Below are 67,485 nucleotides of genomic sequence, written 5' to 3' on the forward strand. Positions count from 1 at the left end.
AAGCACGGGGTGGCAAGAGGTATGTAAACCTCACTAAACACTAGGCATAAACCTAGAGCAAGCGCATAAGCGGTGGTCTAATCAACTTAAGCACTTCGCAAAGCACTTATGCTAATCACCTAATAAAACACTAAGCACTATGCATGTGGAGATCACTAAAATGGTGTATCAACACCCTTGGTATGTTTCCTCAGTTCCACACACCTCAAATGGCCGGTTAGGGGTTGTATTTATAAGCCCCCCTGAGAAAGTAGCCGTTGGGGTCGAATTCCCGCGAAACTGCTACTGACCGGACGCTGAATCGTCCTCACCAGACGCGTCCGATCGTCCCGACCGTTGAGCTAGAAATGTGCTGATCGGATGCTGGCCAGCGTCCGGTCGCCTGCCACCGGACGCGTTCGGTCGTAGATATGCCACTCTGGAACCTCTCTGTACTCGATCGGACGCTGCGTTCCTGCGTTCGGTCGGTTACCGCCAGCGTCTGGTCCTTGCGTCTGGTCGCCTGTCTACCGAGCCACAGGTCCAGCGTTCGGTCCAGTGTCCGGTCGCCTCTGCGAGCTCATTTCTTCACGATCTTGCGTACGGCTTGGTTCCTATCTTCATGCTTGGACTTTGCTTGATATCTTGGGTCTTTTCTTGTGCTCCTATAGTCTTGCTTAAGGTGTTGATCATCGGATCACCACGTCGCCTTCGTCCAAGTCACGTCTTGCACCCTGTTGGACTACAAAACAAACACTTGCAAATTCATTAGTCCTATTTGGTTGTGTTGGTCATCAAACACCAAAATCCAAAGTAAATGGGCCTAGGGTCCATTTTCCTTACAATCTCCCCCTTTTTGGTGATTGATGACAACACGACCAAAGCAAGCAAATAATAAGAATTTGGAAGTTAAAAACTACCTACTTGCTAGGATGCAATACGAAGGGCAAGGTTATATGATACTAATTGACAGATACCAATTAAAACTTTACTTAAAAGCTTGTCTTGCCCTTGCAAATGTCCCCATGTGATATTATGGATTAAGGCCTAGCTTTCTAAAAAAATTCTCCCATTACTTATACTAACCCATAATTCACTTTCCTCCCTTTTTCACACCATTACCACTTGTAGACATCAACTTGATGCTTGCCTTTGGTCCTTCAAATTCTCCCCCTTTGGCATCAAACACCAAAAAGGAAGACATTTGTAGTACAAGGAAGGGTCCAATTTCATGATCCTTTGTGTAGAGAGTGAAATGGATCACAAAATTTGACTCTCACATTATATAGACTAAGCTCCCCCTAAATATATGCATACATATGGTAGAAAGCAAAGCATATGCATAATTAGCAATTTATTGCACAAGAGAGGTTAATCTATATAATGCATGGAGAAAGCAAATAAATATCAAAGAGAGATCAACATGGTGATATTGGTTTAGAAATGCCACATGTGAAAATCAATTTGATTTCTACCAATTAAAGTATAATGCTTTCCTCCGGGGACTCCATTTTCCTTGCAATGAGACCACTACACACAAGATAAGCTTAAAAAGGTGTTAGTCTCAAGGCATCCAACTTGCAGATTAAGCTCCCCCTAAATTTGTGCACACAAGTGTTGAATACTTGTAAAATTTGTGCACATTGATTTAAGTATCAAAATACCATTTGAAAGATGATATTTGGGAGAGATTATCTACAATTTGGACTTTGGCACATATTAGATAAATAATTGTAAAACAAGCTATGTGCCGTGCTCCTAAACAATTTTAAACCATGTAGGTTTGCTCTAAGGGTTGATCATGAAACCGAGCAAGCCTACCATTTGATATACCTATTGAATGCATGACAAAAGATTTAAGCATGTAGATGCAAACATAGGTATGAAAGATAACCAGATGCTTTAAGAGTAAATCAATTGAAAAACCAATACCAATTGAAATGAAAACTAATTGAAAGTAATGACATCTAGTTACCTAACATGGGAAGGGGAATTTGGGTCCATAGTATTCACTAACCCACTTGGCAATGACTTTGTCCATCATGATGCACCCCATGAAATGCACCCAAACTTTGCCAAGTCTCCAAATTCCCCGATTTCCAACGGACTCCTCACTTCCCTTTTGGGATCCAAACCTTCTTGGTGCTCTTCATGTTTGAGATGATCTCCTTTGGCACCCAAAAGCATTTGACCCCATTGTTGGCTTGCTTGTTCACCTTGATGGCCACCACTTTGTCATTTTTCTTCTTCTTCAAGAGATAAGGTGTGGAGGCCTTCTTGTCCACCATGTTGGTGTAGGTGTTGGAGAACTTGCTTGTTTGCTTTTTCTCCTTCTTCTTTGCTCCTCCCCCATTCTTCACCTTGCACTCATAGGACTTGTGACCTTCCTTGTGGCATACGTAACAAACCACGGTTTGTCCTTCATCAAGCTTCTTCACTCCTTTGATGGTGTTATCTTGATGAAGTTGGGTTTGCTTCACCTTGCCTTTCACTTGAGTCAAGTCCTTGGTGAGGCGAGCTACTTCTTGCTTGAGTTGCTCATTTTCCTTTGCAACCTCTTGTGTGTATGTATCTACAACAACTTTCTCAACACAAACTTGGTTGCATAAAAGTGAGTCTAAACATAAATCATTGCAAGAAGTAGAGACATCCTTTTTAATGATAGAACTTTTCTTTTTAGATGCCTTGGTGGGGGTATTTTTGATGGCTTCAAGATTAGCAACTTTAATAGTTAGCTCATCACAATGTTTGCACATGATTTCTAATTTAGCAAGCAAACTTTGATAATCATTTTGTGAGCTAGCTAACTTTTCTTTTAATTTTTCATTTTTCTTTAAAAGTTGCTCATCATTGATTGTGCATGCATTTGTTGTTGCACTAGCCTCAAGTTGCTCAATTTTAGTAGATAGTTCAACATTGAGATTTGCAAAGTTTTCATATTGTTCAAGCAAATTTTTGTATGCTTCTTGTGAACTACCTAGCTCTTCTTTTAAATTTTTTAGCTTCTTTTGTTGACTAGTGCAAACTTTAGCATATTTAAGATTTTGTTGCACAATTGTATTATAAGAAGGCAAATCATCATCACTATCGCTCTCACTAGAGGATAAGCTTTCATTACCTCGTGCCATAAGGCACACACGAGAAGAGCTTGATGATGAGTGCTTGCGCCCTTGCCTCTTGTGATAATCTTCTTCACTTGAAGAATCATCTCATGACCTTATTGATGTGAGGGCTTTGTTCTTGCACGCCTTCTTCTTTGCCTTAGGTGTGGGCTTGTTTGGACAAACTTCCACAAAATGCCCCAACTCACCGCATCCATAGCATCCTCTCTTTCTTTGCTCGTTTCTTTGATTAGTGAAAACGAGGTCTTGAATTTGGATGGGCACACCCTTGACATTGAGCCTTACGATCATCTTCTCCACCTTTTTGATAAGTTTGATTGATTCTTCATCAAGGTCGGAGGTGGACGAGGAAGATTGATCATCATCACTTGATTCTTGTTCATCATCATCATCATCCTCATCTTCTTCTTCTTCACTTGAGGAGCTTGAGCTTGAGCTTGACTCAACTTTCTTGCCCTTCATCTTTTTCTTTTCGCTACAAGCGAGAGCTTTGCTTTTGCTTGATGAAGATGCTTCTCCTTGACCCATCTTACGTGACATTTCAAATGCCACTAGCTTGCCAATGACAATGCCCGGGGTCATGGTGGTCAAGTTCTCCATGTTGTGAAGGATGGTGATGATGCTTGCATATTTCTTTTGTGGTAGAACGGAGATGATCTTCCTCATGATGTCCGCATCATCTAGCTTTAATAATCCTATTGAATGGAGCTCATTGATAATTAGATTCAATCGAGAATACATATCACGAACAAGCTCATCATCATTCATAGCAAAGGAATCATAATGTTGCTTAGCTAGATAATGTTTTTGCTCACGGACATTACTTGTGCCATCATGGAGCTCTTGGAGTTTTAACCAAATTTTATGTGTCGTATTTAAGGTGAACACTTGGTTAAACACATCAATGCTAAATGATTCAAACAAGCAATTCTTAGCTCTAGCATTAAAATGCATTTCTTTTTCGTCACTCCTTGTGGGCTTTTCGGGATTCTTAATGGGTTTCATCCCATCATGAGTGACTCTCCATACACCTAAATCAACCGCCTCAAGGTGGCAAGCCATTCTAGCCTTATAGTAGAGGAAGTTAGTGCCATCAAATTGTGGAGGCCTAGCGGTATCTATCCCAACCACTCTACAATAGCGTCGGCTCAACGGCGGTTAAGCCAAAGGTCCAAATATGAGCCAACCTAGCTCTGATACCAATTGAAGGGACCATGACGCCTATGAGGGGGGTGAATTAGGCAACTTAAAATTCTAACTCTAAATTATGGCCTCTTTTTCTACCCTTAGCAAAACCTATGGAAAAGATAAACTATCTAAATGTGCAACTACGGTTTTGCTAATGTGTTGCTATCTCTACCACAATAGAAGTAATATAATCAATGTAAGTGTGGAAGCTAAAGAGCAAGGTAGAGATATGTAAACTCCTATCGATCACTCCGGTATTTTTACCGAGATATCGAGAAGCGCGCAAGCTTCCCCCTAGTCCTCGTTGGAGCCCCTCGCAAGGAATCCCTCACAAGGGCCAAGCTCCCGGTCGAGTAACTCCATGGATAGCCTCGGGCCTTCCCCACATGTAAGTGGGTCTCCGATGTGCCTCTCGGCAAGGCTCTCCCGGATGCTCTCCGCCGTCTTCACTATCAAGCTTCTGGCCGAAACGCCGCGGGCCTTGTTCCCTCTGGTACACAGTGGCAGCCACACCACAAACGCGGTTGGTGTGATCTTACAAGACTTCAAGCCCCTCCGATGTACAACACTTGTGCTCACAAGCACGGGGTGGCAAGAGGTATGCAAACCTCACTAAACACTAGGCATAAACCTAGAGCAAGCGCATAAGCGGTGGTCTAATCAACTTAAGCACTTCGCAAAGCACTTATGCTAATCACCTAATAAAACACTAAGCACTATGCATGTGGAGATCACTAAAATGGTGTATCAACACCCTTGGTATGTTTCCTCAGTTCCACACACCTCAAATGGCCAGTTGGGGGTTGTATTTATATGCCCCCTGAGAAAGTAGCCGTTGGGGTCGAATTCCCGTGAAACTGCTACTGACCGGACGCTGAATTGTCCTGACCGGACGCGTTCGGTCATCCCAACCGTTGAGCCAGCAATATGCTGATCAGACGCTGGCCAGCTGAAAGGTCCTTGTTTGGTTTTGGTAATTGAGTGACAACCTAGGTGGACTAATTGTGTTTATGTGAGAAACACAGGTGATTAGTCCACACATACATGTGTGTGAGCAACATATGCCATGAAGGTGAAAATGGCTTGGAGATGTTGCAAAGCTCACACATGTGATGATGAAGGAGCTTAAATGCACATGAGACATGACATTGAGTCATGTGATCAAGGTGGAGAAGATCAAGACAAGACTTGGCTTGATGGACCGGTTGCAAGCGTGAAGGGCAAGTCGAAGGCTTTGGAGTGATGGACCGCGTGGCGGTGAAGCTTGAGCAAGACTTGGCGCCGATGGACGATGGCAACGGTGAAGAGCAAGTAGAGTCAAGATCGATGAACCAATATGATCATGTGATGATATGAAGTGGATCATATCATTGTTGATTGTGTTGGTGCATGTGTTGCATCGACATTGGAGGAGATGGAATGGAATGCGCAAGGTAAAGGTATAACCTAGGGCATTTCATTTCACCAGTCATAGGTGTGTAGAGAAGTTTATGACCGGGTTTAGGATAGATGGCTGTACTATCAAGCCTAAATGTGATCACACTCTCTAAGTGTCTTGATCACCAAAACAAAATAGCTCCTACAAGTTATACCTTTGCCTTGAGCTTTTTGTTTTTCTCTTTCTTCTCTTCAAGTTTAAGCCCTTGATCATCTCCATGCTATCACCATTGTCATGTTATGATCTTCATTTGCTTCTCTACTTGAAGTGTGCTACCTATCTCATGATCACTTGATGAACTAGGTTAGCACTTAGGGTTTCATCAATTTACCAAAACCAAACTAGAGCTTTCACCAGCGTCCGGTCGCCTGTCACCGGACACGTCCGGTCATAGATATGCCGCTCTAGAACCTCTCTATACTCGATCGGACGCTGCATTCCTGCGTTCGGTCGGTTGCCGCCAGCGTCCAGTCCTTGCGTCCGGTCGCCTGTCTGCTGAGCCACCTGTCTAGTGTCCAGTCGTGCTTCCAGCGTCCGATCCAGCGTCCGGTCACCTCTGCGAGCTCGTTTCTTCACGATCTTGCGTACGGCTTGGTTCATATCTTCATGCTTGGACTTTGCTTGATATCTTGGGTCTTTTCTTGTGCTCCTAAAGTCTTGCTTAAGGTGTTGATCATCAGATCATCACGTCACCTTTGTCCAAGTCACGTCTTGCACCCTGTTGGACTACAAAACAAACACTTGCAAATTCATTAGTCCTATTTGGTTGTGATGGTCATCAAACACCAAAATCCAAAGTAAATGGGCCTAGGATTCATTTTCCTTACAACCATGTAGGGTCATTCCCATGGTGGAGAGAGTTTATGTTTCTCTTTGGTCGACTGGGTCCTTCGGAGTACAAGATCACCAACCTCGAGGATCCTCCCCCTAATTTTTTTTCATGGTACCTACGAAGAGTTTGCTAGTAACGAGCGGAGCGGATGATGGTTGTCTCATGAGCCTCCTCGAGTAGGTCGACCGCATCCTACTAAGCCTCCGTGGCTCGGTATTGGTCGAAGGCCTTTACTCTCGGGTTGCCTTGATCGAGGTCAGAGGGCAGCACCGCTTCGGCTCCATATGCGAGGAAGAAAGGGCTAAACCCTGTGGACCAGTTTGGGGTTGTTCTTAGGCTCTAGAGGATCGTTGGGACCTCTACAACCCCTTGCCCTACATATTTTTTGAGTCGGTCGAAGATGCGGGGCTTGAGTCCTTGGAGGACCATGCCATTGGCTTGCTCGACCTGACCGTTGGTACGCGGGTGTCCGATCGAGGCCCAATCAATCCTGATACCATATTTGTCATAGAAGTCCAGGAACTTCTTTCTAGTGAAGTTTGTTCCATGGTCGGTGATGATACAGTTTGGAACACCAAACCAATAGATGATGTCGAGGAAGAACTTGACCGCCTCTTCCGAGCGGATATTGGTGATGGGCTTCGCCTCTATCCACTTGGTGAATTTGTCCACCGCTACGAGTAGGTGAGTGAAGCCACCCGGGGCCTTTTGAGGTGTCCGACCATGTCAAGGCCCCAGACTACGAATGGCCAGGTGATGGGGATGGATTGAAGCTCATGCGCCGGCAAATGAGTTTGTCGAGCATACAACTGGCATCCCTCACACCTGTGGATGACCTCCTCTTCATCTCGTAGCATAGTGGGCTAGTACAAAACTTGGTGAAAGGCTTTGCTGGCCAGCAACCTCAGGGCTACGTGATGTTTGCAAATTCTAGCATGGACCTTGAGGAGGAGTTGTTTCCCTTGGTCGATCAGGATGCACTTGATGAGTACTCCCGACGGACTTCGTTTGTAAAGTTCATCACCGATGGCGATGAACATCTTGGCGCATCGAACAATTCATCGTGCTTCAGTCCTTTCCGGTGGGAGAACCTCCTCGAAGAGGTAGGTGAGTAGTGGTGCTCTCTAGTCAGTCGGATCGAGTGTCATCACGGTGATGTCGATAGGCAATGTTGCCACAAAGGTGCTAGGGTCGGAGCCCCCGAGTACTTGGTCGGGGTCGGGGCACGTCGGGAGGTCGTGCCAGTTTGGTGTTGGAGTGCGTCTAGATCAGATCCTCTAGAACGCAAGCAGACGGCTCATGGAGATCATTGATGAAGATCCCATCTGGAGATAGAACCCGCCTGGCAGCCAATTTTGTGAGGAAATCAGCGGCATCGTTCTTTCAGGGGATATGATGCAGTTTGATCCCTCGGAACTTGTCCTCAAGCTTGCGCACCTCCTGGCAGTATGCTGCCATGAGAGGGCTTTTGTAGGAGGACTCCTTCATGACTTGGTCGATGACCAACTCTGAGTCGCCGTGGACATACAACCGCGTGGCACCGAGCTCGATGGCGATGCGTAGTCCATTGATGAGGGCCTCGTACTCCGCGGCATTGTTTGAGGCTGAGAAATGGAGATGGATCATGTAGCAGAGCCTGCTCCCATCCGAGGAGATCAGAACCACTCTAGCCCTCGAGCTAGGCACCATGAGTGACCCATCGAAGTACATCGTCTAGTACTCGTGGGTGACATCTATGGTCGGGAGCTAGACTTCCGTCCATTCATCGATTAAGTCAGCGAGAACCTAAGACTTAATAGTAGTGCGAGAGATATACCTAATGTCATGGCCCATGAGCTTGAGAGCCCACTTGGAGATCCATCCTACGGCATCATGGTTGCAGACAATGTCTCCTAGTGGGTACGAAGTGACGACCATGACTTCTTGGTCGGTGAAGTAATGCAAGAGCTTCCGGGTCACCATCAACACGGCGTATAGAAGCTTCTACACCTAGGGGTATCGAACCTTGGCGTCGGAGAGTACCTCACCGACAAAGTATACCAGTCGTTGGACCTTCAGGGGGTTCCCGGCTCCTCCCTCTCGATGATGAGGGTGGCGCTTACAACATGGTTGCTTGCCATGATGTAGAGGAGGGATTCTCCCCGTTCAGGAGCGACGAGGATTGAGGCCGATGTCAATGATGCTTTGAGGCTTTCCAAAGCCTATTGTGCCTCCTCTATCCAAACAAATGTGTCTGTCTTCTTGAGAAGTTTATAGAGAGGCATCCCCCATTCGCCTAGTCGAGAGATGAATCGGCTTAGGGTGGCCAAACAGCCGGTGAGCCTCTATACACCTTTGACATTGCGTATAGGGCCCATGTTGGAGATGGCCATGATCTTTTTGGGGTTGGCTTCGATGCCATGCTCGGACATGATGTATCCGAGCAGCTTTCCCTTCGGAATCCCAAAAACACATTTTTCGGGATTTAATTTGATGCTGAACCTTCAGAGGTTCATGAATGTTGCGGCCAAGTTTGCGATCAGGTCGCTAGCTCGGGCCATTTTCACCACTACGTCATCTACATAGACGGCGATTGTTGGTTTTGGTCGCTCGACTTGGTCAGGATGGTCGGGTGGGTCGATTTGGTCTGCAAAGCACCGCTGCATGCACCGTTGATAGGTGGTGCCAACGTTCTTTAGACCTAAAGTCATGGTTACATAACAGTATGAACCATATGGGATGATGAATAAAGTCATAACCTGGTCGGACTCTTTCATCGTGATCTGGTGGTAGCCAGAGTAGGCATCTAGAAAGGAGAGGATTTCACATCCTGAAGTGGAGTCGATTATCTGGTCTATGTGTGGCAAAGGAAAATGGTCCTTTGGACATGCCTTGTTGAGGCCAGTATAATCAACACACATTCTCTATTTCCCAGTCTTCTTTTTAACAAGAACGGGATTGGCTTGCCAGTAGGAGTGATATACCTCTGATGAATCAGGCTGCCAGGAGTTTGGCGATCTCCTCGCATATGGCCCTGTGCGTCTCATCATCAAAGCGACATAGGCGCTGCTTGGTGGGCTTTGAGCCTAGGACGAGGTGTAGTGTGTGCTCGATGACCTCCCTTGGTATGCCCAGCATGTCAGAAGGTTTCCATGCGAAGACATCACGATTGGCACATAGGAAGTCGGCGAGCTCGCTCTCCTATTTGACCAAGAGCTTGGTCCTGATCCACACCATCTTGGTAGGGTCGGTGGGGTCGATCCCCACCGCCTTGGTTTCCTTAATCGGGTGGAAGGCAATCGAGGAGGTTAGCTCATTGCAGTCTGGGACTGCTGGAGTCGATGAATTCCTAAGCTTTGGGAGCTCAGTGGAGTTTGATGACGGCAATGGTGAGCTCATAATGCTCGCGGTCGCACGTGTAGGCGTGCAAAAAGGTGCTACCCATGGTGATGACGCCATTTGGTCTCGGCATCTCCAACTTGAGGTAGGTGTATTTGGGCATCGCTATGAACTTAGCGTAGCATGGCCGCCCTAAGATGGTGTGGTAGCACCCTAGAAAGTCCACCACCTCAAAGGTTAGGACCTCTGAGCGGAAGATGGATCGGTCACCAAACGTGACAGATAGGTCGATCTATCCGAGAGGGTACGTCTGTGTCCCTGGGATCACGCAGTGGAAGGGAGAGCTCACTAGGCGGAGCTCCGACTAGGGGATGAGCATGGCATCGAGGGTGTTGACATAGAGAATGTTGAGGACATTGCCTCTGTCCATCAGCACCTTGGTGAGGCGCTTCTTGCGGACGATGGGGTTGACGACGAATGGGTAGTGACCCAATCGGGTGACGTGGGAAGGATGGTCTCTCTGATCAAAAGTGATCAGGGAGTCCAACTAGCTAAGGAAAGAGGGGACAGCCGATCCAGCGGCGCATGCCTCTCTGTAGCGTACCTTGTGCTAGCTTGGAGTGGATGGCGTCGAATCCCCCAAAGATCATGAGGCATTCCTCGGGGTCAGTGAAGCTGTCATCATCCTTGCTCATCATGCCTCCTTGCTTGGTCGCCTCCTCCTTGCCTTTCCCTTCCTTTGGCTTGCCGGCCCGCCATAGAAAGCGCTTGAGGAGCTCGTAGTCCTTGTGGAGGTGCTTGATAGGGTAGGTGTGGTTTGTGCATGGACTCTCCATGACCTTATCGAAGTGGTCAACCTAGCCCTACTAGGGTTGCTTGCCCACACGATCGGCTACGGTGACCAAGGCTGGGTTGGTCGGTCGGTGCCAATCCTTCTTGCTCTTCTTCCCCTTTTGTGTAGAGGGGCCCTCGCCTTGGTCCTCGCGCTTGGCCTTGCCCCTGTCCCAACAGCCACTGAAGACCGCCCCAACCACCTCCTTGCCAAAGGCATGGTTCATGGCGATGTCGAGCAGGTCATGGGTGGTACGGGGCTTCACACAGCCGAGCTTGTGGATTAAGGACTTGCAGGTTGTCCCAGAGAGGAACACGCTGATGACATCCGCGTCGACGACATCAAGAAGGGAGTTGTACTGCTTTGAGAACCTATGGACGTAATCTCATAGGGACTTGTTGGGCTCCTGCTGGCAGCTCTTGAGGTCCCAGGAATTCCTAGGATGGACATATGTCCCCTGGAAATTGCCGACGAAGAACCTCTTGAGATCCACCCAGTCGCAGATGCTGTCGGGCAAAAGGAATTCAAGCCATGCTCGAACATGCTCCCTCACGTAGATGGAGAGGTACTAGATGATGAAGTGATCATCATCTACTCCTTCGGCTTGGTAGGTGAGCCAAAAGTCTTCAAGCCATATACTAGGGTTGGTCTCCTCGGCGTATCTGACAATGTTGGTGGGTGGTCGAAAGCGCTGTGGGAACGGTGCTCTCTGGATGCGACGACCAAAGGCCCGTGGCCCTAAGCCATCTGGGTTAGGGCTACAGTCATTCGGTCGGTCGCCATGCTTGGGGTGTGTGTCCCCGTATCCCTCGATGGTCAGGCCAGGACCCATAGCGCCTGCTCTCACCGCCACTCGATGGATGTCATCATCATGCTGGGCATGGCATCGATTGTTGATGACACTACGAGTGTCACAGTTTGGCCCAAGGCGTTCGCGCACAGGTGGTCGATGAGGAGTGGGCTTTGGGTCGAGCTGCGGTGCAGCTGCGGCTTCCTGCCCCACACCTGGAAACAGCAGTGGTGAGCGGACAGAGCGATTCGACTGGTGCGGCCCCAGACCTCCGATTGGGCAAGAGGCCGCGAGTCGGTGTCGCGACATTGAGCTTTCCGCCTGCTGAATGGCGGTGGTCTCCACCAATGTCAGGAGGTTTTGGTGGATTGCCTATTCCTGAGGGTCGACAGACTTGGGGAGGCCATGTAGAAGCAATGTCACAGCAGCAATGTTTTGGCCAGCCCGAGCGAACTAAGGGGGGTCATCTCCTCCATCTAGGATGTTACGCTGGACCTGACGAGCATGACCCCCAGCGCCGCTTGTTGGGTTACGCATACATGGCAAAGCGTGCTGCGCCGAGCGCACCAGCGTAGGCAGTGGTTGGCTCTGTTGCCTTTGTCGTAACTCCTCGCCATGCTCCTACGCACATGCGAGGGCCTTCGCACGAAGGTCCAGAGGGTGTGAGTCTACAGAGACTCCGCTACCACCGGTGGCTGTCCCAGGGCATCTGCCATAGCGTACTCTCGGGACAAAGGGTGGCCAGGTGCCACGATATCGCCGATGCTAGAGCCATCGCTTTCGACCTCGTCGTCAACGAGGTCGTGAAAGGAGGCGGGAGCGTAGCCCGCCATCCCCACGAACTTAGATGTGGGAGGGGGCAGCGTCAGCATCCATTGGATCCCCCACGCGTACGCATCCCTAGGGGATGCGAAGCCGTAGGGGAACCAGTCGCACGGCGGTCATGGCGGGGACAATAGGGTCCCTTCGAAGAGTCAACAGAAGGTATTAAATAGTGAGTAAAGAACAAAACATACATCACTCACCGTGGGGTTTGAGCCTAGCATGGGCTTTAGGCGAAGCGTGAGTGTCTCGATGTTGGGGTCGTTAAGTGGCCCATGGTCGGTGGAGAGCGCTCCTCCTCTAGTGGACGCTGAGATAAGTGCCTTCTTGCGAAGGCGTAGTGCGTTGAGCCGGTCGATGACACAGTCCAGACTCTCGAAGAGAAAAGTCTAGAGTGGCTGGAAGACGGGAGGAACCCACATCCCAACAGGTGGGAGCACAGGAAACTCCAGCGAGCCGAAGCGAATCATATTGCTCGAGCCTGCCATGACGAAGATGGTGGAAAGGTGGGCCATCCGATGACCAAAAGTGTGAACGCACGGCGTCCTCCTCACGGATGGTGCCAACTGTCGGTGCGAAAAGTGACCAACAAATAAATATTTATAGTTTTGTCGTGCGTTGTGATCGGATGTGGCCTAGCACTTAATGACATATGATTTATACTGGTTCGGGCAACGTGCCCTACGTCCAGTTTTAGTCAGTCGGTGACTTTATTCCTGAGCCTAGGTGCTCGAAGTTTGCTGTGGGGTTACAAACGATTAGGAATGAGAAGGGGGTGTTAAAGGCCCGGTCGGACTCTGAATCGAAGCGGCCTGAGTGATGGGTGCTCTAACGTGTGCTAAGTGTTGGAGCGTATACTCTGTGTAGCTGTTGGGTTATCGAACCGTTGAGCTGTTCGAATGCTCAGGTTGTCTAGAGCTAGAAAGAACGTCCCCCAAAGAGGAGAGAGCGCATCCCCTTTTATAGTTGAAGGGAATGACATTTACAAGTCAGAGAAAGAGAGAATGGATACGTGTGCTACCTAGTCTTGTTGCCCATGCTGTCGGGTACGAGACGGTCGTCGACGTCCATAATACTGTATATGTCTAGACGTATGTGGCAGGCTCTACCGTGTTCGCCTAGTACGACAAACGTCGGTGCCTATAATATTGTTTGTGCTCTGGCACGTCTGGAAGGTTGCATAGTGGCCGTCTGGCATGGCCTGGTGGCACCGTCCTGCAGGTGCGTATGGCATGGCAGAGTACAGTCTCGGTATTGCGGTTGACTTGAGTGCCTTACCTTATCTCCTCCGCCTGATCCGTGGGTGACACCGAGCGGGTGTCCCCGGTCGGTCGTTCCCAGTCGGCCCCGACCGTGTCGGTCGGGGAAGAGCCTCGAGCAGAGATCCGGCGTATCCCCGGTCGGAAAATGAGGTCGGAGTCGGACTGTAGTCCCATTTTGGCCAGGCCTTCCGGTCGGGGACCAGATCGTTGTCCTGGCCTGTCATTATGTATCTGGGCCGGCCTGGGAGGCGAGCGTTGTCGCTATGTCATCTGGGCCAAGTTTTTGCAGGAAAGCGGGTCCATTGGGGACCCCGGGTTTATGAACCCGACATAAAGCTTATCGGAATTTCAACATAGGACATACTAGGTGCATCTTTAAATTGGCTAATAAATGGCTAGATAAAATTAGCCCGAATTAGAGCATCTTCAGGAGTTTTGTAAATCAACTTTCTATTTTTATTTTTTAGCAGAAAAGGAAAAAAATATATGCCAACAATTTGGTAAAAAGAGCTCTTTAAAGATAAAAAAATATCAAAAATCCTCTCCAACTCGTAAGTTTCTGTAGTCGAGAGTAACTTTGTATCCACTCCACGTCTGACGTTTTTGTTGGGAGATCAGGGTAAATTGAAAGCATGAGTGAATTAAGAAAATAAAGGGTTGCATATGTGAAATCGATAAGAGAAAGAACTATTAAAAATATTTGTTTGTGAGAAATAGTTTGAGGTTTCCAATATAAAATCGTTTAGTAAACTATTCTAGCATACTTTTAGACAAGAATAAAATTAAGGTTGTTATTTCTTTTGTTAACTTAGTATAGATCTATTAGTAAGTAAAATGTACTAAACTTCTCGAGATGCTCTTAGCACCCTTTTGTATATGTACTAATGCGCGGATAGCCTCTTTATTAGCTCCTACCTGTTTGGATAGGCTAAATAGGCCCCGGTACATCACACGAACCTATTGTTTGCCTGATCATTGAAAATCCTTGTAGCATGTAACTTGAAACCAACGTTGCCTTCCACTTTTTTTTTTTGGAAACAAAAGCGTGCAGGAGAGCTGCCGATTTATCTTAAAAGAATAAGGAACTCAAACCGGCAGTACAATGGTTTGACAACTCTAAAGGATTAAGCAGCAGCCGCAACAGTACAACACAACACAAATATAGGGTCTCTTTGGCACGGCTTATGCCGGCTTCGGCTTCATCTATTTTGCGTAAATTAAGACACTGTAGCGTGAAGCCGTTTGGTAAGCCGGGGTTAAAATGAACTAGAAGCCGGAAAAAAATCAGTTTTTCTGGCTTTACCGGCTTTGGCTTCACCGGTGAAGCCGTTTTGGATGAGTCGTGCCAAAGGGGGCTATAATCTGTGTGCATGTGCACTCCAGAAAATTATAACATGTCTACACACTGTATCTGTATCATGTTGTGTGAGCCGGGTTTGCATAGTTGAGTTCATTCACATGGTCCATGTTTTCTTCTTTCTTGTTTCAGGATCTGTGCTTTCTTGTTTCAGAATCTGTGTGCGTTGCGTAACTTGTGTTCATGTGATCGCCTTTGCCCAAAAGAAGAAAAAAAACCGAACAGATGCGTGTTGGCTGAAAGTCTCAACGAAGATTCATCTCTGCAGTGACCACGAGCAGAAACGCGTTTAATTTCAGGTGAACGATTTGCCATTGCGCTAAAAATGATCTTTTCATTCAGAAAAAACACTCCCTCCATTGTCGTTACAATTTTATCAAGACGATAGACAAATCATGCCGCGCGGCGTCCGTCATCAATCATCATAGGGCGCAGCGCGTGTGCTTGAACCGGAGCCACCGGTCCCTGAGATCGAACTCCCAGAGGTGCTCCTGCTGCAGGATGTTGCCGATGACCGACACCCCGGGCCACGAGCCCTCCTGCACGCCGATGCACTTCACCCCGGGCGCCGCGTCGATGACGTAGCTCTTGGCCGGCGGCTCCAGCCGCGCGGACCCGGCGAAGCGCACCTCCAGCTTGGGGATCTCCGGCGCGCTCGCGCCATCGGCGGTCGTCCAGTTGTAGCAGTACTCGAACGGGTCCATGGTGACCCTGGGCAGCCCGGCGAGGTGCTTGCTGAGCGCGGCGACCACGGCCCTGTACGCCGGGGTGGCGAGGATGGTGAGGCTGGTCCCGGAGTCGAGGATCGCGCCGCCGTTCCGGTCGACGTCCCACACGTCCGCGGGGATGTCGAGCGCCTCGCCGGCCACGCACACGGCGTCCACCGTCACGGCGTAGAATGGGCTCATCCGGCGGTCGAGCAGCAGCGGCGTCTGCGCCGCGGGCGCCGGGGCGAAGCTGGAAGAGGCGGCGGGGTCCTCGGGCCCGGGACCGAAGGTGAGGTAGCTGGTGGCGTTGCGCGGCGCCAGGTGGTCCACGAGGCAGTAGGAGAAGCGGCCACCGAAGCGTGCGGCGGCGCGGGACGCGAAGGAGATGTTGCTGTAGCCAAGGCTCAGCACGCCGTCCGAGGACTGGAAGCTCTGCCCGTCGTACGTGGCGGTGCAGCCCAGCACGACGCCCTGCAGCTTCGCGCGCCTGCCGCTGCTGTCCCCGCCGCCGCGGCCGCTGCCGGAGGACAGCGCGATGGTCGCCGAGTCGGTGCCCACCACGCCGCGCGCCGCCGAGCCGTCCTTGTACCTGCCAAGCCATTGCCACCACGGTTAGGTCAGGTAACGTTAGTTCGCGCGCATCACCACGTCAGCAACAGGATCGGGCACCACATGCAAAGATTCGACCGCAACACGCTGTGCTGTATGCAAACAATAATGTATACACCATTTTTATTTACCTCATCAAAATGCATTTGCCGATTTAAAAAATTAAACTACAGTGCTGAACTGGAACTGTGAAGCCGACACTCGTATACGTGAACATGATTCGAATTGGGGACCCTGGCTTTTTTGGGAGGCGACAGGAGGCACGACGAACCGGCTTGTAAGTTACACTACTCGTCTTCGATATGGTCTGCATCGGAATCGTTTGGGAAATGGAAATGGAAAGATACGTCTGGTAATGAACTGTAAAGCTGAGCTCAATGAGTCGGCAAAGTGACCGAAAAAGAGTAATCCCAGCTCATACCATGTTACGTCCGGGACAGCCTCCGAGTCTCTAAGATTAGCACTTTTTTTTTCCATTTCAGCTATCTTTCAGTTGGGATATTACTGAGTACGGTGCAGTTGACCAATTAACTGTAAAGTGATAGCTGGAAAGCACGCTATGCCACCGGTGCAGTAGAGCCCGGAGCCCGACCGGTCAAAAGGCGAGCTGGACAAGGAGATTGTCCAAAGATAGACGGTGCCTGTCTATGAGCAGGTAGCCAGTGCCTATCTAGAGAGACGCTGGCCCGTTCGTTTGAAGAAATTCTACAGGAATCTGGAGCAATTTAGAGAAATTTATGAGAAAAAAATATTATTTCAAATAAAAAAAGAAGCGGATCAAACCGAATTTAAAGACACGCGGACGGAGCCGCTGAATCAGCCAACGCGTTCGCTGTACGTCCTCGACCTCGGACCATACTACACTGCAGCAACAGTACGGTACTGGAGCCCATAGTACCAGTCACGGTAAGTTTCAGAGACCACCGGACTGGACAAGCACCGATGCCACGTTGCTTGGATCGGAGCAGCACCAAAGACGTCCGTGTATCTCAACACTCGACGTTTCCAACCTGCCACAAGCAGGGTCACGGGGGCGGCGTCCGCCGAGCCAGCCTGAGGAGCAAGCACATGTCGCGGGCGGTTCGGCGACGCGAGGCGGCGGACGAACAAGTTGCTCCATTTTTTAAAACAGACCGGGAGCCCGGAGGCAGGCGACAGCGCATCGGCGGCCGCAACGCCGCCCTACCTACGGCAACGTGCGCGCCACCCACGATCGGGGCCGAGCTCCTCCGCGTCGCGTCATCCACCACTGATCGCGCGCGACACAGGGGGACGCGGACGGGGCCGGTAAATGTGTGCGTGCCCCTCTTGCTCTACGGTCCCGGCCGCAACCAGACGACCACCTCAATTTGGCAGCCTCGACAACCTCGACTCGTACAACGTACTGCTGGCTGCTGCTGCTGCTGCTGCTTGTGGTTGGTCAATCCCTAGAATCTACTCTACTGTCGCCGTGAATCGTGTTCTCTACTCTAGCCAGGCCTTGTTAGATCGTAAATTTTTGCAATCTGGACACGGTAGCACGTTTCGTTTGTATTTGATAAACTTTGTCCGATTATGGACTAACTAGGCTCAAAAGATTCGTCTCGTGATTTACAACCAAATTGTGCAATTAGTTATTTTTTTTACCTACATTTAATGCTCCATGCATACGTCTAAAAATTAATGTGACGAAGAGAGAGTGAAAAAACTTGAAATTTGGAGGTGATCTAAACAAGGCCCAGGTAGCAACCGGGTTTCTTCTGAATGTCTCGCTCACGTACGCTCACAGGTTACTATCCTACTAGCAGCGGTAAATTTGCAGGAGACGCAGTGAAATGCAACTAGAGTAAAGCACAAGGCGCATGGAGATGGATCCCAGTCAGCGAAACCAAGCTCGAACTCGTGTCCACACTAGCAACCCCAGCAAGCCTGCCGAGCGAAGCAATTGAATGCCGCGCTCTGCCATGCCGCGGCGAGACCGGCCTCAGCAGGAGCGCGGTGAAAAAAGCTGCGCGAGTAATGGCGCGCGCGAGATCCTGACCCACCCGCCCACCAACCAACACTTACTACTGCCGCTGCCTGCTTGGGGAGTTGGGGCAGCAAAGCCACCGGAACCGGAGCCAGCCACCAAGCAAGCCGTAGCGTGACGAGGGCGAGATCCGGTGGAGTGCGGAGCACGCGTGCGTGCCAGTGGGTCGAGCGGCACGAGGCGATCGATCGGCGTGAGTGCGAAGCAGGGCAATGGCTGGAGGGCATCGGGAGTGAGGCGGGGGAGGTACTGAGTACTGACCGGTAGTCGTAGGCGCAGGGGCTGGCCGGCGACGAGCAGTTGGCGAGGGAGAAGGGCACGTAGGAGGTGCACGTGTCGGAGGAGCACGCGATGGGCGCCCACGACTTGGACGCGGAGGTGCGGAACACGCGCGCCGGCGATCCAGCGCCGGTTCCGGCGGCGGCGCCGGCGCCGCGGCACTTGACCCAGGTGAGGTCGCTGCCGGTGTCCGCCACCAGCACGAACGGCTGCGCGGGGGTGCCCACGCGGAAGCGCACGAAGTACTGGCCCGTGCCGGTGTAGGCCCCCGACGAGAGCGGCATGGCGAACGCGGACGCGCCCACCTCGGCGGCGCGGCGCCCGCGGCGGGACGCCAGCTGCGATCGGATGTACGCGTGGCGGTGCACGTCGTCCCTCGCGCGGTCGGCCAGGGACGCGTCCGGCGCCGCGGGGACGAGCTCCAGCCGCGGCCGCGCGGGCTTGCTCACGCGCGCCTGGTGCCGCCCGCCGCTGGCTGCCGCCGCCGTCGCGGCGAGCACGAGCAGCGCTAGCAGCAGGTGGCCGCGCGACGCCATTTCTTGATCCTTGCTTGACTCCCCACTCACACCGTTACACGATGGCAGCAGCAGCGGCGAGCAATGACACGCACGCACGGCCCACGATGTTCTGCTACGCACTGGGAAGAGGAGCAGATGCCATTTCGCCTCCACCTCTCGCCACGAGCTTTGTCGCGTCGCGTGCTCGGCTGCTCGTATTACTCCCCGATCGAACCCGAAGCTGAAGAAGAGGTGGCCGGAGCAGAGCTTTTTGTCTGCGTCCGTGACGGCGAGGCGAGGGAGGCGGCGTCTTTTATAAACAAAACAAAAGGCCGCTGGCTGGCGCTGCCGCTGCGCACGCTGCCCGTGGATAAAACGCGGTTGGGTTGGGTCGGGTGTGCGCGCTTCGTTGGCATTTGGCAAGCGTGATTGATTGCCGGGTCGAGCGAGGATGATGATCTCCTTCCCTGCACGCCGGGGTTCGGTCCGATCGGGTTTCTGGGACGAGATTTGCTCGCTGTCCCCGTGGGCCATGGGCTCGGCCGTTGTAGTTGCCCAGCCATGTTCATGTGGGTCTCACTTCTAATCCATCCGTGGCTTCGGACGAACTGGATCAGAAAGACATGTGTTATTTTATTTTATTAACTATTTTGTTTTAATTTTCTAATTTCTAAGTAAGGAAAGGAGACATGTCCGTGTATTTATTTTCGAAATAAAGAGGAAAGGCATGCTTATGTATGGAAGATAAAGCCAGCAAGCAGAGAAGGCAGCCTTTGCCAAATCACGGCGTAATCGCCGAGTCGCCAAATTGCGTGGAATGGAACGGAAATCTTACGGCAGTAGCGGTTATCGCGACAGAAATCCAGTTTTGCGAGATCGCCGGCTGGCTGATTTCAGGGTGGGGAATTGAAAGGGAAAGCGATCTTGCAGAAGATGGCCTTGCCAGTGCACAGCAGATTCTTGCTGCCGGATTTGGAGGCCGTCCCGTCCGTACGCCGTTGGTAGGACGGCGAGATCAGCGTTTCTTTCTACTACTGTAACAGCAGGCCGGATTCGGCGTCCTGATTGGCGATTCCAATCAAATCTGTTTCCCAATCAACACGTACTCCTCCTAACTATGCGCTGAACCAGGACAGGCACGCAGATGCAGAGCTGCTCGTACCCTGATTACATGGCGTTTGTTCTCTTGCGTCGTGGGGTGTGATACGTGACAAATCTCTGCTGAGTGAGGCCGGAACGTCCGGATCAGCAGCTACTGTAGATTACATGGCGGGACTCCGCGCGCACGTTGTGCCACCCTTGCCGTGCCATGCTGTGCGTCCAGGTGCAGGCATGTCCACAGGTGACAAGCCCCTGTCATGTTTGTGTTCCGGTAATCGACCGATCCCATGCAGCGTTGGCACAGGCATGCTGGCCTCCCAGGAGCCAGGAGTCAGCGCCGATGACGGACGCATGAGCCCACGCGTCAGGACGTGACGCATTCAAGTAAAGGTGACAAGTGGCACGTGGACCTATGAAACGGGTGCACGTACATCCGCTGTGCGCTGCGAGTGTAGCATAGCATACTCCTACGCCTCGCTCGTTCGGTCGCGTTCCACGCGCGTCGTCAAGGGCGGTGACGCATGCACGCCGCCACGCGGCCGCCGCCGTAGGGCTTGCCGGCTGGCACCTCACAGGTCACAGGATGACTAGCACGGCGCACACAACGACGAAATAAAAACTTACAGGTGTTGAGATCAGTCGGCAAGCTTGCTATTCTCCTCGACATCTCACCTTCCTGTCAAGTACGTTACGTACAGTACGTAGGCACGTATACATGCATGCTCACTCAAAATCTCAAATGATGGGTAGAGATTCTTACAGCGACGATGAGACGATCGATAGAATAGACCTAGTACAGTACAGTTAGCGCGCCGGGGAGCCTGCAGTCTGGACAGCTCACGCACGGCGAAAGGCACAGTGATCTTGAGCTAGCACGCACCGAATCCGTCTAAGAAAAGGGCGAGGAGAAACTGCACCCCAGAACGACACTGCAGCGCGCGATGAGACGATCCGAGACGGGCAGAGAGAGATGCTCGGCCAGTCGCCATGCTATTGCAATAGCTAGTGAGCGAGTGGGCGCTGCTGCTCTGCTGCTTGGTGCTGGCCAGGGCCGCCAGCTAGAGGGCAACAACAACAGGCAGGGCAGGGCCGGATTGGGTTGATGGATGGACGAGCTCACGAGCAGGAAAGGAAGGAAGAAAGACATGCATGGCTTGGCAATTGGCATGGGGTCCGATCGGTCCGGTGCAGCGACCAGCGAGTCGACACGATGATGGCGCGCAACGAAAAGCCGGCCCTGGGCACATGGCCGCATCATGCATGCTCGACTTGTGCCGCCGCAGCCTGCACGCACGCACGTACGTACTCGCGTACGTGCGCTCACCCGGCGCCTCACTTTGGAGTTTCAGTGGATCCCATCTTCGCTGTTCATCATGTTCTGCCGTGGGGTCCGATCAATGGAGCCGTCTGTGTCCGTCCGACGACTGTTACTTCGGTGGCGCATGTCTCGGGCGCTCTGTTGGCGGCTGCATGCCCGCGCGCCGGTCCAAACGGGCACTGCGCATGCGTCATGCGTGGAATCGGCGCGCCTCGTGACCCGGTGGGATTTTTGTTTCCATCATCCATCGTGGTTACTAAACTTATTCGTTCGGAGTACGTTCAGGCTTTCAGTTTCAGCTCACCTTTTCGGCCTCCGAATCCAAGAAGACTGGCTTCGCCTTTCGCGTCTGTTGCCCAACTGCCTGCCTGGGATTTGATGGCTCACGAATCGGTTGCCCGCTTAACTTGAGCCTCCTCGACCTTTATCTACCTGGACTATGATCAGCTCTGAGAGCTCTCATCATTGGATCCACGCACGCGCCGTCATGATCCGCCTTAGGTGTTCCGCTAGCGTTAATCGAGCAGGTGATCATTGTTCATCACTGCTCTTGCACTGCCCTCTAGCTACCTCGCGGCATCATCGCTCGTCCAAATTTGCTGGCCCTGCACACTTTGTTTATCCAATGTGGCTTGATCTGAGCTTGATTCTCTGAACCGAATTCCTTGTGCTTCCGGCCAGCCTTCCGGCCGGGTATGGCGGGCCGACGAACGACTGTTGTATCGTCACAAACTGGCAATTGCTTATTAGGTTTGCTTGCTTGCTCTACTAAACTTACCCAGTATCACCAACTGGCAGTTGCTTATTAGGTTAGCTTGCTCTACTAAACCTACCCGGTCAGGGTTCTATTGCCAGCTACCTGCATGTTCTCAAGGTATTGTTCGCTGCGTGCAAGCATCCAAGTTCCCAAATAGAATGTTCAGAATAACTGGCAACTTGGACATACTGGCCCTAACTGCCGATTACAATTGCTGGAACGAACTTGAAACTAATCTGTCTGCCCACATGCCGTGCGGGTATTCTGCCAACCACATGGTAGAATCGCAATAGAGAAACGGAAATGCTATACAACAACCGGGTGTTTTATACAACAACCGTACGTCCGCCGTGCCTGCGCCCGCCCGTCCCAGCGCCGCCGCCGTCGTGCTCGCCGGTCCCCGTGCCGCCGCCGCCGCTCCCGGCATCTTCCTCAAGTCCGGTGAGCTTCTTACCCAATTCCGTCGCCGTCACCAAATTTGTCTCTGTCCTTTTATAGAAAAAAAATGTTACTTATGATTTGTGATTTGTTACTTGTGATTTGTAATTTGTGCCAAGGAGGAAGAGAAGAGAGAAGAAAGATGAAGAGTATCTATGAGGAAAAAATTAGGTGTTACCGGGTGCTAAAACACCCGGTGTTAGATAGACAAGCTCGTAGAGAAAATGCCAGACCGGGTAGCGGCGAGCCGGCGAGGCGCGGCGCGGCTGGGATATGATTCGTTCTTGCGTTCCCACGGATGATCCATTTGACCACCACGTGGTTGGTAATACTGCTGTTCTGGCTGCATTTTTCTTTGAAAAACGGAAACACGTTTAGCTGCTAGGCTGTACAAGGATGGATGGTGGTGAGTTACAGGTCTTTCTTCAGAAGTGAAAGAAGGTTTGTACAGTAGATTACAGCTGCTTGGAGACAGATTTCTATGTGACATGAAGCTTCCCAGCCAGTGCTTGGAGCATCAAACTAACTACCTATACACGGCTACACAAGTATGATTTGATTTCCTTGGCAGATTGCAGATGCATTACTACTACAGAATGTTGTCCCGGGCGGTAATGGCCTTTAGTCCCGGTTACCGCGCCGGGACAACGATCCCGGGACTAAAGGTGCCACCTTTAGTCCCGAGTCATCGAGCCGGGACTAAAGAGGGAACCGGGACTAAAGGCCCTCCAGCCGAGCAAACGTGGCCGCACCCTTTAGTCTCGGTTGGTAACCTCAACCGGGACTAAAGGTTCCTTTTCTTTTTCTTTTTTTTTTTAATTTGTTTTCAGTTCAGTTGCACGTATTTGTTTAATATATAATATGTTTTTATGTACGTATTCTACACTGCTAATATAAATACACGCACGCATATAATTACATCTAATTCTCATCTCGAGCATTATTATATTCAAATAAAGTATGGACCTATATATATTATAGATATATATATGTATATATACAACACTTTCATAATCTTGTTCTCGAAAATAACGATATCAATAAACATTTAATTTACATTATTTATTCCTTAGGATCAAAGTAGAACTCGCCGTTGGGATTTAGCACTTTTTCTAGAAGATATCCTGCTATTGACTCCTGAACTGCTTTTAGATGGTCTTTTTGCATGACCCTTCATTTCAACCATTCAGTCTTGCATTTGAAATAAAAGGAAGGAAAAGTATTAATACATATATATATATATATATATATATATTCATTTAAAAATAAATAAAAAATTGATATATACGTACTCTGAGGACATCTTTAGGAGTTCTTCTTATGTGCGTAGTGATAAATTCACAAACGTAGTATCCACACAAGTTATTACCTGGTTCCTGCCGCAAACACCACTGTACGAGAAGAAGATTATTCTCATCATCTTACACGTAAATTGAAGTACGATATAATAATTAAACACGTGGGGAAGTGTATATAGTACAACTTACTGGTATTTCAACTATATTAAGTGGTGCCTTGCAATCCTTGCGATGTTGCCGAATAAACTCTTTCCAAACCCTATGCGACCAATAATGTACGATCGTTAATAAATTATGGTAAAGTCTATTCAATAATAGTTGTGCGCGAGAGATTGAAATTACCCCTGGATAATGTCTATCATATCTTGGTATAGTGCCCGCTCTTTTCTCAACGAGTCAAAGATTACTAACCGACTTGAGTTTAACTCAATGACAATGAGTATCCAGTGAAACATATATTGGTTTATACACACACGTACATGCATATAAGTTGTATTGATATTACATAAAATATGTAGACTACATTATTATTAACACTTACTCAAAGTTGTACGGGAAAAGTATTGTTGTCTTGTCGTGCTGCTTCACGAAGAACATCATGATATTCTCCTGTGCTTCAGATACCCACCGCTCCTTGACAATAATACCGGTTTTGAATACGATATAAGGATCAATGAAGCCAACACTGGTGTCTTGTATTCTTTGGAGCTCTGACATCTGGAATCTGTATATAAATATAAGTTACATGTAAGGATAATTATATACACGTACGCATGGAAGTGAGTTTATTAAATAAAAGTAAGAATCACTTACAAACAAAAGGAGCTAATGATTGATTTGTCCAGAGCGTCCAAGTGAAATAGTTGATGCAATTCTTCGAAACTAATATGTAAGATGTCATCGCCACGGAAGTAATGATGGTCTCTAAATCTGACAAAGATCCACTGCTCACCCCTGCCACACGCCTGCATGTACCACTTGTTGAGCAAGTACATTTGCGTACCCAATTCATTTAGAGCCGCAGGGTTGTACAGACTTTTGCCATATTTATAAGTCTTCCAGGTATCAACTTCCAGGTTCTGGATTGAAGCTTTGCCCATCAATTGATCTAAGATTAAACCAGTATCTTTAAAAAAAGCATTAAGGGCTTGAACCGACACTTCTCCAGAGTTGTCTGGTCGATAGACTTCTATGTTGGAACCATATTCATTAGCAATAATAAGATTTTGCATTGGTTGCTTCTGTTGTCCGAGCTGTGAGACATCCTTCCCTAATGCTCTTTTCCTTTTCTTACCTGCATCATGTGACTTCACGAGGGAGCGGTCATAGTCTGATAGTGGCGAAGGCTTACGAAGTTCAATCATCTTTTTCTTGTGAGCATCGACCTTCTGCTTCAGCACCTCTCGTGGTAGGTAAAAGTACGGCTTCTCCTTAAGCTTCGCTTGACTCTTGTTTTTGGTATCTATAAAAAAATCTTTCACTTTTTTGTCTTCTTCAGCTGCTATTTGCTCATCAGTCTTTTCAGGAAGTATTTCTTGAGAAATAACTCTTTTTCTCGGGGTCTTCTTTGCCGCCGGGACCTTAGACGTCTTTGTAGTGCGTCGCTGTGGAGGGGGTGGGGGCGGTGTTGGAGACCGGCGTGGAGGCGATGTGGCCGGTGTTGGTGGAGATCGGCGTGGAGGCATTGGAGATCGTTGTGGAGGCGGTGGGGCCGGTGTAGGAGTTGGAGATCGTTGTGGAGGCGGTGGGGCCGGTGTAGGAGTTAGCGATCGCCGTGGGGATGAAGTCGTCTCGCCCCCCGCGACGCTGTGATGAGATGGGGAATGAATGATTAGGCTAGGCTGGGGGGAGACCCTGCTACAAAAACAAGTTGTGTGTCAATTATTTTTGAAGCTAATAGAAAATTAATGGAAAATAATATTTCATTCACTTTTATTCGTACCTAGGGTGAGGTAGGGGAAGCGGTGGCGCCCCAGGAATAATGATGAAGCGTTTGCGCCATTGAATAAATGTCTTCTCTGCTTCTCCTAGTGTCTTCTCCCCATCACCGCCTTCAATGTTAAGAGGAACATTACTGTAACCTTTGAGCACTCTATCGACCGAGACGCTAGCATATCCAGGTTGAATAACTGACCCATGGATTCTTGGTGTCTTCGTTCGGTCTATTGGAGATACAACCCCGACAGCCACCATGATTGATGCAATATTACCATCTGGAATGTGCAGCTCACATGTTGTTAGAGGCTCGGTAATGTCATCAACAGGGAAGCGCAACCCAGCGTCGTCTTGAATAACTGGCAGCTCCGTAGAAGCACAACTGCTTTTCATCTGACCAACAGGGCTAATGGTGACTCCCGGCGTTGATTGCGATTGCATTTGACTCATTGCTAGCTGCACTTGCCTCTTGATCTCCTCCTGCATTCTTGCCTCAAGAGATTTTTCTCGTTCACGTGATTCAAGCAATGCTTGTCGTGACTCATCAACAAATTGCTCCAATGCACGGATTCGTTCTGCCTCCTCATCCTTCTTTCTCTGGCGGCTTCTGTAGGTATCCTTGTCTGCTGGGAATGCGTGTAGCCACGGAACCGCCCCATGGCCTCTTGTTCGACTACCGTGTTCGGGATTCTCTAGGGCATATGTCAATTCATCCTTCTCTCTGTTGGGCTTGAAAACACCACTATCAGCTTCTTCCTTAGCACGAGCTAGTCTCTGTGTTGCTCTCTCAATTTTTTGGCCAAAAATTAGCTTGCCAGTGTCTGGGTCTAGGCTTCCCCCATGAGCGTAGAACCAATTCTTCACGCGTTAAGGCCAGTTCTTCTCTATTGTTTCAGGTATGATTCCCTTGGCAGTAATCTCTGCTTCTAGGTTCTGCCACTTGGGAATAGCACTCCTATAACCACCTGATCCCATGCGATGATGGTATTGCTTCTGTCGAGCATTCTGCCGATTCCTCATCACATGTTCCTCACTGTCTTGAGATGTCTTGTATTCTACGAAGGCATCCCAATGGGACTCCAACTTGACAAACGCCTTAGCATTGAAATTCGGCGTAGCATTCTTCAATATAAACTTTTTATACAATGTCTTCTTCCAACTCTAGAATAATGTTGCCATCTTCTTCATTGTCCAATCCCTCACTAGCTCCTTCAAAGCATCATCTGCTTGTAATATAAAATGCTGAGTGATATCTCTCCAAGCTAGGTTCTTGTCATGATCAGATACAAAACTAACATTAGGAGCGGATATCTTCTGCTTCCATTCACAAGCACTAACTGGGATCCTATCCCTTACAATGAACCCACATTGATTGACATATGTCTGAGCATGTGGTCCCAATGGTTTGCCGGTGTCGGTGTCGAATTCTGATATTCTGGATTGATTGCCTTCTGAGAAATTGCATTGAGGAATGCACATAGCTTCACGGTGGCTAGACGTACATGTGGAGGTAGAATTCCTCTTAAAGCAACTAGAAGCAATTGCGTTATAAGCACGTGGCAGTCGTGGGACTTTAAGTTTAGGAATTTCTTATCTGGCACATTTATTATACCCTTTATATTGGAGGAGAATCCCGATAGGACCTTGATGATGCTTAGACAATCGAACATGCTGTCCCTCTCTTCTTTGCTAAGCGTGTAGCTAGCAGGACTTAAGTAATGACGTCCATCATCTGTCTTCTCTAGATGAAGGTTGTCTCGTTCTTTCATGCCCTGCAAGTCCTGACGTGCTTCAAGTGAATCCTTTGGCTTCCTGTACACACCCATGAATCATAACAGGTTCACACAAAGATTCTTTGTCAGGTGCATCACATCGATTGCGTTGCGGATCTCTAGGACTTGCCAATAGGGTAGCTCCCAAAAGATGGACTTCTTCTTCCACATGGGTGCGTGCCCCTTAGCATCTTTGGGAACAGATTCGATGTCTTGTCCCTTTCCAAATACTACTTTTACATCCTTGACCATTGCGAGTACATCTTCCCCGGTTCGGTTACGAGGCTTCTTTCGGTGGTCTGGCTTACCTTTAAAATGCTTACCTTTCTTTTTTACTTGGTGATTCAAAGGAAGGAATCAACGATGGCCAAGGTACATGACCTTTCAACATCTTTTTAAATATATACTGTCAAGGTCATCAAAACAATGTGTGCATGCATTATATCCTTTGTTTGTCTGACCTAAAAGATTACTTAAAACAGGCCAATCATTGATTGTTACGAACAACATTGCTCGTAGGTCAAAGTGTTCTTGTTTGTACTCATCCCAGACACGTACACCTGGTTTGTTCCATAAAACTAGAAGTTCTTCAACTAATGGCTTCAGATAGACATCAATGTCGTTGCCAGGTTGCCTCGGACCTTGGATGAGGATAGGCATCATAATGAACTTCCGCTTCATGCATAACCATGGAGGAAGGTTGTAGATACATAGAGTAACTGGCCAAGTGCTATGACTAGTGCTCTGCTCCCCAAAAGGATTCATACCATCTGTACTTAAGGCGAACCTTAAGTTTCTAGCCTCATTTGCAAACTCTGGAAATTCCCTGTCTATCGCTCTCCACTGGGACCCATCAGCTGGGTGTCTCAGCATATTGTCTACCTTACGGTCTTCTTTATGCCACCGCAATAACTTTGCATGGTCTTTATTTCTGAACAAACGTTTTAAGCGTGGTATTATAGGAGCATACCACATAACCTTGGCAGGGATTTTCTTTCTAGGACGTTGTTCACCCTCGATGTCACCAGGATCATCGCACCTGATCTTATACCGCGATGCTTTACATACCGGGCATTCATCCAAATTCTCGTATTCATTGTCATGGTAGAGGATGCAGTCATTAGGACATGCATGTATCTTCTGGATTTTTAATCCCAATGGGCAGACAACATTTTTTTGCTTCGTACGTAGTGGTGGGCAATTCATTTGGCTTCAGAAGCATCTTCTTTATGAGGTTCAATAAATTCCCAAATGCCTTGTCAGATATACCATTCTTTGCCTTCCACTATAGCAATTCCAGTGTTGTACCTAGCTTTTTTTGCCCCTCTTCGGCCTTTGGGTATAGCAACTTCCTATGATCCTCAAGCATGCGCTCGAACTTAACTTTCTCTTTTTCACTTTCCAATTCTTGTTATGCACCACGAATGGCATCGCCAAGAGCATCACCGAGATCATCTTCTACCGCTACCTCTTCTTCATCTCCCCCCATTGTAGTATCATCAAAGGCACCATACTGAGCAATAATGTCATCAATGTCTAAATCTTCTCCTTCATCTTCTTCCATCATTACCCCGCTTTCTCCATGCTTAGTCCAACATATATAGTTTGACATGAAACCTGACTTAAGCAAATGTGAATGAAGACTCATTGAGCTTGAATATTCCTTTAAATTCTTACATAGGGCACATGGACAACACATGAAACCATCCCGCTTATTTGCCTCGGCCACACCTAAGAAATAGTGCAAGCCCTCAATAAAGTCTTGGAAGCGGCGATCGGCATTGTACATCTAATGGCGTGACATAATCTGTATTACACGACAAATTATGAAAACCTTGAACATAATTAAGTATTTTATTACACAACATAAATGACACACACACGGTTGATTAATTAACTAAGCCTGGCTACAACGTAAGCAATCCCAACTATCACTAAACAAACTAAAACTATAATGCACTTCAGTAACATAATTATTTCGTGATCGTACGCAACTAAAACAGACAAATCATTCTTCTGTTGAATATTAATAAGCTTCTCCTGCTGGCTCACTGACTCATCAGCAGCAGCCGCTACCTCAAGCGCACCCAAATTCTGCACGTATGTAGCATAATCTTCCTCCCAGTACCAACCATCGCATCCATTGCCCTCCCACTGAAATTAAAGCCAAAAAATATTTAGTCAAAAATATTCAAGAAAAGCAGGTCAATTAGCCATAAATAAAAAATGCATAAGAAACTCACATCGCGATCCGGGCACTCGTAGAAAACACGACCCTTGTTGGGTCCCTGTCTCTTGACTCGGTACTCCATCACAATCTTCTGCTTACACTTGCCGCAGATAATGAGAGGGAGTTCTGGCCTCGGTCATTTCACAACCGAACGAGAGGCCGAGGATCCGGTACCAGTTGTCATCTACTTTCTATACTTATTTTTGCAAACTAGTGTAAATTTCATATTTTCTAAAATGATATATTTAACCTAAACTAGTACGGATTTCACATGTTTCAATAAATAACCATCCGTACTAGTTGACCTTGCTTACGTGATCATCTTGGCCAGCATTTCTCCACCGAACGGCAACGTACTTGGTCAAGGAAGAGCTCCGATTCTACGAGAAAGGGAACACGGTCTTTCACGACCGTTGTCGCTCTCCCTCGTAGAATCAAAGTTCCTCCTTGATGTCCGTTACCGCTCGACAGAGAACATGTTGGCCGAGCTGAACACGGTCCGCAAGTTCAACTAGTACGGATTTTCTATAATTTTCTAACTATTTACTAAGTTTTTCATTTCATGAAAAATTTAATTCTAAAAAAAGGCATGATTTCTAAGTAGTTCATTTCATGTAAAAAATAATTCTAAGTGACCTGCTCGATATCGGCGAGCTCGCGGACGTTTAGGTTGCCGAGGATAGTAACATTTGTAGATGACATTTGTATGTCTGAAGTTATCAAATATCCATCAAATTATAGCTCAAAAATATGTTTCAATAAATAACCATCCGTACTAGTTGACCTTGCTTACGTGATCAAATCGGCGAGCATTTCTCCACCAGACGGCACCGTACTTGGCCAAGGAAGAGCTCCGATTCTACGAGAAAGGGAACACGGTCTTCCACGACCGTTGCCGCTCTCCCTCGTAGAATCAAAGCTCCTCCTTGACGTCCGTTACCGCTCGGTAGAGAACATGCTCGTCGACCTGAACACGGTCCGCAAGTTCAACTAGTACGGATTTTCTACAATTTTCTAACCATTTTCTAAGTTTTTCATTTCATGGAAAATTTAATTCTAAAAAATAAAAGGCATGATTTCTAAGTATTTCATTTCATGGAAAAAATAATTCAAAGTGACCTGCTCGATATCGGCGAGCTCGTGGGCGTTTAGGTTTTCGAGGATAGTAATATTTGTAGATGACATTTGTAGGTCTGAAGTTATCAAATATCCATCAAATTATAGCTCAAAAACATGTTTCAATAAATAACCATTCGTACTAGTTGACCTTGCTTACGTGATCATCTCGCGAGCATTTCTCCACCGGATGGCACCGTACTTGGCCAAGGAAGAGCTCCGATTCTACAAGAAAGGGAACACGGTCTTCCACGACCGTTGCCGCTCTCCCTCATAGAATCAAAACTCCTCCTTGACGTCCGTTACCGCTCGGCAGAGAACATGCTCGCCGAGATAAACACGGTCCGCAAGTTCAACTAGTACGGATTTTCTACAATTTTCTAACAATTTTCTAAGTTTTTCATTTCATGGAAAAATTAATTCTAAGATCACGTAAGCCACCGGGGACGAGGATGGCGCGTGCTCCAGCGAGGACGAGCGAGGCGTGATTTTGATGAACTCATTTAACTTTTGTTTATCCAAACATATATGCAAATCATCATGTGATTTTAAGCTAAAAATGACATATAAAATCATAATAAAGTCCAACATATAAAGTTACACATGCATCTACATCGCAAAATGAGATAAGCTACTGACAAAACATAAGAGGATTAAGTTTCTTACCTCCAAAATCGAAGAGCAACACCAATGGAGGGGGAGAGAGCAAGAACAACAGCAAGCTGAAGAACAGAGGCAGTGAGTTTGAATGGAATGGCTCGGGCTCGGGGAGGAAGAAATGAGCTGAATTATAGGCCGGGATAATTAGTCCCGGTTATGGGTCCAAACCGGGACTAAAGATTAATCTTTATTCCTGGGGCATCATCCAAACCGGGACTAAAAACTTTAGTCCCGGTTGGTATTACCAACCAGAACTAAATGTAAACCTTTAGTCCCGGTTGGTAATACCAGCCGGGACTAAAGATCCCTGCCCCGCGGACGACCGTTGGGCAGGGACCTTTAGTCCCGATTGGTATTACCAACCGGGACTAAAGGGTCCTTTAGTCCCGGGGGCAAAAAAATGCCGAAGCTAATGCTAAATTGGGACATCGTTCTAAAGTCTGTTCTCTAGTAGTGCATGTATAGCCTGTAGGATCTTGGTTGGACTTGTTAGGTGACTATAGGAGAGTAGAGGCAAGCTTATCTTGTTGAACATCGTCACCTAAGATGCGAGAGGAAGGAGGTAATCAGGTCATGATGATTAGATGTGTATACAGAGCTGCTGAGGAAATGCTAAAAATCTGAAATGCCGGATGGAACCAAGAGTATCAGCTGGTAGAAATTAGGATACATTATCACTCGGTAGTAGGTACAGGTACAGCCTGTGAGTGTTCACACAGCCTTTACTAAATGACCTCTGAACATTACAACAATTATTTCAGTCTCCAAATGACCTCAAAACATGTAATCAAGAGATGTAATTCTTATGTAAATTTTATCTTCATGTATTTCCATATGAAAGCGTCATATTTAGAATTATGCGGCCTAGCGTGTATGTACTTGATAACTTGTCACAGTACATATGGCGAGAAATCCAGAAAAAAACCCCACATGATGGAGAGAGAAGTCATTGGGGGACCACTGTTTTGCCATTTCATGGGACAATTTTTAAAATCGCCAAAATATTTAGATGTTGCCATTTCAACTGAGGGTTCTTCTTCCCCTCCAAAAAAAAAAAAAACTGATGGTTCTTCTATCTGGCCCAAACTGAAGACAGCCCCTATTCCCTCAAAAAAAGAAGACAGCCCAATCAGAACCTGTCCCCTTCCCTTCGGGCTTCGGCCTTCGCCGCCACATGAGGCCGCGCTGCCAGGCCCACACAGTCCCTCCGGCCGCGGCCCGCGAGAGCCACGCCGCCCGGGCGCCCCCGCCCACGCGGCAAGCAGCCAAGCTACTCGCTACGCTAGTAGTGAATCGACTAGAGCGGCGTGGTCTGTTGGTCTCGTTGCTAGGCACGCAGCCACGCACTCGGCTTGGCAGGCTTTCTCCTTCCCCAAGCCAAAACCCCAGAGGCGAGAGAGAGAGGGCGAGAAGAAGCGCAGCGCGGCGCGGCGGACAGCACCAGATGGAGCCCTCACCGGCGGCGGGAGAGCTGGGCGCGATGCTTCGGGCGGCCGCTGACTTCGCGTCCTACCCAGGCAATGCCCCTTACCCTTCCTCGCCTCGAGTCTGGGCGGATGAAGTAATTGCTCAGGTTGTCTCCGCCAGCGCCGGGGTTATGCTTGACTCTGATCGTGACAATGGATTGGATCACTTTAGTGTGGAGCTCGCCGCGCTGGAAACCTAGTAGGGGATCTGGTTTGGGTCTGTCTTACTTCAACATTCGGTTGATTCTCGCGCGGATTCTGCTATTGGTTGGAAGATATGTTCGCATGCCCTGCTGTAGTTGGGAAATTTCCCGTAGCGTTATTATCTCCAGTCTCATCAATTAAGTCACGACTAGTTCTAATTTGATTTTTTTCAAGCTGGAGATACCAGCGGCTTGTATTACACCATCCATCGATGTGTGTCTTTGTGCGTGAGTGTGTTTTGATGGAAGGCTATTTTCCCTACTAGAAAGGGAATTACAAGTAGTTTAGGCAGATTCATGACATAATAATGGTTACACATGTCTGCTGAAGTGGTGCACATCGAAGTCTTACTTAAATTTTAAGCACGCTAGTTAATTTTTTGAAGGGCATAGGTAGACTATTCATGTGATGACTAGAGGACTGAATCTACATGTCATTTGTGATTTGTTGCAGGGTTGCATAGTGATGATACTGTGAGGCAGTTCCTGGAACGATGTCCTCTGCCTAAGCTCTTAGGGTATGCCTCTTTTCTTTCCTCCAATTTTTTAAATTGTTGACTTGTTGTATGTTCCTGTGCCATGTAATTCATAACAATACAGGCCCAGAAAAAAATACCTCTTTTCGAGAACCTTTTAGAAGTTTTATCCATATGTGTTCTGATCCAATTCATGTTAGATATACTAAATCCTGTAGCGGTCAATTGAAATTGAGAGAATAAGCTAAATGATTTTGACTTTAATTTTTTTTATTCTGAAATAGCCTTCAGTAGCTAGTACTACTATGAAATAATTGGTTAGATACATTAACTTTCTAATGAAAAAAATCGTGGATCCGCTTAAAAAAAAACTTGCTATACTCAGGCTATGCATATGCATGCATTTATGCTCGTAGCTTATATCAGCATCCATAGACGCTTTTCATTAGTGTGTAGAAAGGGCTACATACCCTATCATATTATATTATTTATACAAAAATATAACTGTATTATGATCCTGGAAATACAATGAGAAAATTTGACCTGTCACTTCTAGACAACCTTATTTTTCTGCACATAAAGAAATAAGGAAGCCATTGCAATTGCTGGAAATACTAAGGCTACTAAATGCACGAAAATAGAGGGTAAGTTAAAATCCGTTACAGAATATGTGTCTCAATTTGATATAAAGTAGCTTGACTATTGTTTTTTTTAGTTTACAAAATATTTTCTTATAGAATGCTATTTTTTATAGATATAGAATTAGAATAATTTTAAGTTTTTGTGAAATTCTCTTACACTGACAAAGCCAACTTTTACAGTTAGCGCCTTATTTATACTGTCTACTGGCACCTTATGTGCTTTATCCAGTTTCGGTGATGCTGTTTATTTTTCTTTGTCCTTTAGTGCATTGCAGAGTGAAGCAGATGTACCTGGGATGGTTGAAACTGTCATGGAATGTTTAGACAAAGTATTTTCCTCAAGATATGGAGCGTCACTTCTGCCAAGCTATGGTGTATGTGTGACTATCTCCTTCTGACTTGCTATCTAGAGTTCTAGACATGTCCACCTACTCTTACCTAGCTCAACATATTTAAAGATATCTAACAAAATGATCAATGTTTATTCTTCGTGAAAACTCCTTGCTTAGTTCTCATGCATACTGATGATCTGAAGTCTCCATTGTATTTTTAATATCCAGGCATTTATTCAAGCTGGGTTGCTCACAGACTCGAAGCAAATCAGAAAATTAGCCTGCAGAGCTGTATGTACCTGAACGTGTTTCTAAGTGCATGTTACTCGCAATTGTTGCTCTTTATTTGTTATCCATTTTGGACATTCAGAAAACTTGGTTTTATCTGTTATCTTTATTTAACTCTAATTTCTTTTATCCATTTCTAAGTACACACTCAGGTACATTTAAGCACAATGCATACTATAGATTTTTATTGTAATTTCATCTGATTGCTTCTTTGAGATGGCAAATGGATAAAGACAATTTCCTTCTACTACATAGTTTTTTTAAAAAGATTTACTCCATGTAACCTTCAACAACAACAACAACAACAACAACAAAGCCTTTAAGTCCCAAACAAGTTGTCCATGTAACCTTCAAGGTTTCTTTAATCTGGACATAGCTCATATTCTCTAGAGTAAACGGTCACAGTGAACTTTGTGTGCTCACTGTGCTGACAGAGCACTTGTGTGCTCTGCCAACTCATGCTAATCCCCTTTCATGTATGGTGCTCTTCATTTCAGTTTTGAAAACGTTCTACAAACTTTTGGCAGAACAATGTCTCTAGCCACTGAATGAATACTATATCACCATATCAGGTACTCCATCTTCTTGACAAGGCTGAAGATGGTGCTGTTGCTGTGGAAACAGTTGTCCAACACAATCTGTATCCCCTTCTGATCAATTGTTTGATTGAGGGGTATTATTTTTTATACGCACACACTTTATTCAATCCTGTTGAATCATATGCATTGTAACTTGATCATAAAATTTTATTTGCTGTCTTTGGTTTCTGCAGAGATGAAGAGATTTCAGCAATCATTTTGGACACTATAAAGCGTTTAGCACAAATTCCTAAAGGAGCCGTGAGTCCAATAATTCTTCGTATTGAACATCTAATCTGTGCGATGGATATTTAGTCTATTTCTTTCCTGTTTGTAGGAAGTCATATTCCCACCAGATGGTCAAGGATCTGTGCAACTTGGTAAAGTGACGGCTCAGTCATCCTCATTGGTACGGGGTACATATTTTGCAGAACAAGCAAATAACAAATTAACAAGTCATGCCCTCGTGGACCAATGCCGGTCTACATGCACAAAGCCAGAATCACGTGCTTTAAAACAAACCAGTTATTCAATACTGCATATGATCTGATCCACTTGTGTTTGACCTTATTAACTATATGCCATCAAGTTTAAATGTAGTTACTATGGTACAAAAGTATTAAGTGATATCACCAAAACCTAATGCAATTGCTACTGTTACTGGTATCTTTCGACTTTATTGTATCATCTTTGTTTGTGGCTCTTGTTGAGTTTAATCTCTAGTCTACCCCAACTTACTTGGGACAGAGACTGTGTGTTTTTCATAATGAGAATGGCACATCAATACTCCCTCCATTCTAAATTATAAGACATCTTAGCTTTTCTAGATACATTGATTTAACTATGTATCTAGACAGTGTATATCTAAGTTCATAGCAAAACTTATGTATCTATAAAAGCTAAAACGTCTTATAATTTGGAATGGAGGGAGTACTATTTATAATGAATCTATTAATATCATTTTCATGTGTCTTCCAGAGTATTTACCATGTAATATAGTAATGGCCAAAGTTGCATGCATTCTAGGATGTCATCAAATCTTTGTGTATATTTCCCTTTTACCTGGTGCCAATAAAATTAGTTACCATTGAGTGACTTTTGTTTATGTTGTACTGGATGCTCTTACTGTTGATCCGTAGACCACAACATGACCAATTGTTATTCATGTTTCTCGCTATTGTAGCCACGGATTCGTATTCTGTCTTTGATAGCCAAGCTCTTCACTGTTTCAAGTTATACTGCTGCTGCCATCCGTGATTCAAACCTTCTGAGCATATTTGAAGAGGAAATAAAAGATAGAAGAGATATGCTTAAAACCCTCAGTGCGCTGGAGGTCCTATATGAGGTAAAAGGATTTTTTTTTGTTCATTTGCATGTCTTAAAATTTGGCTTTATCACTAAGAGTTTCATTGTGAATACTTGATTTATGTATTTACTTTTTAAAAAAAAACGATTTACATTTGGAAAACTGTTTTTAAGGAGGAAGGGCTATATCCTTAAGTTTGAAGATAATAATGTTTTTTTATGGTGCCCGTCGTGTAAAAGCTCATGAAGCCGTGATTCATTTGCAAAAGACTTGCATTAGTATCATTTCATATTAGATGCTTGGTGAACCAGTGTTTATCGCATTGTTATAATTGTAGTTTCTTTCTTTGTCTATTGTACCATGTCAACATGTTACATAATCCTGACAGTCATAGGTATTCTGCTATCTAATGAATGATCACGATCAATGGCTTCAAGAACCTGGAGTTTCTTGGAGAAGCTATATATTTTGGCTAACCATCTCTTCTATGACACTGCAGCTTGTTGAACACCCTCACAGCAACATTTTCCTGCTGAAGACCAACTTGCTTCAACTCATAATTGATATCATCAAGTAATTGTCTTGTGCCTTTATACTTCTGTTTTTCCTTTTGTTATGTTTTCAGCTATTATATGTTGTCTTTTCTTTTGGTCCGTGTGCAGTGATTCCTCAGCTGATTCTGTTATACGGTCAAGGGCAGCATTAATTAGTGGGAGGCTTCTTTCTTCAGCTGATGCTTTCACAGCAATAGATAAATCCTGTAAGCATCAATGCACCATTTCAGTCGTCAAACTTCCGGTTACCGATTGTATCACAACTTTGAGCATTGAAGATTTTTTATTGTAAATGTTTCATCACCCTGCTTTAAATTTTATCAGACGACCATCTTCTGTGGTTTTCTTACATGTGGAAATAGACAGACATGTTAATCAAGATTTCCCCATGTTAGGCGTTACGAATCTGCTTGTAGCCATAGACAAAATTTTGAAGATGGAAGAAAACCAGAATACTGATGAAATTGAGAGTGCATTGGAGACCTTGGGTCTAATTGGTACAAGTAAGTCATGCTTCTGCTTAATAATATTGAAATTTTCACCACGCTGCCAGAACAAATCCTTACTGTTTGATTTTATGGTACAATAGCAAGTCAAGGAGCACATTTCTTGCTGACATCATCAAATGTTGCCAGACATGTTGTCGAGTCATCCTTCGACCGACAAGGCAGAGGTAGACAGCTGGTAAGTTTGTATACTTTTATTTGCATGCTTTGATCGAAATCATCACTTGTTACTGGTAAAGGAGTCATATTGTTAGAAACTATCCCTCTTATGCGTTATGATACATATGCAGGCTGCTTTACATGCCTTTGGGAGCATCTGTGGTGTGGATAGACAAGAAGACCAGATGAAACTGCATGGCGAAGCCGAAGAAAACTTGAAGCGCTTGGTCTATACGACTGCAGCAAACAGTCCAAAATTAACCCCTTCAGTTAGTAGCAACAGTTTTTCTAGTTTGTCCATTTATCTGAATTGCTTATGAAACTGCCGTCTTAGTTGTGTTTTTTTATTAGCCTTTTTCTCTTGATTGTTTGCTAGGCTCTTCTACTATCAATTCTGCAACAAGACCCGGACATTAGGATAGCTGTAAGCACCTTATGCTCGTTAAAGATATTTTTGCATTTTGAATGAATATTTTCTTAACTCGTTAGCTTGAATATTGTTATTGTGCACAACGCCACAACCTGATGATGTGGAATGCATGACCTTGGGTATCTGCAGGGCTACAGAGTAATATCAGGACTGGTCATCCGGGAATGGTGCTTAAGGGAGGTTTGCTTAAATTCAGAGATAATCAGATTTGTTACAGATCCAACAATGGAGACAACAAAACTTGGTAAGTAATTAATACACTTGGTCCTAATGAAGTAATTATTACCATCTGAACTTGTTTCAACAGGAGTGCTGCATTATGGTATTTATTTGATCATTTGGAATTGTTTTTATGAAACTGGTTGTAATTGAATGCGTTGCCATAATTAAGTCATTCATAGTTAATAATAATCCTACCATACACTGCTAGTTTCTATTTATTGGGCCAATCATTGTAATGGTATGTTGTAGGCATGGAAGCCCGGTATGACTGCTGCGTGGCAATCAACAAGGCCCTATCATCATCCCATCTTCTGCATGAAGCAAGTCTTTCTGGACTCATTGGGAAGGTAGACTCTCACTCTCTCAGGGCCATTATCTGTCACTTTTGTTGCTCGAGTCTAAAACGTTAACCAGCAATACAAAACGTTTTTGGTGCAGTTGAATGATGCGGTGAAACGGGGCCCTTACCTTTCTGATAGGAAGCGTGTTGAGGCACGGCCGGTGGTTGATACTGCAGAGAGGTTTTAAGCTAGCCTTGAGTCTTCACCCAAAGTAAACGATGACTCTCACAGCGTAGTTAGGAGGTAACTGGGCGTGCCCTGCGTCTCATGCGGTTGGCTTATGAGTAACAGACATAGATCTGGTGTACTTGGATGATGGGGAGGACAATGTGTACTCGAGCTCACACCGACACTGGCTGGCGATAACAAAACAAACATACAGTTTCTTCTGGTTTGCTTGATGCAGCCCATACCTGCAAAACAAACTCATCTGTTGCAGGACCATGCCTAATTTTGGGGAAATAGCAGATGCAACCAGCACTATTTTCTCATATATTGAACGCTCAATCAAATCGGGTGATTTCTCCATATATATCTAAACCTAAACTGTTCCTAGATTTGCAAGAACTGAATCAACAAACCAAAATATCAGCCTCCGGGCACACTGTATTCTGTACAACATAGTTGCCTTGCCTCTATCTATGCAGCATGCGCACTCTGCATTATGCGCACAGCTGAACTGTACACCACGGCAAACAAGACACAAAGACGTTGAGGCGTCGACGGCAATGGATGCCTCAAACGTGATCCGTGTCCGTCAGTGTCCTCTTGCACTGCGATGAGCAACGAGTACTTGACCTTGAGCGCAACCTTGCCGCCCTCCATGCACAGCTTGGCGCCGGTGACCACCCAGTAGCCCGGCAGGTCGTCGGGGCCCCTGCTCACCTCGGTGGTGTCAATGTGCCTGGCCATCTTCTGAACCGGGAGCGGCACCGGCGGGCCCTTGGGGAATATGGCGGAGTTCACCTCCACCTCCTCCTCCGCTGGCGGCACCGGCACTGGCGCCAGGCCACCGGACAGCGCGGCGCTGAGCCCGCGCCGACAGCGACCTGGACTTTCGCGGCACGACGAAAGGCCCGTCCCACTCGGAGCGGCGTATCTTCATGGCCGCGACGCCGGAGAAGCCGCGGCATATCTTCATGGCCGCGACGCCGGAGAAGCCGAGGTGCAGGACCTTCTTGAGGCAGCAGGCGTCGCGCACCTCGAGCCACGCGCTGGTGACGATGGCGGCGCAGTCGTCGATCCGCGCGCCGTTGTACTGCACGGGCGCCGTGCAGATGTGCGAGAGCAGCGGCGACCGGACGGGCTCGATGTAGTCGCGCTCGTTCACGGCCAAGTCCTCCGCCGACGCGGCCTCACCGAGGACCGTGACCGCGCCGGGCGTCGCCGACAGGTGCTGCAGGTGGACGCCCAGCCGGTCGTTCTTCTTGCCTTCCAGGAACAGCCGGATGCCGGTCACCGGGTGGTTGCTGGAATCGACCTGCACGCGTGCACGCGGACGCGACAGAGTTTGGCTGAGCCGTGCATGTATGTACGGGAGAACACTAGAACAGTGATTGATGGCTACCTTGGCAGTGTTGACGTGAAGTTTAGGGCCCATGAGGGTGAACTGGAGAGACGACAGGCCGTTCTTCCTCCGCTGGAGGCAGAGCGGGAGCTCACCGAACTCTGGAGCCCAGTGGCGAGGCACCTGGAACTCGAGAAATTGCTGGAGCTCTTCTATGGGCGGTTTGTCTGGTTCCATTCCACCAGCAGGAAAAATGAATGAGCAACCAACGATTAGACAGGACATCCAACACAACACAACACACATCTGATGAACTTTCAGATTAGACTGACAGTTTGCTACAGTTACAACACGCTTTACAACATACATACATCTGAGGTAGAGGTTCACCGCGTGGTTGAGGAAGCCGCTGCCCCGGACGCCGGTCAGCAGGCTCGTTATGGGCACGAACGACATGGAGATCACGTCCGGGAAGCCGGTGATGGTGGAGAGCCACTTGCTGTGGCACTGCCCGCTATCGACGCCGCCCCTCCTGATGTGAATGCACACGATGTTCTGCGAGGTCCCACATTTCAGTTCCAGGGCGTTATTCACATTTGTGTTGTGATGAGCAGTAAATCCGTCGGGCAAAAGTGCGTGGGTGCTTGCTTGCTTCCTTCCGAGACACGACGGGTGATCTGAAGGAGTGCCAGGCAGCTGATCCGGGGCCAAAGTTTCCCTGTAGCACACACAAACAACAAAGACTTTGCTCATTCGTTTCACACTCGGTTGTAGGAGTATTTGAATTGCATGGAACCATGGACTCCAAGTCTCAGTTTTCAAACGCGATGAGGCGATATGTACTGTACATGTATGTGGTGGGCAAAGAAGAGGAAGAAGAAGAGTGAAGTGCTCACGTTTAGCCCCTGCGACAGCCTGCCGTCTCCCGCGGCGGAACCGGAACCTGCCGCGGAATCCTCCTGTGACGAGGACGAGAGCCTGTCGTCGGCGAGCTTCTTCAGCCGGGCCTGCACGTCCTTCTGCGTGAGGTCGGAGCCCTTGAGCTGCTTCACGCACACCACGTCCTTCCCTCCCATCTTCACCCCGACGATGACGTGGGTCCCGTACTTGTCCATGAACCTGCAGGAAGCACAGCAGCAGCATTAGTTTCAGTTTCAGCTTCGCTGCGTGCCACCGTCATCGCTGCTGGGGACGATCGATAATACGTACTCGGCAAGCGCGGCGGGATCCCAGAAGGGCGGGAGGTCCCGCATGACGTCCTCCCGAAGGACGAGGTGCGCGCGCACGGCCTCGACGCTGTAGAGCTCGACGATGATAAGGCTTGTCAAGAACCGACTATAAAAACATTTCATATCCACTTGACTTTTATTAGGAACTGACTGTGGAAACCATTTCATACTCTCTTGTCTTCCTGTTCTTCGAACAAAGGAAGAAAGCTCCTCCACGCCACTGCTGAAAGAAGAGAAGCACCGACAGTAGCAGTGCTCCGCAAGGTATGATGATGTCCCAAGCGAGGCTGAAGAGATCATCATGAGGGCTTGCATACATGTAAGATGGTCTCAAACTGGGCACAAAATGCTGTCTCCTGAACACATCATACACATGAGGCAGGGCACGGATTAAGGTGCTTCCAATATAGAACCCTGGGAAAAGGGCTCTAACTTTGGAATCTGAGAACACATTTAGGATCACTTGAGGGAGCAAGAACCCATCGAGTATCAATCCACAATAAGACACAAGGTCCTCCCAGAATGCATGCTCAATTGGCTTCAAGTGGACAACCTGCCTTAGCATTCTTTGGCTGTGGTTCGATCTCATGTGAACAACCCAAGTAATAACTCCCCCAATGATGTACAGTGGCAAGCATATCCAGAGGACTTTCTTCTCAGCGGCCCATGATTCAGCTTTGCTGACATCCACAGATCGTGCAGACCAAGCCAGCTGAAGAAGCCGCAACTGTAGCAGAAAGGTTATCATGGTAATTATTCGCACCATAACTTCATTCACTTCAAGCCATCCGCCACCTGAAAGTGGAACAGTCTGTTTGTTGCTGTTCTTGAAGAGAGCGTCAAAGTTCAGCACAAGAGGGATCATGTAGCCCAAAGCCAGAACGACAAGCATGGTGATAGACATGGCAGGAAGCACTTCAGGGACCTTTTTGACATGGAATAGCTGCACAGCAATGAAGATGCATGCTAGTGTCATAGAGATCAAGGCCATGGCGCTCTCTAGGTCCATTCTCCATATTGATTCATCCACTTGCTCTACATACATCCCATATGAAGCAATGTCCAGTGTTTCAAAGAAAAGAGGGTCAGTCTTCTTCCTCAAGCTTTTGATCGTCCCCTTCACATGCTGTGCAACTTTTGCATCCAAAGAAGAAAACTGAGCAGTCATCAGAATTTCACAATCTGACGAGACATTAAGCTCTCGACAAGCGATCATGCAAAGGGAACCTGTCTTAGTATCATAAACACCCTCAGCAGAGAGATGTCGACGATTGAATGATTCTAGAGACCAATTCCCAACATAGTAGATATCATAGCTGACATTAAGCAGTCTTTGCTTCATCTCGGCTGTCTGGTTAGTGAATGCCACATAAGCACGGAAAGCGCCATCATCGTTGCAGTGCATCCGGTTGACATACATGTAGCTTTGGTGAATCCCCAGTGAAGATGTGGTCGACTCGCTGACACTCAGGTAGTACAACCTGAACGGCGATTTGATCATGGAACTGAGGTGGGCGCACGAGAAATTCCTACTCTCGAACACCTGCAGCGCGTCAAGCCTCCCTGCAGGCAGGGGAGGGCAGGAGGCGCTCTCGCCGTACGCGTAGCCCTCCTGGGCGTAGGCGACGAGTGAGATGGGCTCGATGGGTTGATGGTGTCGACGTTCTCGAGGCGACCGGTGACGAAGGGCCGCGTCACGTTGGCGGGGCTGGGGAAACCGAGACGGAGCACGACGGGGAGGAATTGCACGGGCGTGCCGTCGCCAGAGCGCCTGGACCCGGTACCGACCATGCAGAGGTCCCCGGACGCGGTGTAGTAGTAGCCCTCCAGGCCGAAGGTGATGGAGCCTCGCCGCCCCGTGAAGCGTGGGAGGCGCGGGCGGAAGTGGCGCCCGCGGACGTCGTACTCGAAGAGGTTCCGGCAGCCGCGGTCGCGGAACAGGCGGCGCCCGCCGGAAATGGTGAGAGTGGCGGAGACGTGGAGGAGCGAGGCGTTGGTGGTGCGGGCGACGGAGGAGGGGAGCAACGACAAGGAGCGCGGCTGGGAGGAGGTGTCGGAGCCGAAGATGCGGTCCCCGCCGTCGAAGTACCCGGTGGAGACCTCGGGGACGGAGACCCGGGCGTCGGGCCCGAGCGCCGAAACTTGGCCGTGCAGGTCGAGCGCGGACGGGAGGTTGGGGGCAGTGGTGGGTGTAGGAGAGGGCGGACAGGGAGACATCCGCCGCGGCGGCGGCCGCGGCGGGGATCGGGAGTGAAGCAGGAGGGGGAGGACGAGGAGAGAAAATTGAATATTTGACCCTCAATCTGGCATGAACATTTGACATCCAATTCGCGGGTCGTTGAAAATTTACACTCTGACTACGAATTCGTTGAAAATAGATGTTTTCTCCTCCTTTTCTTCAATTAACATTTTTTTCTTTTTTCTTTTTTCTTTTGCTTTCCAAGGCAACGCTGAATGACCAAAGTATCGTTGGCCTTATCCATCCATTTCTTCTGAGAAACGAATGCATCTCTCTCCCCCGTACTCATTTTTCTTCGGCTCTGTTCGTCACGCTGCCGCCGCTAGGTGCCGGAAGAGGCACTGTCGCTGGCTGGGCGCGCGCGGGACCAGGCTGGGCGCGGGCCGGTCGACGGTGCTGGATGAGCCAGCCATGTGTGCGCGCGGACGGTCGCCGGTGCTGGGCGCCGACGCTAGCCAAAGCCCGCCGTCTTCGGCTCCGCCGCTGATGGAGGCCGTCGGCGCAGGCCAGAGGCGCCGCAATGGTCGAGCAACAGCAGGCGGTGAGGAGGAGCCCGACTACAGAAGTTCAACCTTGCCTTGGAAAGCAAAAGAAAAAAATGTTAAATGGAGAAAAGGAGGAGAAAACACCTGTTTTCAACGAATTCGCAGCCAGAGTGTCAAATTTTCAACGATGTGCGAATTGGATGTCAAATGTTCACAGGCACCCAGATTGGGTGTCAAATATTCAATTTTCTCGGACGAGGAGCGGGTGGTGGCTAGGGTTTGCGCGCGGTGGCGCCATTTGGGAGGTGGAGAGGAAGCGGGGAGTGAGATCTCGTCTCCCCCTCCCCTTGCCCATCTTCTGGTTTGAGGTATTTACATGTATACCATTATAAAAGATTGTAATTACCTGTAAGCTACTAAAAAGTTTATGCGGTCATACATGTCACTGACCGAATTTTTTTTTGTCGCCCACGCCATTCCATCATCTTCCGTCCAATTTTTACCGTTTAGCTACCCTGACATGTGGGCCCAATTAGTAAAGATGTCTAAAATGCCCCTCTCCCTCCGTACCTTATCCTCTCCTTCCTCTTCTCCTTCACCCAATCCACTGGTCGCCCGTAGCATCCTCTCGCGCCATCCTCCGCCCGAGGGGCCACGTCCCTGCCACGTGCTAGCCCACCCCGACCGCCTCCTCCCGCGCCGCCCTCTGCCGAATGCTTATAGTCAGGCCACACCGCTGCCCCGTCGTCGCTTGCTCGCGCCGCGGCCCTGCTCGCTTTGATCGTCATCTACTGGAGCCGCCGCCGCCTACTGGAGCCGCGCCCTTGCTCGCTCATGCCATCGTTTCTGTAACAGAACCGACCAATTATACGAAATTAAGTAAGAAAATCATCCACCAGAGCAGACGATTGAGCAAACTTAAGCCCGTATAACCCGGTAGTCCGTGAAATCACGAAGGATTTCAAACCAACTCGTGTCCCAGCCATGATCGTAATAAGTTTAGCGGTCACCATCACATATTACATAAAAGTTCGCAATCTCAGATACATCAGAGTTTCAACATAGTTATTACAAACCAGTTCGAAATAAAAGTAGCGGAAGTCATTTGTTCAAACCACACACACACTCACGCGGAGTTTAAATATAGTGCCAGCGAATGATCATCTCCAACAAAAGCATCAGATGAGACGTAAGGAATGACCATGCCCATGGTCCTAAGCATCACCCATCGTAGGATACAGGCAGTTGATACAGTAGCCGTAATACATCTGCCCATCTACAACAAGTGGGAATAAAACCCTGAGTACGAGAAGGTACTCAGCCAGACTTACCCGACATAACCGAAAATAATTGACACCAAGGATTATGAAGGGCTTTATAGTAGGGTAGCTGACTCATTTGCAGAAAGAAGCATTTTTAGCATTTCAAGAACCTTTCTAAAAGCATTATTGCCAAGTTAATTATTATTAACCTGTCAACTAGATTTTCACCTATACTAGAGTAAACATGTGATTAAGCAGATAATGATAACCAATGATCATTAAACAACTTCCATACTGTCATATTCACTATAACTGTCCAAGTGTTCCATAACATTTACTACGATGAAGTAACTCAAGTCAAGTGCTCACTATCCAGGAGCGATGGCGATTCGAATCGATTCCTAACCAGCTGGTGATTTATTCCTTACACAAATCTCACTCACCCGCTAAAGTGAGATATTGATCACCGAGTCAACTTTCCAGGTATCTCGAGTTTGCTAGGAACCACATGTACCCGGGGGCCGACCGACTGCACTTTGGCCTTATCATCCCGCCCCCGTGTCCTACCACACCTGCTTCGGCACAGTGCGCTGCGGGCAATTTACTCGGCCCGAAAAATCTCCCAGCTTCACGGTCGGAAGGTACTTTATCCGGCCAGCTAAATGTAAGGCATGCGTTCAACATGACTCGAGGCCCAACAACGGCCGGTCCTTAATCGACACAGACGGAAAACACTACAATCCAAAACACTGCAAGTCTCCGTCCGGTCTCAACTTCATTTAACACTTAGTTATACCATGACTTCATAGTCATCCAAGCAGATCCAGGTAACCACCTATAGCTCGCAGGTGACAGGAAATCACCCGACTTCTACCGGTCTAAGCCAGCTAAGCATTGACTCGACTGCGGATACCAGGGTAACAAGGATATAGTATAACAAAGGTAAGCAAGGTATAATGCAGCAACGGTTGCAAACAACTCCTGAACGTAATGCATCAATTTAAAGTAAAGCATTTAATTAAATCATTGTAAACCGGGAGAAAAATGCTCCGGGGCTTGCCTCTCTCGAAGGAGCTCGGGCGGTGATCGGGGCACTCCGGAAGTTCCTCAACGTCCTCCTCGTCGGCTTCTGGCACTTCCTGCAGCTGCACCTCGAGCTGCTCCTCGGGCTCCTCGGGTATGACGACTGGGTTCTCGGTTTGCGATCATGTATGATGCAATGCGCGTAAGTGATTATGCAAACGGTGCATCGAAGGAGATGAATGCGATGGATATGTTTAATGCAAGGTAGTCAACATCATCCAAGAAACTATACTACAAGCACATGTCATTTACTGCATTCTCTTCTACTACTAATATGTTAAGTTAACATATCTTATGAAATGCTTCAAAGATACACCAAAGCTTTACTAATTTCTTAATCACACTTAAAGCAACACTTGCTTAAACCCAAATTAATAATAGGTTTGAATAGCAACATATATTTATGATGCTCCTAAAAATCTGAGAAAATTACAGTAGAATAATACTACCCTAAATAGACTACCATAAAAATTTTATGGCATTTGGATAAGTAAACTATCCTACACAAAAATGACAAGCTATAGCATAAAAATGAGCATGAAATTACTTTGTACTATGAAAAGTGTCAACCAACAGATTTAGTATTTTTCCTAAGTTCTAAACAGTCAATAATAACTGTACAAAAATTACCACATGCATGTTTTATACAAATTTTGCTCTCTAGCAAAAATAACAAAATTCAGCCATTAAAGGTACTTGAACTACACCTCAAAATTTTCCCACAGCACATGCATGAAACATATTTTTCCTAGGAAGTACATTACATAATAAGATTAACAAACTTGGAATCATATTTTTCTGAAGCCTATAGATTTTTCTACATATTTTTCAAGTTATCAGCAATATTCATGATTAAATAAAATCCTACAGAAAAGTATCCCAAAAATGACATGCAATAATTTTCCCAAGTAGATCTGGTGATAAGGAACCTAGCAAATTTTGTTTCAACAAATTTGGAGCAAGTTTGATCACCCAAACATTTTTCAAACCATTTCAGATTTCAATTAACAAATAATAAATGGAAATCAAATCTTTAAACAATTCTGGGCCGGCCCGTGGAAATGAACTGGCCCACGGCCACAATCGGCCTGCTCAGTCCGAGCGAAGGGGCGAGCGGCGGCCTGGCTCGAGGCTCGGCCCAAGCCAGCCTGGCCCAGCTCGGCCGGGCAAAGGCCACGCCACTACGGCTGGGCCCTGCTGGTCAGCGACCGAGAGCAGGGGAGGCGCTCCGCCGGCCGGTGCTCACCGGCGGCAAGCCCTCCCGGTGGCGCGGGTGGTGCCAGCGTGTACGCCATGCCGAGCCGCAACGGCTGGGATGGTGGAGGTGGCCCGGCGGCGTGACGAGCCACCTGGCCGCGGCAGTGTGCTCGCCGGAGAGGAAGGAGGCGGCCGCGCTTGGTTCTTACCTCAACGACGGCGGCTGCAAGCGAACGCAAGCGAAGCAGGGAGGCTAGGCGGAGCTGCTGGCGGCGTGAATCGGGGAATGGAGGCGTGGGAGGGGTATGCTGCTGTCGAGGCAGCGGCGGCGGCGGTGGCGAGCTCGTGGTGCGCGCGGGCGTGAGCTGCTGCTGTTGCTCTGCGGCTGAGAGAGCGGGAGGAGGAATGAGGAGGAGGCAGCGCTGCGGGGCAGAAGAAGGCGCGCGCGTGGAGGTGGAGTCAGGCCGTGGCTGCCGCGCGGCGGGCGTTGCCAGCGCAGGGCGGCCACGCGGCGAGCGCGCCCTGACGCGGTCGGGACACGACGCGGCGCGCCAGCGGGCGAGCGTGCGCGGAGGCAGGCCAGCGCGCTGGGCTGGGCCGGGGCGAGGCGAGCTGGCGCGGCGCGGGGCTTCACTGGGCCGGCTTCGGCCGTGGGCCGAGAAACGAGGCGGCGGCCCAGGAAAAAGGAAATGAAGATTTTCAATTTATATTTTCAAGATATTTTTAAATGCCAACTTTCAAACATTATTTTGAGCAAGAAAATGACCTCTTTTGAAAATGTACCAAAAATGAAAGTTGCTTAGAATTTAATTCCCTACAACTTTGCTTTTATGACCAAAGTCCAATTCTATCTAGATTTTAAATTATAGAATCAAAGTTAAATTTTTAACTCAAAACCCTAATTTTGGGAAATTACTTTGGAAGCAAAATTTTGAATTAATTTGAATACAAACCTTGCTCCAAAAATTGTGCTAAATAATTCTAGATGATTTACAAGCATAACCAACAGTTTCTACTCAACTAGCAAGCAAGAATCAGAGCAAAACAACTCTAATAAGTGTATGCATCATTTACTTTTCACAAACATGTTTCGTATGTTTCGAAGTAATGTTTCAGTTGTTATATGCAAGATTACGCATGTATGATTAGGATGCTTGATGATGCACGATATGTATGATTAGCAATGCCTAAATGCAGGCATAACACCGGGGTGTTACAGCCCTCCCCCCTTATAAAAATCTCGTCCTGAGATTTGGGTTACGAACCATTTGTTATAAAATTCTTCATAAGCTTTTTGTAGATACTCTCCTGTTTCCCAAGTTGCATCTCCCTCATCATGATGATCCCACTGTATCTTGTATGTTTTCACCACACTATTCTGAGTAGCACGTTCCTTAGTGTCTAACACTCGGACTGGTTGCTCACGATACACCAAATCTGATTTGAGTTGGATACCTCGAGGTTCTATTCTTTCCTCCGGAACACGCAAATATTTCTTGAGATGTGATACATGGAAAACTGGGAAAACGGTACTCATTGTTTCAGGTAACTCTAACTTGTAGGCTACCGGACCTCTTTGTTCCAAGATCTTGTATGGTCCTACGAATCTTGCGGCAAGCTTTCTTTGGATTCCAAACCTTTTCTTCTTCATTGGCGTAACTTTCAGATAAACATAGTCACCAACTTCAAACACAAGGGGTCTCCTTCTTTTGTCTGCATAGCTTTTCTGACGTGATTGGGCAGCTTTCATATTCTGCTGAATAATCTGAACTTTCTTCTCGGCTTCTTCTACAAAGTCAATGCCATAATACCTTCTATCCCCAGGCTTGACCCAATTTAATGGTGTTCTATATTTTCTGCCATATAAAGCTTCGAATGGGGCCATCTTGATGCTTTCTTGATAACTATTATTATAAGAAAATTCAGCTAACGGTAACCATGACTCCCATGATCCCCTAGAAGACAATACACAGGCTCTTAACATATCTTCCAAAATAGCATTTACTCGTTCAGTCTGACCATCTGTCTGAGGATGATAAGCGGTACTGCGAATCAAACTAGTTCCTAAGCCTTTGTGTAAATGTTCCCAAAAATGAGCCGTGAACTGTGAGCCTCTATCAGATACTATGGTCTTTGGTATACCGTGCAACCTCACAATTTCGGCGATATACTTCTTGGCATATTAAGGTGGTCGATAGTCTGTTTTGACTGGTAAGAAATGAGCGGTCTTGGTAAGACGGTCCACAATTACCCAAATCGAATCATGTCCTTTTTGAGTAGTGGGCAAACCCGTGATAAAATCCATACTTATATCGTCCCACTTCCAACTAGGGACTGATAAGGGTTGCAACATACCGGCAGGTTTCATGTGAATGGCTTTCACTCGACAACATGTGTCACATCTGGCAACATATGCTGTAATTTCTTTCTTCATTTTGGTCCACCAATAGCGAGATCTTAGTTCTTGATACATCTTACTACTTCCGGGATGGATAGATAGCTTAGAAAGGTGAGCTTCATCCATGAGTTTACTTCTAAGCTCTCGATCCTTGGGAACCACAAGACGGTTGTCAAACCACAACACGCCATGTTCATCCACTTTAAAGTATTGAGACGGCTTTTCTTTTATTTTCTCTTTGATGTGGAATATCCCCTTGTCAGTTTTCTGGCCTTCTATTATCTTACTCTCCAACGAGCAACTAATCTGAATACTATGTAACACAGCAGGATGCATTAGATCGAATCCATCTTCAAGTAATGGCTACACATTCAAGTAATGTGACTTTCTGCTCAAAGCATCTGCCACTACATTGGCTTTACCAGGATGATATTGCACATTCAAGTTATAATCCTTGATCAATTCCAACCATCTACGCTGTCTCATGTTTAACTCTGGTTGGGTAAAGATATACTTAAGACTCTTGTGATCCGTGAAAATATTGCACACATTACCAAGTAGATAATGTCTCCAAATTTTGAGGGCGTGCACAACTGCAGCAAGTTCAAGATCATGTGTTGGATAGTTGACCTCGTGCCTTCTCAATTGACATGATGCATAAGCTATGACTCTCCTTTCTTGCATAAGTACACAGCCTAATCCAGTTTTTGATGCGTCGCAAAACACATCAAATGGTTTCTCAATATCTGGTTGTGCTAGAACCGGAGCAGTGGTCAACAGTTTCCGCAAAGTGTGGAAAGCTGCTTCACACTCCTCTGTCCACACAAACTTGTGATCCTTCTGTAGGAGGCTTGTCATCGGTTTGGCGATTTTTGAGAAATCTGGTATAAAGCGACGGTAATAACCGGCTAGTCCTAAGAAACTCCTAATCTCAGGAACTGTGGTCGGTGCTTTCCAATTCATAACTTCTTGTACCTTACTTGGATCGACTGAAACTCCATTCTCTGACAGAATGTGACCAAGGAAAGGAACTTCCTTCAACCAGAATTCGCATTTGCTAAACTTAGCATACAATTGATGATCTCTAAGTCTGGTCAAGACAGTTCTCAGATGCTCTTCATGATCTTTCTCGTTCTCGGAGTACACCAGAATGTCATCGATGAACACTACCACAAACTTATCCAATTCTGGCATGAAAACTGTATTCATCAAAAACATAAAGTATGCGGGAGCATTTGTCAAGCCAAAAGACATGACAAGATACTCATACAATCCGTATCTGGTGGAAAATGCAGTTTTTGGTATATCCTATGGCCTAATCTTGATCTGATGATAACCGGATCTCAAATCTATTTTTTAGAACACCTTGGCCTTAGATAGTTGGTCAAACAGAACATCAATATGCGGCAAGGGATATTTATTCTTGATGGTCACAGCATTGAGTGGCCTGTAATCTACGCACATTCTCAACGTGCCCTCTTTCTTTTTCTTCACAAACAAAGCGGGACATCCCCATTCAGACTTGCTTGGCCGAATAAACCTCTTTTTTGACAAATCTTCTAATTGCTTCTTTAGCTCAGCTAACTCATCTGGAGGCATCCGATAGGGTCTCCTTGAAATCGGAGCCGTTCCGGGGACTAACTCAATTCCAAACTCAATCTCCCTATCTGGCGGAAGACCAGGTAGCTCATCCAGGAATACATCCAGAAATTCACACACTACCGGAATCTGATGAATAGGAACGACTACCGTAGCACATGTAACACTTATAAGGTCTGTTCTCCGAGGCAATGGTACTTGGAAAGTACCCTCACCCAGGGGATCCTTAAGGGTAAGTACACGACTTCCAGTATCTATGACTGCTCCCCAATCCTTCATCCAATTCATCCCTATAATGACATCCAAGACTAACCCAGGCATAACTATTAAGTTCACTCGGAACTTCCTGCTACCTAATTCAAGGGTTGCCCCTCGAACCATCCGGTTGGTCAAAACATCAGCCCCTGCTGAACTTATACGGTACCCATAACCCAATTCTGTGCATAGTTGTCCATGTTTCTATGCAAATGCTTGACTCATAAAAAAATGCGATGATCTAGAATCAAATAGAACAACTGCAGGGTTCTCGTTGACAGAAAACTTACCAGCAGTGACGGGCTCTCCCTCTGGGATTTCATCCACTGTTGTACTGTGCACTCTAGCATTATAAGTCTGCTGCTTCTTCTTGGGCGGGTACGGACAAAACTTCGAGAAATGACCGGGTTGATCACAGTTATAGCAGGGTCCTCTTACTGTCCCGGCAGATCCCACAGCTCCCTTGGAATTGCCTTGTACCGTAGTTGCGGCTGCTTTGTTGGGTTGTACTGCCATCTTGTACGGCTTTTGAGGTCCACGGAAATTCTGACTTCTTGGCTGAGGTGGCCTGAATCTAGCGCCAGGTGCCGATGGGCGATAAGGAGGACGACCTCCCATAGGTGCTCTAGCTTGAGACGGCCCTCCTTCAAAGGCTCTCTTGCGTGTCTTGGCTGCGGTGCTGGCGTTGTTATTCTTCTCCTGCTTCAGACAGTCGCTGATGAAGTCATTGAATCTGACGCGGTTGTTGGTACCGACATGCTTCATCATTTTTGGATTGAGACCCCTCTTAAAACTGGCTATCCTTTTAGCATCTGTGTCAACCATGTCGGGAGCATAGCGACACAAGTTGTTGAAAGCATGCAGGTATTGCGTCACGGTCTTGGTGCCCTGGTTTAATGCCAGAAACTCTCCCAACTTCATCTCGGTCAGCCCTGGTGGAATATAGACTCCACGGAAGGCCTCAGCAAACTCTCTCCAAGAAATTTGAGCATTTGGAGGAAAGGTGGTGCGATGGTGCTTCCACCACATTCCCGCCGGTCCCTGCAATTGAAGTGCAGCATACTCCATTTTCAGAACCTCAGTCATCCTCAACACACGGAATTTATCTTCCATCGTGTTGATCCATTCCTCAGCATCGAGTGGCTCTGTGGCTTCCTTGAATACGGGTGGCCTGGTGTCCATGAAATCTTTGAAGCTGCTATACTGGTTTACTCCCATGCCACCACCTTGATTGTTACCACGTTGAACGTTGTTGGCGATGGTGCGCAGCAAATCCTCCATGTTCTTCTGGGATTGTTCCGTGTTGCGCTGACTCCCAAGCAGCTGTGCGAGAAACATCTCGGGGGTAAATGGGGGAGGAGGTGGCAAATGTGGTTCATGGGGAGGTTCATTGTTGTTTCCATGGTTTCCACCACCACCACCACCACCGGTCCCCGCACCGTTGGCACCGGGCTCAGCGGCCTCATATGTGGTTCGGCGAGTGTTTGTCATCTGCATATTTCAGCAACAAGTAACGATTGAGTGAAGCTGTAATAATTGCGAGTGAAGGAAAAATTATGCCGTACTGAATTTACTGGAGAGAATAAATTCATGCAATAAAACAGAGGCACAACAATCGCGTCCCAATTAAAACAACAGCACTTAATCAAATTACTTCAACGACAAACATCGCGTCCATACAATCACATTGCCAGCATACATACACTGGACTTTTTTTATGCGTTCAGATATCGCATTCGAGAATCAAGTTCCAACTACATACCAAGTCTCATACGTTCGAAACAACATACGATGGATTACATGCCAACAAAAGAAAGGTCATCGCGACAGGACCTAGATACTAGCGCAAAGCAACTAGCCTACTCCTCAGGGCCATCGTCGGGATCGGAGACGTCACCATCGCCTCCAGGTGAAACTATAGGCTCGTTCTGGTTGTCGTCGTCGATGTCCATGCCAGCGGCGTTCGGTGGAGCATATGGGCCAACCCCATTGTAGAGCGCGTGAAACTCCTCGTGCAGGTTGCCGTTGTATTCCTCTAGCTCATCGACTCTCTGCAACAGAAGGTTTCTTGCGTTCCAGGCTTCATTCCTTTCCTGAACCAACTGTCCAATCATGCGGTCTGCATTGTTGTTGGCTTGAGTCAACGTATGCACTCGCTGCATAGCTCTATCACCTCTCTCAACCGCCTGATCTCGTTGTAAGTTCATATCAGCCAACTGCTCCTGCAAGCTAGCTATAGCACGTGCCTGTCTCTTCTTCTGTTTCTTCCCTTTGAGCTTATCCTCACTACGCAAGCCAGTCAAAGTCCAGTAGGTACTCTCGAGACCTTCATATGCTTTGATGGCGGCGAACATAGCACTCATCGCCGGGTTGTCGCTAGCCTGTCCTTCAGCTGGACCTCTGACCAATGCACTTCCTTGAGGCTGAACCCAAATGGCGTCGCGAGGATCATCCCTAGGAAAAGTACCAGCTAGAGCTGCAGCAAGCTCACTGGGAAATCTGCTCATAATGTCCCTGATGACACAGAAGGCTGCTCCCTCTGCACCCTCAGCTGGAGTGCGACCCTCAAACTCTAAATGCCAACCATCCCAATCTGGAGCATCACCGAGAGCAGGAACCATGATCTCCACCACTGCAAGTCCATCATCTGCTAACTGGTTCTCATTCCAAGAGTACACCAGCTCTTGACCCTCTAGGTACCCCACATCATGGAGCACTCTCCAAAGCAAAGTTGGCATGTCAAACTCGCTCAAGAAGGTGTCCGTGGTGCGGTGCTCCCTCAGGGCCAACGGACGTCGAGGTGCTCTTCCTCCGGTGGACTTACGGGCGGTCTGCTTCGTGCGGGCCATCTGTAGCAAAAGTTCTTTTATTACTTCAGGGAAACATATTTTTGTTGATACATCTTTTATCAAAATGAGATAATCAATTTATAAGGGGAGGTATGCATGAGATGAATGAGATGCACAAGTAACATGATGTATGTACGTGTCGTACGTTCTCACAAACTTAGGAAATAAATAATTTCTAACGACTAATTCGGTGGCATACACGGTCTCTCAATACGTAGCTAATACGTTCTACACGATAGCGTTGTTATGTACCTGCAGAAAATTCATTTCAGCCCAATTCCCAATGAATGCATAAAAGCAGTAAAGTTTTATCTACACACTCTACATGAATCCCCAGATACGTGTACAACGATAGTAACTACCCGAACCATCATCCTATTGGCGGCATCGCCTCCATAGACGGAAGACCCATACATGAGATACCTTTGTAAAACATGTGTAGAACATGTAATCACTCCAGCATCAAATAAGCATTCACCCTAGATCGGCGGTGTATCCGATCATGCTCTCACAACTCACACTTACCGAGGCGTAGAGGTAAATGATCCATTCATTACCACTCAAACAAGTGGCACTCATACAATAGCACGCCGTATGAGCGACGAAAGAGAAATATGATGCAAGAACCCCAGTCAGTAATTAATTAAGCCACCTAAAGTCCTTAACTGGGCATAAAGGATATGATCACTGGCACACTTTATAGTTTTAAAATCACGTTTTCCAAATGCCTTTTGTTTTAAATACACTTGTGAACAGTAACACGCTAAACCATGCTCTGATACCAGCTGTAACAGAACCGACCAATTATACGAAATTAAGTAAGAAAATTATCCACCAGAGCAGACGATTGAGCAAACTTAAGCCCGTATAACCCGGTAGTCCGTGAAATCACGAAGGATTTCAAACCAACTCGTGTCCCAGCCATGATCGTAATAAGTTTAGCGGTCACCATCACATATTACATAAAAGTTCGCAATCTCAGATATATCAGAGTTTCAACATAGTTATTACAAACCAGTTCGAAATAAAAGTAGCGGAAGTCATTTGTTCAAACCACACACACACTCACGCGGAGTTTAAATATAGTGCCAGCGAATGATCATCTCCAACAAAAGCATCAGATGAGACGTAAGGAATGACCATGCCCATGGTCCTAAGCATCACCCATCGCAGGATACAGGCAGTTGATACAGTAGCCGTAATACATCTGCCCATCTGCAACAAGTGGGAATAAAACCCTGAGTACGAGAAGGTACTCAGCCAGACTTACCCGACATAACCGAAAATAATTGACACCAAGGATTATGAAGGGCTTTATAGTAGGGTAGCTGACTCATTTGCAGAAAGAAGCATTTTTAGCATTTCAAGAACCTTTCTAAAAGCATTATTGCCAAGTTAATTATTATTAACCTGTCAACTAGATTTTCACCTATACTAGAGTAAACATGTGATTAAGTAGATAATGATAACCAATGATCATTAAACAACTTCCATACTGTCATATTCACTATAACTGTCCAAGTGTTCCATAACATTTACTACGATGAAGTAACTCAAGTCAAGTGCTCACTATCCAGGAGCGATGGCGATTCGAATCGATTCCTAACCAGCTGGTGATTTATTCCTTACACAAATCTCACTCACCCGCTAAAGTGAGATATTGATCACCGAGTCAACTTTCCAGGTATCTCGAGTTTGCTAGGAACCACATGTACCCGGGGGCCGACCGACTGCACTTTGGCCTTATCATCCCGCCCCCGTGTCCTACCACACCTGCTTCGACACAGTGCGCTGCGGGCAATTTACTCGGCCCGAAAAATCTCCCAGCTTCGCGGTCGGAAGGTACTTTATCCGGCCAGCTAAATGTAAGGCATGCGTTCAACATGACTCGAGGCCCAACAACGGCCGGTCCTTAATCGACACAGACGGAAAACACTACAGTCCAAAACACTGTAAGTCTCCGTCCGGTCTCAACTTCATTTAACACTTAGTTATACCATGACTTCATAGTCATCCAAGCAGATCCAGGTAACCACCTATAGCTCGCAGGTGACAGGAAATCACCCGACTTCTACCGGTCTAAGCCAGCTAAGCATTGACTCGACTGCGGATACCAGGGTAACAAGGATATAGTATAACAAAGGTAAGCAAGGTATAATGCAGCAACAGTTGCAAACAACTCCTGAACGTAATGCATCAATTTAAAGTAAAGCATTTAATTAAATCATTGCAAACCGGGAGAAAAATGCTCCGGGGCTTGCCTCTCTCGAAGGAGCTCGGGCGGTGATCGGGGCACTCCGGAAGTTCCTCAACGTCCTCCTCGTCAGCTTCTGGCACTTCCTGCAGCTGCACCTCGAGCTGCTCCTTGGGCTCCTCGGGTATGACGACTGGGTTCTCGGTTTGCGATCCTGTATGATGCAATGCGCGTAAGTGATTATGCAAACGGTGCATCGAAGGAGATGAATGCGATGGATATGTTTAATGCAAGGTAGTCAACATCATCCAAGAAACTATACTACAAGCACATGTCATTTACTGCATTCTCTTCTACTACTAATATGTTAAGTTAACATATCTTATGAAATGCTTCAAAGATACACCAAAGCTTTACTAATTTCTTAATCACACTTAAAGCAACACTTGCTTAAACCCTAATTAATAATAGGTTTGAATAGCAACATATATTTATGATGCTCCTAAAAATCTGAGAAAATTACAGTAGAATAATACTACCCTAAACAGACTACCATAAAAATTTCATGGCATTTGGATAAGTAAACTATCCTACACAAAAATGACAAGCTATAGCATAAAAATGAGCATGAAATTACTTTGTACTATGAAAAGTGTCAACCAATAGATTTAGTATTTTTCCTAAGTTCTAAACAGTCAATAATAACTGTACAAAAATTACCACATGCATGTTTTATACAAATTTTGCTCTCTAGCAAAAATAACAAAATTCAGCCATTAAAGGTACTTGAACTACACCTCAAAATTTTCCCACAGCACATGCATGAAACATATTTTTCCTAGGAAGTACATTACATAATAAGATTAACAAACTTGGAATCATATTTTTCTGAAGCCTATAGATTTTTCTACATATTTTTCAAGTTATCAGCAATATTCATGATTAAATAAAATCCTACAGAAAAGTATCCCAAAAATGACATGCAATAATTTTCCCAAGTAGATCTGGTGATAAGGAACCTAGCAAATTTTGTTTCAACAAATTTGGAGCAAGTTTGATCACCCAAACATTTTTCAAACCATTTCAGATTTCAATTAACAAATAATAAATGGAAATCAAATCTTTAAACAATTCTGGGCCGGCCCGTGGAAATGAACTGGCCCACGGCCACAATCGGCCTGCTCAGTCCGAGCGAAGGGGCGAGCGGCGGCCTGGCTCGGGGCTCGGCCCAAGCCAGCCTGGCCCAGCTCGGCCGGGCAAAGGCCACGCCACTGCGGCTGGGCCCTGCTGGTCAGCGACCGAGAGCAGGGGAGGCGCTCCGCCGGCCGGTGCTCACCGGCGGCAAGCCCTCCCGGTGGCACGGGTGGTGCCAGCGTGTACGCCATGCCGAGCCGCAACGGCTAGGATGGTGGAGGTGGTCCGGCGGCGTGACGAGCCACCTGGCCGCGGCAGTGCGCTCGCCGGAGAGGAAGGAGGCAGCCGCGCTTGGTTCTTACCTCGACGACGGCGGCTGCAAGCGAACGCAAGCGAAGCAGGGAGGCTAGGCGGAGCTGCTGGCGGCGTGAATCGGGGAATGGAGGCGTGGGAGGGGTATGCTGCTGTCGAGGCAGCGGCGGCGGCGGTGGCGAGCTCGTGGTGCGCGCGGGCGTGAGCTGCTGCTGTTGCTCTGCGGCTGAGAGAGCGGGAGGAGGAATGAGGAGGAGGCAGCGCTGCGGGGCAGAAGAAGGCGCGCGCGTGGAGGTGGAGTCAGGCCGTGGCTGCCGCGCGGCGGGCGTTGCCAGCGCAGGGCGGCCACGCGGCGAGCGCGCCCTGACGCGGTCGGGACACGACGCGGCGCGCCAGCGGGCGAGCGTGCGCGGAGGCAGGTCAGCGCGCTGGGCTGGGCCGGGGCGAGGCGAGCTGGCGCGGCGCGGGGCTTCACTGGGCCGGCTTCGGCCGTGGGCCGAGAAACGAGGCGGCGGCCCAGGAAAAAGGAAATGAAGATTTTCAATTTATATTTTCAAGATATTTTTAAATGCCAACTTTCAAACATTATTTTGAGCAAGAAAATGACCTCTTTTGAAAATGTACCAAAAATGAAAGTTGCTTAGAATTTAATTCCCTACAACTTTGCTTTTATGACCAAAGTCCAATTCTATCTAGATTTTAAATTATAGAATCAAAGTTAAATTTTTAACTCAAAACCCTAATTTTGGGAAATTACTTTGGAAGCAAAATTTTGAATTAATTTGAATACAAACCTTGCTCCAAAAATTGTGCTAAACAATTCTAGATGATTTACAAGCATAACCAACAGTTTCTACTCAACTAGCAAGCAAGAATCAGAGCAAAACAACTCTAATAAGTGTATGCATCATTTACTTTTCACAAACATGTTTCGTATGTTTCGAAGTAATGTTTCAGTTGTTATATGCAAGATTACGCATGTATGATTAGGATGCTTGATGATGCACGATATGTATGATTAGCAATGCCTAAATGCAGGCATAACACCGGGGTGTTACAGTTTCTATTGTGGGCGCGTCCTTCTTCAACAGACGCAGCGGCAGGGGATCGGGCTCGGCTTGCCAAATCCCGGCCGGTGGCGGGCAGTGGTGGCGAGGCCACTGCGGCGACACGACTAGGCCATTGTGGCGGCGCGGCAGTAGGCCGCACCCGCGAGGGGCCTCAGCTCGCGCTGCGACGGCCGTGGCCTCCTGGCCACGCGAGCCTGTGGCACGGCGGAGAGCAGACCAGTGGCGACCCAGGGTGTTCCGGCGTTGGTGGCGAACAAGAACGAAGAGCAACGCACGCGTGGGGAGATGGGGAAGGCGAGGGAGCAGGCAGTTAGGGTGGAGGAGGCATGGAGGAGCGAGCCCTCTGTGGTGCACTGGCTGCGGGCGGTAGCGGCGTTAGTTGGCCCCTGATACCACCTAGCTCGGCAAGCTTGCGCCGTGCGTGGAGGATGATGCGGCGGACACGACATCGGTTCTGGTTTGGCGCTGCAGCTGAGAAGATACTCCAGATCAAGAAAGCCGAAGGAAAGGCGGAATCCAAGTGCCTGGCTGGTGTGGGTATTGCATGGCTGCGTTAGACCATTGTGGACGGGCTGAGGGACAGTGTGCTCGCCTTCTCAAAGAAGGTTCCAGGCACCACAGCCAAGGACATCATGGACATGGTCCTGGTCACCCGGTAGTCCAGTACTTCGACACCATGAAGGAGATTGGGCCCTCCTCCAAGTCCTCTTCAGTGTTCATCCCCCATGGTCCTAGAGCTGTCGAGGATATAGCAGGACAAATAAGAGATGGCCTCCTGCATGCTAATCTATAGTGAGAGGATCCTCAGAAAAAAAAGGATTGATTTTGATTCGTAAAGCAGTACCGAGGGCATCGGTCCTATGGTGCTATAAAATTGCTAATATAAAGCAAAACTTGCTTGGTTTGTAAAAGCATAGTAGGTTTTACTGTACTTGCGAGTGAGCCTGGGGTATCAAATCTGTCTGCTATTTGGTGATCTTCTATACTGTATGTGGATAATCCTTTGGGTCAGACGCCCGAGTAGGCATCTTGGAATCTCATTTGCGACATATTTTACTTTGATTCGGTCTAGGCCGCTGCAACAAAGTTGCCATTCCCCCTAAGCTCTACGACTTTTATTAAGGGGTCAGGGGTCATTTGCGCTTCAGATTAGCCCCAAGTTGACACTGTCAGACGAATGACAGAGCCACATGACTAGGGAGTGGCATGGGAGAAAAGCGCAACTTTCAGCAAGGTACTCTAGCCAGAGGACAGTTTTGACTTTTCGCAGCTCCATTTGACACCGTTAGTAGCAGATGTCGACGAAATGCGTGGACGACAAAAAAGTTTCGAGCAGTGGCACCTATGACCACTCGAACTTTTTAGTAGCTTATAGGCAATTGCAATCTTTTATAATGGCATATAGGTAAAAGCCTCTTCTAGATTTCTGTTCGGGGAAGGAGGAGAGGACGATGGGGGAGGAGAGGAGCGCGGAAGGCTACTTCGCGTTCGCGGGTTTAAGCTGTCTATGTGTTAGATGAGAATCTTTTTCTCTCCTTTTTTCATGGCTTCGGTGGGAATTTTTGTTCTTTCCCTTTCTTTACCAGAAGGATTGATTTTTGTTGCTGCTTCTGTCCAGATGCATTCTTGGTTAACGTGTTTTAAATTTAAGCAAATATAAAGTAAAAATTAATATCTATGACACCAAATAAATATAGTATGAAAATATATTATATGCCAAATCTAGAATATTTATTTGATATTATAAATATTGATAATTTTTTATTCATAGTTAGTCAAATTCTAGATACTTTAACTTGATATTGTGCTAGAATTGTATTCTTTTTCGAATGGATGGAGTACTGTACAAGATTTATTTATCATATGGAGTTGTTGGGTATTAATTTACATCCGCCCATGTTGTTGATGTAATTTTACCTTATTTTACTATCTCAAGTAAAAGAAAAGCACTCTAGCAAAGACCCTGCTAGGGCAACTATTTTTAAGAGGCTCTCAAATTCTTCTCCAAGGCTCCAAGCCTCTACTCCCAATGGCTCTCGAGAGAGACCTTCTATTTCCCGTTGGTGTTAGCTTCATTCACGTTGATTACTTTTCTTGTAGTCGTTCGTGCCACTGCCCCACCAGCTTTAGTTGGCGGCCCGAGGCCGACCTCGCAGATATCTTCTTCCCCGTTCCGAACTTGGTCCTTGGTTCTGATGGTGCATCACACTGCACTAAACTCCTCCTTAAGCTCGGCCCCTCCCAAGCAGCACCTCTTGCCAATCAACACTCTCACCAAGCTTGGCTCCTTAGCAAGAGTAAACCTCATCATGGCCACTCGACCCAACCCGCTCGAAAAAAACGGTCTTACTTGACATAGCAAGTGTATCGGGTGGCCTTAGTTGTTTATCTATAACCTAATCTAACATAGGAAACCCCCAAAAACTCAAGAAATAGCCCAACTAGACTTGGCCCGATGTGTCCGTCAGGTCGGCATAGCCATCTCCGACCCAATTTGGCATTTGATCAAGTCTAACTGAGAACACTCCTTCTGACGGCTCTCCAAGGTATGAAGCTCCTGTTTTTTATTGAAAAAATTAATGCCGCCCATAGAAGTGATGAAATTGGTGAATGAGAAGATGGGAATTCCCTTTCTTTGTTCATGGACTAGGTGGGGAAATTTCTTTTCTTTTTTTCCATTTTTTTTTACCAGAGTGATAGGCTTTTTTTGATCCATTGGGGTGACGATCTATTGGGGCAGTGATGATGTACTATTCATCTGATCATATTATTGTCGCCTGTAAAGTTGGTTGGGGTAGTAATTTGCATCCACCCATGCGGGTGGGCGTTATGGAACATGTGCCCAGTTGGCCAGTTGGGGCCTGGGGGCAGAAAAATCAGGGAGAAAATAAATAACCTGCCTGAAACAAAGCGTGCATTGTCTAGACCACGATAGTGTGAGCAACCAAAGGAACCCAGGAAATGAGTTTCGTAAAAGATTACTTGGAAGGCGTTTTTGTTCAGATGGTGCCGACGGCGGCAAATCCTGGTGGTAAAAGCTCGTCCTTCGTCCGAGTGGACCTCTCCCTGTGGACGGCAGCGCGAGCGCAGGACAGGAAACCGGAGCATCATCGTCCACTGTGTACACTATATATACATACGATACAATAAACAGTTACAGTGGCAGGCACACCGAGCCTGACAGCCTGAGGTAACGAGATCACACGAACGAATTAGGCAGGAATCGCCTATGAACCTCATTTTGATATCCAAAATGGTGGTCCCAATCATATCCCGACACAAGCTGCCGAGCTGCGGACGACGGATCCATATAAAGCAGGACATAAATACCCTTACAGGCAGAATGGTGTCCCTAAACGCCAAATAAGTTGATTATGTTTTACCAGAAGAGCTAGGCAGGATATTTACATGGACTACCTACAGAAAGAAGTTAGATGCTCGGCAGCTCAGGAATTAACTTTAACTTGCTGTGTGGGATAGGAGCCGTAGCATGAATAGTTAAGTTTATTTCATAGAGCAAGCCGACTCTGCCTTACAGCCTCAGTGTGGTGTCCGCTGCGGATGTGGAAGCTCCAGATCTTGCCTTCTCGGTGAGGAACTTGCCACAGTCCGCGCCCTTCGCAGTGAACTCCATCAGAAGTTCCTCAACAAGTCTCTTCAGTGACTGCTTGAACCTCACTGAGCAGCTCGTATCACCCTCATCGACGTCCTGCACTCCATCACCAGAAAGGCATCCAACCTGGGCACCATCCAGGTAGGCTCTGCAAGCTACAAGGATGTTGCACCCATACTTGCGGAAATGGCCAGCAACAAAATCCTCGAAATTCTGCAGGCAATCCATGTTAGATTTGCACATGAAAGCATAGACGGCTAAACATACAATAGTTCTATCACAACAGGTACTATACTACAAATCAAATCTCCACGTTCGAGCGGTTAAGTCCCATATTCAGCAAGCTTGCCATTGTTATATTGGTTTCAAAAAGCTCAGTAATACTACCGAAACAAGTAGTATTCCCATAATTAGAACAATAACAGAGGCATACCTTTGGTGGATTTCGAAGAGAGTACAACATCGTCCTGCAGGATAGCAGGAACGTATCTTCATTATATGTCAGGGATTTCTTCTCCCCATGAGCTGTGTTAGCATGCATAGCATAGCCAGGCTCATTGAAATAAGGCTTTGCATTCAAAACCAAAGCTTGAATAGAGACCAGGACCTGCAGCATAGTTGAATTGGCTGGATTCCACTTCTCACATCCACTGCCAGTCCAGGTGTTTAGGAGGCTAAGGCACACCTTCCCACAAGCATACAAGTTTGGATTAAGCCGCAAACCACCAGCACGGTAATTCACCATCTGTATAGAATCAACTGATCATCCCATGACCCATAAAGCAAACTGAAGAAACAAGGAAAATAATTAATTGATATACAAGTGCAAGTCAAGAAAATATTACCGGTGGTACATTTGGATACTGAGGAGGGAAGTAAATGTCAAAGAAGAAGAGACCGTCATGGTAAGGAGTACCAGCTGGTCCCATAATGACAGCTCTAAGCAGGTCCATTCTATCCTCATATGCCCTCACAAATATAGTATCTATTCAATATGGAGAAAAATACAAATTAGAATATTTTCTTGAAAGCAGACGAGTGAGATTATAAACATTCTTGGCCCTTATGAATAGAGCCTTCAAAGTTCTAAAAACAGTAAGGAAATGTTCTCAAGACAAAAGAAGCATTTCAACTAACAAAGGAATGGTTGCACCAAGTGTGGTACTATTCAAAAACATTAATGCGACCAATTCATAAAATTACGGTATAGTAAGCAACAGCTACCTACCTGGCAAATCTTTCTCTAGGACTTTCCACTCATGCTGAATACGTTTCACCCAGTCTTTTGATGGCTGTTAAAATAATTTTTTGAGTACTGAACTGAACTAAGACAATAAATGATAGCAAGGGCAGGGCAAAAAGAAAGTTACCTTTTTTACCTCCTGAACCTTTCTCTTTTCTGGCTTTGAATAATAATGATCGCTATGATCATCAACAGTATCAAATCTTTTGAAGGCCTTGTATTTTTCTTCGATTTTATCATCTACAGCCTTAGTGGATTTGGTCTTATTTGCAATCTCAATAGCAGTATTCTGCATCCACGGTAAAGAAGCCTCCAAACCAGGTGGAACATCAAGGTTATCAAACTTGGCAGACAAACCAAATTTAAACTCACTTTCAATAAGTGGAGCATCATAACCATCATCCTCAAACTCATCTTCATCGTAAGCATAGTCTTCTTCAAATCCCTCATAAGGGTAGTCATCAGAATAGTTGTAAACCGACTCATCTTGAAACACTAGGTCAGCCCAGGAATTGGTATGTTTTGAAACATATGTGCTTGGGCCAGGGCAGTCCTGAATCCAACCACTCTGAATTTATTTACACAGAAAAGAATCTGTCTGAGCTTGCATGGTATAAAAGCAAATAATGAGAAAGAAAAAGATACGAGGCAATTTACCTTGCCATGCTTTGGCCAATTCATAGGGCATACAACAGTTTGCTTATTCTTGTCCACTGGTGCTTTATCACCAATAATTATGACTCCATCAGGATCATCATCATCAATTTCAATTACTTCTTGAGGTACAACCTATTGTTCAAGCAAGCACAAATTTCAGAAGAAAATGCATCAATTAGTAGTTTCTAGAACTGCAATGCAGTTCTGCAAGCAACTCTCTTTTGACACAGTATAATTGTAACATGAAATGTGCTCAGAAGCTATTAATTTGCCATAATAAAACAAGAGCATTTGTTTGTCATAATTTTAACATTCACCCTGTGTACCTAAAGAACAGAAATTATGCCACATGTAATGATTCATGAAGATATTTCAGACAGTTTTAAAAAAGGAAATGACAGCGTAAAAGGGGGAACAATCCAGCAGCTATGAACTTTTTGTTAGTCGCTGAATTCTTGCCATGCCAACCTGAGGGGTTGGGGATACATATGTTATGACCGGCGTCCAGTATCAAAGGCGCCAGCCCATTAGTGGCTAAAGCCACCATCGGCCAGGAGGATTAGGCGCAGGAACTAGGGGCTAAAAACCCATATTTATCTTTAATTGTTTATTTCCATAATTAGAGAGCAATTAGCCATATATAGGAGTTGTAATTCCCGTGGACAGAAGGGAGGAAGAGTAAATCTAATTACTCGGCTTCCTTTGGGAGCCGGGAGTTGCCCTAGCCGCCGCCTCTGTTCTTCTCCTTCCCCTCGCGATCACGGCGCCCCGCCGCCGTGCCGCGCGTCCAGCCTCACAGCACACGTACAACCTCCGATCGACCAAGGGAAAGGTACAGGTCCGTATCAACATATTTATAGGCCGCTAGTCAGCCAAGCATATGCCAAGATGCTAAAACAGATGTTGTCCTACATGTTAAGATGCTGTCCTAGATGCTAAGGTGCTGTCCTCGATGCTAAGATGCTGTCCTAGATGCTAAGATGCAATCCTAGCCAATCAAGGATGCTGTCCTTGAGCAGCAAAACCACCATGCAGCCAATGCAGCCACAGGGATGCTGTAGCCCCACAAAGACCAGCCAACACAGAGACTTATCCCATCATTCTCCCCCTAAGTCTTGTGCGTCGTCTTATGGGAAAGTTGAACCATCCCGGTTCTGGAGCAGAGCTCAAGGAACTTGATCCTCCCAAGGGGCTTGGTAAGCAGGTCTGCAAACTGGTCCTTGGTGTTGATGTAGCTTGCCTTGATGCTCCCTTCCTCCAAACAGTCTCGGATGAAGTGGTACCTCATCCGGATGTGCTTACTCCGTTCATGAAAAACAGGGTTCTTTGCTAGGGCCAAAGCGGACTTGCTGTCCATCCTGAGCTCCACCGCTCTAGTGTCTCTACCGAGGAGATCACCAAGCAGTCGAGCGAGCCAGAGCGCCTGAGTCGAAGCAGTGGAGGCCGCTATGTACTCGGCCTCGCAGCTGGACAGGGCCACCACCTGCTGCTTGACCGACTGCCAGCTAACGAGGCACTTGCCGAGGAGGAAGAGGATCCCGCTCATGCTCTTGCTGGTGTCGATGTCGCCGGCGTGGTCGCTGTCGCTGTACCCGACGAAGTGTGCCGCCCTAGGACACCTAGGGTAGTAGAGGCCGTGGTCGAGAGTCCCCGTAACGTAGCGGGTGATCCTCTTCACAGCCTGCTGGTGCTCCGTCGTCGGTCGCTGCATGAACCGACTAACGTAGCCGACGGAGAATGCCAAGTCCGGCCGCGTGTGGGCGAGGTAGCGAAGGCTCCCCACAAGACGCCGGTACTACGTAGCGTCCACCTCCTCCGTCGTGCTGTCGCAGCTCAGCTTCAGCCTCTCCTCCATCGGAGTGAGAGCTGGGTTGCAGTCGGTGAGCCCAGCTAGCTCAACAACGCGCTTGGCGTAGGCGGTCTGTCGAAGCATGATCCCGGAGTCATCCTGATGCACCTCGATTCCCAGGTAGAATGAGAGAGGCCCAAGGT

The 67,485-nt window shown here is 47.2% G+C and overlaps 3 protein-coding genes and 2 pseudogenes across 3 annotated transcripts; 1 reads left to right on the forward strand and 4 right to left on the reverse strand.

Moving 5' to 3' along the window:
• Positions 1 to 15,247: 15,247 nt before the first annotated feature.
• LOC136513469 (aspartic proteinase NANA, chloroplast-like) lies at positions 15,248 to 19,368 on the reverse strand. The gene is made up of 2 exons (XM_066507475.1): positions 18,526 to 19,368; positions 15,248 to 16,236 (listed from the first exon to the last, which is right to left on the reverse strand). The coding sequence occupies exons 1-2, from the start codon at positions 19,077 to 19,079 to the stop codon at positions 15,363 to 15,365; spliced, it is 1,428 nt and encodes a 475-aa protein (XP_066363572.1). The 5' UTR covers positions 19,080 to 19,368; the 3' UTR covers positions 15,248 to 15,362.
• Positions 19,369 to 33,007: 13,639 nt separating this feature from the next.
• Positions 33,008 to 39,403, forward strand: LOC136513255 (uncharacterized). Its single transcript, XM_066507253.1, has 17 exons — positions 33,008 to 33,182; positions 33,789 to 33,852; positions 34,717 to 34,825; positions 35,012 to 35,074; positions 35,644 to 35,744; positions 35,844 to 35,910; positions 35,987 to 36,058; positions 36,833 to 36,994; positions 37,455 to 37,528; positions 37,618 to 37,715; positions 37,905 to 38,012; positions 38,099 to 38,193; positions 38,306 to 38,443; positions 38,551 to 38,598; positions 38,734 to 38,848; positions 39,076 to 39,173; positions 39,265 to 39,403. Exons 1-17 carry the CDS (start codon positions 33,110 to 33,112, stop codon positions 39,352 to 39,354), a joined length of 1,575 nt encoding a protein of 524 aa, XP_066363350.1. The 5' UTR covers positions 33,008 to 33,109; the 3' UTR covers positions 39,355 to 39,403.
• A 397-nt stretch (positions 39,404 to 39,800) lies between these two features.
• Positions 39,801 to 42,026, reverse strand: LOC136513259 (MACPF domain-containing protein NSL1-like; annotated as a pseudogene).
• Positions 41,898 to 44,175, reverse strand: LOC136513254 (uncharacterized; annotated as a pseudogene).
• A 19,017-nt stretch (positions 44,176 to 63,192) lies between these two features.
• LOC136513258 (putative ubiquitin-conjugating enzyme E2 38) lies at positions 63,193 to 67,407 on the reverse strand. The gene is made up of 6 exons (XM_066507254.1): positions 65,494 to 67,407; positions 64,964 to 65,404; positions 64,822 to 64,885; positions 64,439 to 64,578; positions 64,027 to 64,338; positions 63,193 to 63,806 (listed from the first exon to the last, which is right to left on the reverse strand). The coding sequence occupies exons 1-6, from the start codon at positions 65,515 to 65,517 to the stop codon at positions 63,513 to 63,515; spliced, it is 1,275 nt and encodes a 424-aa protein (XP_066363351.1). The 5' UTR covers positions 65,518 to 67,407; the 3' UTR covers positions 63,193 to 63,512.
• Between the last annotated feature and the right edge of the window lie 78 nt (positions 67,408 to 67,485).

The sequence above is a fragment of the Miscanthus floridulus genome, chromosome 16 (genome assembly GCF_019320115.1).
Source record: "Miscanthus floridulus cultivar M001 chromosome 16, ASM1932011v1, whole genome shotgun sequence".
NCBI classification, from domain to species: domain Eukaryota; kingdom Viridiplantae; phylum Streptophyta; class Magnoliopsida; order Poales; family Poaceae; genus Miscanthus; species Miscanthus floridulus.

What these genes read in the sequence shown, in the direction of transcription:
- LOC136513258 (XM_066507254.1), bottom strand. Translation starts at nt 65,517, where the DNA reads ATGAATTGGCCAAAGCATGGCAAG. An exon ending in CCTAGAGAAAGATTTGCCAG is followed by an intron (nt 64,579 to 64,821) that starts GTAGGTAGCTGT and finishes CATATTGAATAG; the next exon opens with ATACTATATTTGTGAGGGCA. An exon ending in AGTATCCAAATGTACCACCG is followed by an intron (nt 64,339 to 64,438) that starts GTAATATTTTCT and finishes GATTCTATACAG; the next exon opens with ATGGTGAATTACCGTGCTGG.
- LOC136513469 (XM_066507475.1), bottom strand. Translation starts at nt 19,079, where the DNA reads ATGGCGTCGCGCGGCCACCTGCTGCTAGCGCTGCTCGTGCTCGCCGCG. An exon ending in CCCTGCGCCTACGACTACCG is followed by an intron (nt 16,237 to 18,525) that starts GTCAGTACTCAG and finishes ATGGCTTGGCAG; the next exon opens with GTACAAGGACGGCTCGGCGG.
- LOC136513255 (XM_066507253.1), top strand. Translation starts at nt 33,110, where the DNA reads ATGGAGCCCTCACCGGCGGCGGGAGAGCTGGGCGCGATGCTTCGGGCG. An exon ending in GTCCAAAATTAACCCCTTCA is followed by an intron (nt 38,444 to 38,550) that starts GTTAGTAGCAAC and finishes ATTGTTTGCTAG; the next exon opens with GCTCTTCTACTATCAATTCT. An exon ending in AATGGAGACAACAAAACTTG is followed by an intron (nt 38,849 to 39,075) that starts GTAAGTAATTAA and finishes GGTATGTTGTAG; the next exon opens with GCATGGAAGCCCGGTATGAC.